The sequence below is a fragment of the Peromyscus californicus genome, unplaced genomic scaffold, assembly GCF_007827085.1.
Source record: "Peromyscus californicus insignis strain IS unplaced genomic scaffold, ASM782708v3 Scaffold_6__1_contigs__length_162567912, whole genome shotgun sequence".
In the NCBI taxonomy this organism is placed as follows: domain Eukaryota; kingdom Metazoa; phylum Chordata; class Mammalia; order Rodentia; family Cricetidae; genus Peromyscus; species Peromyscus californicus.
In genome coordinates, this window is record NW_026294584.1 from 65,901,735 (window position 1) to 65,973,823 (window position 72,089).

The 72,089-nt window shown below is 44.1% G+C and overlaps 1 pseudogene; it reads left to right on the top strand.

Annotated features, from left to right (window-relative positions):
• The first annotated feature begins 26,936 nt into the window (after nucleotides 1-26,936).
• LOC128098878 (replication factor C subunit 3-like) lies at nucleotides 26,937-37,201 on the top strand (annotated as a pseudogene).
• The last annotated feature ends 34,888 nt before the right edge of the window (nucleotides 37,202-72,089 follow it).

Sequence of the window (72,089 nt, forward strand, 5' to 3'; positions counted from 1 at the left end):
TGTGTTAAAATACAATATTGATAACCAAAAACTCAATTTAACAAAACAACCACGGGTTCCCACTGCTGCATTTACTGTTACCTAATTGCACTGAATGTTTACATTTCACGAAGTTGCCTGGGACTTTGTGACTTTGTCTGATGCCAGCTCTGCAGTCTGTGTCGTTTCACGTGATGCTCTGGCCATTCCATTCTACCAGCTTTCTCTTGAAATGACCACAAACCGCAGAGCGTATGTTGTGGAGTTTGGATTTTCTGGGCATTAATGGAGTCTCTAAAGCTGCATAGGGCACCCAAATGAAAAGACGAGGTCCAGGGATGCTATAATGTCCTTTTATTAGTTTACTAGCATCATAAATATGAAAGCCTAAAAATGCCTCTTCACAATTTCTTTCCCCTTTCTTCCCTAAATCAAAAGGTGACTAGAGGTTTAACGAGTTAGTCACCCAACAAAATACAGTTTCTGTGAATAAGGCTAGGTCACAGGAATTTTGTGGAGCTCCCACCTGAATCTTTTGGAATGCAGCTTCCTAGATAATTCCTACCCAGAGAAGGGCAGGCAGTCTAGCTCGGCACTGCCACACACTGCTCCTGCAGAGCTCCCGGCCAATGGCCAGCCTCAAGTGACAGCCATATGACTGAACCTCAAGAACAAAAGCAACTGAGAGTTGCTTAGCTGAGCCCAACCAACAGGCAGAGCAGGAAAGACAATGGCAAGCTGTAGTTTTATTTCACCAAGCATGAGACAGTTTGTTATGTAGCAGTAAGATCAAGCGTCCTGGCCAGTATTTTATTTTCCCTCACCAAGCCCGCCTTTTCCTCTGCACAAGACACCTCAGGGACAAAACTTAGCTCAGTCAGGCCAAAAGTATAGTAGTCTTCCTTGACCTCTTTCTTAAATGCTGCATCCAGCCAATCGGTAAATGCTTTTGGCCCAGAAGGTCATTCCCGGACTCCCGAAGCTAAAAGAGCAGCCCCTGCCTTCACCCAAAAGGAAATGATGCTGCTTCATACAGTAGCCTAGCAACCACCCATGGTCCTTATCCAAGTGTGGCCATGTCCTCCAGCTGTTCTAGTTTTCCTCTCCATAGTGCATCAGCTGCCTTTGCTCCTGATTGTAGCTGATCTGAAAAGTCCTGCAAAGGCTTGGTGGGGTTTAGGGGAGAGACTTGATCCTGAGGACCCAGGCAATAGATTCATCTGGAGTGTGGCAGAAAACTAGAGACCTGTTGGACCAAGCTCTCTGAGGACATGCCCTGGAAAGACACACACTGTCTCTCTCTGGCTCCTTCCGAGATCTTTTGCTTCTTGTCCTCCGTGAGGTCGTGCTTCGCTGCACTCTCTTCTCCCAGAATGATGGAGCCAAGCCAATGGAGCCGGAACCGACAGCCGGTCAAGCACACTTTCCTTCCTTACACTGTCCCTCTCAGGTATTTGTCGCATCAAAAATATCTGACGTTATCTTGTGAGTTGAGGCCAGCCAGGTCTACATAGTGAGTTCGAGGACAGCTAGAGCTCCATAGTGAGACCCTGTTTCAAAGAGAGAGAGAGAGAGAGAGAGAGAGAGAGAGAGAGAGAGAGAGAGAGAGAGAGAGAGAGAGAGAGAACCATTTATTTAGTGTATCTCAGAGACAAATTGCAAAATATGCTAAATGCTCAGAGTAATAGATGCTTTAACACACAAATCAGCCCACTGAATCCTCAAAACACACTGTATTATTGTTTCTTTCTTTCTTTCTTTTTATTTTATGTGCATTGGTTTTGTGTCATGATTTTTTTATGTGCCATGGGTGTTGGGTCCCCTGAACCTGGAACAGGAATTATAGACAGTTGTGAGCTGCCATGTGGATGCTGGGAATTGAACCCGGGTCCTCTGGAAGAGCAGTCAGTGCTCTTAACCACTGAGCCATCTCTCCAGCCCCCCACACTGTATTATTGTAATTTGAAAGAAAACTCCACGTTCTCTAAACACTCAGTGCACTTCTGTGGCCAGGTGTGTGGGTTTCTCCACTGGGCACTAAGTGTCCCAGTTCAGATCAGCTCTGTCACTAACTCGGGTTGGCGTTGGGCACTATGTGTTAGGGGTTCAACTCTACAGATCTGTACCTCCACTTCAGACCACAATCACAAGTCCCAGGCAGTCAACTGTGTGTGATTGACCAGCTAAGAATCAGTCCCTATGATTTCCTTTCTGAGTTGAATCAATTGATAGGACAGCCTTTAGAGCTTAGGAGTACACTTAGTTACCATCTGCTTATTACATAATGATGCATAACATACACTGGCCATGGTGGCACACACCTGTAATCCCAACACTCGGGAGGCTGAGGCAGGGGCATTGTGAGTTAGAGGCCAGTCTGCTACAGAATGAGACCCTGTTTTTTTTTTTTTTTGTTTTGTTTTTGTTTTTTTCTTTTTAAAAGGAAATAGAGAAATTAAATGAAGTGATACTTAGGGTGAGGTCTAGAAGGTCCTGGGCACAAGAGCCTCTATCCCTTGGGGCTGGTGTGGACCAGCCACCCAGTGTGGGAGATGGTCCCCGACCTAGACTGCCTCCAGTTTTCATACTTTCTCTCTCTCTCTCTCTCAGGTAATTTCAACAGTTAACTTTTTTATTTTATTTTATTGGTTTTTCAAGACAGGGTTTCTCTGTGTAGCCCTGGCTGTCTTGGAACTCACTTTGTAGACCAGGCTGGCCTCGAACTCACAGAGATCTGTCTGCTTCTGCTTCCCGAGTGGTGAGATTAAAGGCGTGCACTACCGCCGCTCAGCTCAACAGTTACTTATTTTCCTTTCCCCTTGCCTGAGAACAAAGGTGGGATAATCTTGTGTTTGTGGTGGGCGTTGGTGTATGTGCAGGTACGTTACATGAAGACGAGGAAGACTGCCAGATATCTCCTCTGTCACTCTCTGCCTGTTTGCAGCTTTTCAGCCAGGCTGGTGGCCAGGAAATCCCGGAACCTCCTGTCTCCACCTGACTCCCACAGTGATGGGTCACAGGCAAGTACGCAGCAATGCCTGTTTTTCCCATGGGTGCTGGGAACTGGAATTCTGGTCCTTCCACTAGCAGGCAAGCATGCTTAAGCCACTGCTCCATCTGTCCAGCTTCCTCCAAGTCCTAAGCTTCTAACCATGGCTTGGTGTAGCAGACTTTCTTTCGGGTCACCAACCAGCTCCCAAATCATGACTTGGAGACTTATTATTAGTTATGAATGCTCAGCCTTATCTTATGCTTGTCTCACTAGCTCATAGTTTAAATTAATATGTTTCTCTTCATCTACATTTTGCCTTGGGGCTTTTTACTTTTCTTTCATTCTGTATGTCCTACTCCATGTCTGTCTGTCCGGCGGCTGACTGGCTGGCTGGCCCAGGGTGCCTCCCTTTCTTTCTCCCTTGTTCTCTTCTCTCTCTTCATCTCTTGTCTTCTCCTATTTATTCTCCCTGCCTGCCAGCCCTACCTATCCTTCTGCTGTCTACCTATCAGCTGTTCAGCTTTTTATTAGACCAATCAGGTGCCTTAGGCAGGCAAAGCAACACATCTTTACATAGTTAAACAAACGCAGCAAAAACAAATGTAACACACCTTTACACAGTTAAAGTGGTATTCCACAACAACTTGGCCTTCCTTGAATCATCCTGCCAAGAGTTATCTCATTAGAATAACAGGTGCTCCTACCACTCAGGAAATTCCAAAGGGCCAGCAGCTCCATGGCAGGAACCTGGGGATGAGAACCAGACAGCAGAAGGGAATATACATCTAATTCCTTCTGCTACCTAGTTCAGGAGCCCTGTGCCAGTAACCAAAGGCAGAAACCACACACACTTTTTACTATGTGATGATCTAAGATAATAAAAACAATATTCTATTATTATCTCCATTTTACAGGTGAGGAAATCAGGACACTATGTTTTAGTAAGTAACCAAGGTCACTCAGCAGGTAACTGGGATTGAAACCCAGGACCCATCTGCCTGAAGGCTGAAAATGATAGCCACTGGGTTTCAGAGGTGTGTATAATGGCTCATTACAAATAGGAGCATCTCCAAGCTTTCAATTTTCCAATTTGTTAATATGTATTTGGTCACTGGATGTGATGATTTATAATAAGAAATACATATCTGGTCTTTTCTCTAATCCCTACCAGAGCTCCTCAAATATAGGGGTTCTCAGAAAAATGGAATTCTCTTTGTATTTTAGTGAATAGGAGCTGTTGGATTGCCTGGAAAGGGAGCTAGTGCCAGGGGAGCCAATCACCCTGTAACTAGAGGACTGGAATTTCAGCTTGACCTCTGTGGAGAGGCTGAAGGTTGACTTAATCTCCAGTGGCCTGCGGTTCAATAAATCATGCACCTATAAACAGGACAGGGTTCAGAGAGCTTCTGGGTTGGTGACACATCCAGGAATGGGAACAGAGGCACAGGCCAGCTCTAAGGTCAGGAGACCCCTGCTCAGCATCCTCCAGACCTCACGCTGTTTTCTGTTTCTCAACAGCTTTTGGCTGCTCTACTTCATCCTGCCTTCTTTTTGTTCTTGAGACACAATGTAGACCAGGCTGGCCTGGAACTCACAATCTAGACCAGGCTGGCTTTACTCTCAGAGAGATCCCTCTAGTCACCCTGCAGCTTGCTCTCTGGAGGCAAGAAACAATGCACTCCTCTCTCTCAGCTGTCTTCCCTCCCTTCCCCTCCTCCCAAATCCAGCCTCCAGGTTACTCTGTTTGAAGTAGACCAGCCTTAAGTTTCAAAAAACCAGCTCACCACTGAGCCCTCTCCATGGGAACCGCCCCTTCAGAACAGTTTAAAGTGAAAATTCCTATTTTACCAAATGACTCAAAAGCAACGGTGAAAAGTGAAGCTTTGAAATACGTCAGGATAAAGTGAGGTCAGTTTCCTGTTTCACTTTTTACTGTACTTATGCAAATCAGCCTCTAGCAGACACTAAACTGTTTCCTAGAGCCAGAAATCATGAGTCATTTCACTGCTCAGTGGCACATTTTGTGAACTCCTGTCCACTCAGAACCTCGCAGCAGCCCGTTGGCCATCTGTCCTGAGTTAGCTTTGTCTTTGGTGTTCCAAAGGCTCCTGCTGGTTTTCCATTGCCTTTTGTTTCTTGGCAATGTTTTACTCTTCACACTTTCCTTTTCTTCTCTTAGGCTAGCCTTCGAAATGTTAGTCTAATTTTCTAATAAAGGAATTTGTCATTTATTTCAAGTAATACTGTATTTATTTATGTGTGTCTTGCATACATGTTTGTGTGTGGGGGTGCATGTGCACATGTGTGAGCAAGTACATGGAGGCCAGAGGCTGACATCGTGTGTCTTCTTCACTTTCTCCCCATCTTATTTTGAGACAGGGGCTTTCCTTGAACCTGGAGCTTGTCCATGTGGCTAGGATCCGCCTGTTCCTGCCTCCCAGCAGATTCAAACAGCTATGCCTGACTTTACGTGGCTGCTGGGGATCCACACTCGGTTTCCACACTCGCAATGACTTCACTGAGCCATCTCCTAGATTTTTATTTCTAAGAAGTAAACTAACACTTAGCTAATTAAAGTAATCTTTTGGCCCTCATATAATAAGCTAGTCAAAAAATAACCCTGCATCAGTCAGAGCGTGCTTCTCTTGTATAAAATGTAACTTCCTCAGAAGAGTAATATAGACATTCTTTGTCAAAGCAGAGGGGGCGGGTACAGTCACCGGGATTTGCTAGGCTCACCCCAGAGCCCGTGACTGAACAGGCCTGTGGCAGGGTCCAGGCTGGCCCTTCTAAGTGTCCAGGTGGAGTCAATGCTGCTGGTCTGGAGCACAGACAGAACCACTGTGTAAGGTCAGGGCTCCAAGAGCCTGGAGGATTGCTTCTGCCTGGCTAACTGCTCTCTGGCTGCAGTTTACACAATCCCACCCAGACTGGCCTGATGTGTAAGAAACAGCTGGATGCCTCACACTCTCAATTGTGACATTATGGCAGCAGCAGGTCACTCCCTCCTCCCTCCCTCTTCCCTCCCTCCCCCTCCCCACCCAATTCAGCCTCAAATAATCAAGGGAGAGATATGATTGCCACTGTCCAGACAATGCCCTGACTTCCCCTGTATCATCTGTATCAGCTCTGATTTAATCAGCTGAAGCCCAGGGTACAGAGTCCGTTAGTCCAAATACGGCACCATGAGGGAACATCGTGGAGACTGTAGCTCTCCAAGAAGAGATGGCATAGGTCTGGCAGAGATGCCAGTAGTGTTTGCTACGTCACCTGGGCTGCAGAGACAGCGGCACCAGAGGAAAGTGAGCCTTGCCAAAGGCACGTGTCTGGTAAGTGACAAACCAGGCCTGGAAGTAGCAAGTAAGAGGTTTTTTGTTTTTTATTTATGGCCAATGATACTGTAGAATTGCTAATATGAGCTGCTATATGTTTGACAAGTGTTTGAGCAGGTTGTTACCTCAGTGGCTGGAAGTTCACCTGTCAAAATATTTACATCACTGAAACTGGCTACCTGTGTATACTGGGACTTTCTTTTTCTTTTCAAAGACCTGGAATGTGGGCATAGCCTGCTGAACTGCATGTGGAGAGCATTTATGGGCAGCACTGATCCCATATTTCAGATGAGAGGCTACTCCAGTTTGCATTTTCCAGTACTAGCAACCTCAACTCTGTTATTGGCAGATTGCCCTGGGGCTGCCAGCTCCAGCCCAATTTGCATAGCCAGCTGAGGTGGCATGCTCTCTTGGAAGTCTTTCCACAAATGAGTCCATGACTCTGGTGCCTGCTCCTGTCCCCAGAGCCTTCCAAAGCCAACCCTTCCTAAATGGCGGACAACAGATCTTCATCACGACAAGCCTAAGCAAGCATACTACCCACGTGATGAGGAGAGAAATGTCTTTAAGAGATTAGAGGGAAAAGGCAGCCAAAAAACACATTTCTCCTCAGAATATGACTTTCTGGGCAGTTCTTCAACAATGAGAAAACTAACGTGCAAATTACCCAGGACGTCTTTCTCTGGGTCCTGTGGTTTGGCTTGGCTGTCAACTGACTCATTCCCATCAGTGGACAGTGGCCGGGAGAGAAAGCGGCCTCGGTGACTGTAAGTGATTCCCAGGCCGGCCATTGCCGCCTGTCACAGAGCCCACTGACGCACCTCACTGTCACACTGGCAGCGCCCCACCCATCATCTTGTCCCGTATTTCTTAAGACACACAAACTGAATGTTCTCTACTGACCACAGCTCAGCACTGGGCGCTGGGGCTGGTGGGAGGGGAAGGTGAAGTGTTTCCGTCCAGTGGTGCATTCTGAGCCAGAGAGCCTAAAATAACACAAAGCTATGTCCAGCCTTTCCAGGGGAATGTGGGGCCAGTGATCGCTGTGGCCGCTGCTTCTGCTGTGACTCCAGCATAATTTCCGGGAACACGGTGTTTTCATGAGGATCCTAGGCATCGTTTCTCATAGACCTAGTGTGACAGGCACTCTCCTCTGGGACGCTGAGAAATGAGGGTGCAAATAAGTGAAGTCCTGGTTCAGAGATGAAAGCATTTATGAATTTTGATACACTATCTTCTTCCTTTCTTCTCCCTTTTCCTCTCCCCTCATCCTCAACCCTATACAACAGTCATGACATTTACACCAATATACTGAGCTAGGCGCTTTGAGAAGCACAAGGGTGTGCGTTGAGGTAGAGACCACAGACCGAGGATGCAGCATCCTCTCTTTCATCTTTTCCGTATTTCCTCAACAATGCATGTTGCCCATAGGAAGCTCATAATCCTCTTAGCAACATGGAGGGTTGCTGCTGGGGGGTAAAGTATGCTTCCTCTTCTGTCAACTCCTGGGAAAGGCAGACACTTGGGAAAAGAACGGAAGCCTGGAAATTCTCCTTCTGTACAATGGTGGACGCAACGGACTAAGGTTAGGTCTGGTTTCATTGCACCTCAAAGTGCTTTCAGTCGAGTGGTGCATTACACAGTGCAGGCTTCACCACAGTTCCACAAGGTGGCCAGGGCAAGTTTCGCGAGTTATAGGTCCGTCTGTGTCTCATGGACCAGGAACTCTCTGCAGGAGAGATTCTCACTGGTGAAGGAACCACAGAAGGAAGACAGCTAACTTCACGCCTTCCCTAAGCAGCTCAGGGAACTGAGGACAAAAAGCAGAGTGGAGTAGAGAAAAGTGAACTCCACCTGACTCCCTGGGTTCTCGCCCCAGCTCTCAGCCACAGGCTAGACACACAATTGTTCATATGACCTCTTCATGCCTTGATGTCCTCTTCCTCTAATATGGGTTCCACATTGTTCTCTCTGCCCACTTTATTGGGATGGTATGCAATTTTTTTTGGAGATAGGGTCTTGCTCTGTAGCCTAGGCTGGCCTAGAACTCACTATGTAGACCAGGCCGGTTTCAAACTCATAGCAATTCTCCTGCTTCCTCTTCAAGTACTATACATATTAAACACAGTAATAGATGTGGAACAGGTTTAAACATCAAAGACTACATCCAATTCAATAAGACTTTGTACTTGTTGCTCTTAAGGTGGTCTAATGCTAGATTACACTTGATTTAACATGTACATGTTCTATGGGTACCAGAATGTGATATTTTAGGCGGAAGGGGACAGCTTTTATTGGCATTTGTATCACCAGCATTTAGAACAGTGCCTGATAAAAAGTTTCTCTAAACACCCCAGACAATTATTCCTGGACGATTAGATGGAAGAAACGTAATTTGACCACCCTGGGACAGCTTGGAGCATCCCCAGAGCTAACTCTTGGATGACTCATGAACTTGCCTTCTGAGGAGTTCTCCCACCTCTAATTCAGTTCCCATTATTGCCTATATCAGGGCAAAAAGGTCACTGTATTCCACCCCCTCCCCAGCAGAAAGTCACTGGTATCTGATGGTGTAGCACCAGGGAATTGAGTCCTGCCACACTTATTTCTCAAGAGGGCACTTCCTATTTTCCTTTTGTAAACACTATTCCATTGTTGGACAGTCCTTCCCTGCTCCCATCCAGATACAGATTCTGCCAGAAACTATCTAATCTGAGACACTTCCTGGACATGTTGACATGTTGTGCTCATTCCCATGAATTCCTCAATCCATGGAATGAGGTGGTGTGTGTGTGTGTGTGTGTGTGTGTGTGTGTGTGTGTGTGTGTGTGTGTGTGTGTGTCTGTCTGTCTGTCTGTCTGTCTGTCTTGTGCATCAATTGCTAACGTGGAAGTTGTTCTCTAGGGTGAAAAAAGACGCCTTCACAAAAGGAGCATGCACAGACTGTAGTTTTTGTGGACACTCACAAGCGGTAAGTGAAAGAGAAGCTCAGAGTGAGGACATGCAGAGGAAGGGAGAGAACGAAAGTGAGGTAGTGATACTTGAAAATGGCATGCCACAAGAGGCACCAAGGAGAGAGGGAGATGAAGTAACAGTGTGGTATCCGACGAGTTATGAAAGGAGGTGACGAAAGACAGTAGATGCGATAAGAAAGGGCCACCAGGAAACCCAGAAAGGCTGAGATACGTGGTGAGTGAGGAGCAGAGAGCTGAGTGTGACGGACGGCTCAGAAGACAAGGCTGGGCTGGCTAGATGTCTTAGTTTTTCATCGCTGTGACAAAATACCTGAGCTAATCTAACCAAAGCTATTGGGGTCCTGCTCCTCGATAGCCTTCTCCCAGAGCTTCAGAAGGGACGCTGCCAGCGGCAGATTAATCTGAGGGATCCTCTAATAAATCTATGTACATGAAACTCTTTAGTCCGTTCCCTTTATTCTTCTGGGTCAGTTCTCTCTCTACACGACTTCTATTCTGCTCTCTTACTCAGCTCCTTTCCTGCCTGATTTCTCCCTACATTCATATGCTGTTTCCCCATGTGCTATCTTAATTCCATCATCTAATTCTGTCCCATCTAGGTTCTCATCCCTCTAGTTCTTTTCCGTCTTAGCTCCTCTTCATCCGTAGTTCCTCTCTATATTCTTCTAAGTTTTCTCTCTCATTCTTTCCCATCCAGTTTTTCCGTATCTGGCTCTTTCTCGGCTTCCATCTCATTTTTCTAGTTCTCTCTTCTAGTCTTCCAATCTTGTTCTCCCTCAATCTAGTCCTTCCAAGTCTCTGAGGTTTACAGTTACATACCTATGCAATAGCAATGCTCTGGCTAAGGCAAGGTCAGCAGGCTTGAATTCCCTCAGGATCAAAGGAGGGGCAATAAGATCCTCACAAAGAGCAGTAATAGTCAGCCAGCATCTGCAACCCAAAAGGGAAGTGACTAATGGGGAGTGAATCAACTAAGGGCTAAATTCGGTTAATATCTAAGGGGGGGGGGTTATGTGCTCAAACTATGTTCTTAAAAGTGTTTAGTTAAGAACCTATAGAACCTGTAAGTCACTAGGTCACGGGTGAAAATAAAACGGCCTCCTTCTCTGTCCAAGTTGCTGCCATTTTCTGGCAGGACGGTGGAAGCGTGCTCAGTCCCTAGGGAACCTGTGTTCTAGCTTGATGTATCTGGTAATTGTTAAAGGGAGAACTAGAGTTAAGATTTGGAAAAGGAGAAAGTTAAGCTTAATTACCACATCTGTCTGGCCTGGGCAATTGTCAGTGTAAATCGTTACCTTCTCTAATACATGGTCTATTCTTTAGAAAGTCCAGGAAGTTTCTCAGATAAGATATTTTCATCCGGGAGAATGGTTCTGGCAGGATGTAGCTAATGATGATAATTACAGGGAGGCTTGAAATTGGGGTTCTGACTGTGTACTGCTATTAGCACAGAAGGTCATCTAAATATTCCTTTAGTAGAGGGGAAATGGTACCCAACAAATGATGGAAAAGCTGCAATAGCACACGAGAAATTCATAGCAGGAAACAGCTAATAATCAAAAGCCAGTATCACCAAGGCTCCTTGAGCCTTGGCCTCATCCTCTGGAAGAGTTCTTACCCTTCCAGGTACAGCTTTGTCATAATCAGCTGAATTCCTACTCCGTATATTTTTGCGGCCTGCAGCCCTAAACCACTTACATAGGCCAAGACTCTTTTGTCTCATGTCAGCAGCTTTGGTGCATGGTCACTTGGTTCCATTATCTCTGGTGAAGCAGAACCAGCAAAGGAGTGACTGGAATGGAGCAAAGCTGCTCATTCATGGAAGACAGGAAACAGAAGGAGGGGACTAGGGATAAGATAAACCCTTCCCGGGCAAGTGCCCTGTGACCAAGTTTCTCCATCTCAGTGTCACCTCCTGAAGTTTCCACCACCAGCTGGTAATTCCATCAAAGTATGAACCCATCAACTGATCAGTCCATTAATGAGAGCAGAGTCTTCAGGATCTGATACCTTCAAAAAGCCCCACCTCTGAACATGGCTACACTGGGGACAAGCCTTTACTTAAACACAAAACATGTGGGGAGAACTTCAGATCTAAAACACAGAGCCAAGTTCAATGTTGGGTAACTTCTTCGCTAGAATTGAAGGGGAACATGGGAGTGAGATAACTTTTAGATAATGCCTTGGAAATACAAAAATAAGCATTTGATAAGCTGCCAAAGATCATAGGCTGAAATCAGAGAACAGAAACCCATTCAAATGGGTACATGGTGCAGCCTCCACTGCAGAGGTCACAGTAGGGGAGTGGTGTGGGTGAAATGCCACAGTGAGATGAGCTGGCATTGAGGATAGTTGTGGAGGCTCCACAGACAGAGGGCACTGAAGCCTTAAGAAAACTCACTCTGGTGGCCAGAGCCAACAGAATGGACTTGAACAACTTCGGAGTGCTGAGTGGCCTGCTCTTCAAGGCAGAATCCTGTCCCCATTTCAGAAGAAGAGGCCTTTCCCAAGGGGTCTTCTGATGAGGAGGCTGCTTCTCCGGCAGCTAAAGGTGGTGGCCAGAGGCATCATGATGGAAAAGGATAAAGATGTAGGTGACAGGGGATGGTGGATGATCTGCATGGAGCAGGAACACTGAAGATGTGGAAGAGGCCATGAGCAGACAGGAAGGTTCACTACTGTTGAAGGTCACAGTGTGGGTAGATAAGATGGAGTACAAAAGACGAAGCAGCCGGGCGGTGGTGGCGCACGCCTTTAATCCCAGCACTCGGGAGGCAGAGCCAGGCGGATCTCTGTGAGTTCGAGGCCAGCCTGGGCTACCAAGTGAGTCCCAGGAAAGGCGCAAAGCTACACAGAGAAACCCTGTCTCGAAAAACCAAAAAACAAAACAAAAAAAAAAAAAAAAAAAAAAAAAAAAAGACGAAGCAGAAAGGAGGAGACCTATTTCCTGACAGCTTAGAGATAACTGTAAGGAGTAGGAAATCATGTCCACTTCCTTTTTCTGCTGAAAAGAGAGGAGGCATGGGAAGGGAGGTCTGGACCAGATCATTGAGAAAGACTAATTGTGCATCACTTGTGAATGTCTTTTTCATTTCTTAAAAAGTTATTTAATCTCGCTGGGCGGTGGTGGCACACGCCTTTAATCCCAGCACTCAGGAGGCAGAGCCAGGCGGATCTCTGTGAGTTCGAGGCCAGCCTGGGCTACCAAGTGAGTTCCAGGAAAGGCGCAAAGCTACACAGAGAAACCCTGTCTTGAAAAACCAAAAAAAAAAAAAAAAAAAAAAGTTATTTAATTTCAAAAGGTCATCTATTCAGTGATTTAAATATCAAAAGAGTATTAAAGAATGATAGAGTCAAAGGCTTCCCTCACTTCTGCCTGTCCGTCCAGCTTGGCCTCTCCAGTGGGAGCCGTCACTTATAAATTTCTCATGAGATAAAAAGTTACAGTTGTGTAGACATTAGTGATAATGTCCGTGAGCATGCTCCTCCTGTTTACACAGAGGGGAATATTATTGTGAGCCTGTTACACAGCTTCAGGGGCTTCTGTTTACATGACAACAAAATGGGGGCATGGGGCTGGAGATGCCTCACCAGTTCAGAGCACTGGCTGCTCTTCCAGAGGACCTGAGTTCAATTCCCAGCACCCACATAGTGATCTACAACCATCTATAAATCCAGTTCCAGGGAATCGAATTCTCTCTCTGGCTTCTGTAAACACCAGGAACACACACGGTGCACAAACACACACATGGTGCACAAACACACATACGAGTGCACAAACATACACTCATACACAAAAAAAATAAAAAATAAATAAATAAAACAAACAACAACTCAAAATGGGAACAGTTGCTCCAGGGCTGTTCTCTAGGAATTCACAGATTGAGTAGTTTATTCATATTTATACATATAATGTTATCTCTGTATTGCTAATATTCCTTCCCAGGGGCAGACCAAAGTCTGCCCTCTTCTCCTAAGGTCTTAAAGGCAAATGGAGACACAATTTTGCCAAAGTTTACCAAAGGAGACACAGTTCTGCCAAAGGTTCTAGGGAACCTTGAACTTATTGGGCTTCCTTACAGAGCTTAGGTGAGGGGTTACAGGGGTGTGGACACTCCTCCCTGAACCAGAAACACTCAAAAAGCCTTACCCAGTAGGGAAGAGGACTGGCTTCATGGCCCGATAGGTGGGGCTCCCTGGCTCTAGTTTTCACTGGCCTCTATATACTCTAGACCCTGAATATACTCCCTCTATATCCTCTAGATCCTGAATATATTCCCTCTATATCCTCTAGAGCCTGAATATACTCCCTCTATATACTCCAGACCCTGAATATATTTTCTCTATATACTATAGACCCTGTATATACTCTCTCCATATAATCTAGACCCTGAATATATTTTCTCTATATACTATAGACCCTGTATATACTCTCTCCATATAATCTAGACCCTGAATATATTTTCTCTATATACTATAGACCCTGTATATACTCTCTCCATATAATCTAGACCCTGAATATATTTTCTCTATATACTATAGACCCTGTATATACTCTCTCCATATAATCTAGACCCTGAATATATTTTCTCTATATACTCCAGACCCTGAATATACTCCTTCTATATACTCTAGACCCTGAATATATTTTCTCTATATACTCCAGACCCTGAATATACTCCTTCTATATACTCTAGACCCTGAATATATTTTCTCTATATACTCTAGACCCTGTATGTACTCTCTCCATATACTCTAGACCTAAATATACTTCCTCTATATCCTCTAGACCTGAATATACTCCCTCTATATCCTCTAGACTTGAATATACTCCTTCTATATACTCTAGACCCTGAATATACTCCCTCTATATACTTTAGACCCTGCATATACTCTCTCCATATACTCTAGAACCAGAATATACTCCCTCTATATCCTCTAGATCTGAATATTCTCCCTCTATATACTCTAGAACCTGTATATATTCTCTTTATATACTCTGGTCCCATGCATGGGTTGCCTGGTAGAGTGTTTCACTTTACATATGTCCACACAGACAAAATGAATGTATCAAGACATAGTTATGATCAATGGGTTTCAGTTAACAGAGATTAGCAAATGTTTTCTATAGAGGTCTAGATGATAAGCTTAATGCTGCCCACTGTATGGACCCTCTCAACTCCCAATAATAATGTAGTGATGTAGAAGCAGCCACAGGAAATACGAAAACTGACTGAGCATCACCAATGTCTAAGAAAACTTTTTAAAATAGAGACTAAAATTTGAATTTTACACCCTTTAAAATGTACTACAAGATATTAATCTCTTGAGGGAGGAGCTCCTGAGGCCCCACCTGTCCCTGAGGAAGCAGAAGGCAGCCAGTGGCTTCTGGAGAGGAGGAGACATTCTCTTCATGCTGTAGCCACTAGTAAGTGGCTCTTGCTCTAGTGAATGATCCCCGCCCCCTGCTCATGCAAGCAAGTCTCGTCAGATGCACAGTGTTCTTCCCCGGTAGGACGATGTCTCCTCCCTTAGCACTACTTAGTTGCCTGGAGTTCTTTGTGTGTGATTGAGGCTAAGAAACATCTCAAAACATGTTCATCATCCCTAGCAATGAGGGAACTGCAAATCAAACCAGCTTTGGGACTTCATCTTACCCCATGGCAAAGATCAATTAAAAACAACTGACAACGAATTCTGGGGAATGTGGGGGAAGGGAGCCATTGTCCACTGTGGGGGGCAGATTGCAATAAGGAAAGTAGTGTGGTGAATTCTTAAAAAGCTAATAAATCTACCATATGACCCAGCTATACCACTCCTTGGCATTTTTCCAAAAGACCCGACATCCTCCCCCACAGATACTCATTCATGTTCACTGCTACTCTCTTCTCAACAGCCAGGAAATGGTAACAACCTAGACAAATGGATGATGGAAATGTGGTCCATATCACCATGAGAGTCTATTCAGCTGTAAGAAAAAAAATAAAAAAACCCCATGAACTTTTCAGGCAAGCGGATGGAACTAGAAAAGATGACACTGAGTAACGTAACCCAGACCCAGGAAGACAAATGCCACCTGCTGTCTCATCTAAGGCTCCTCGCTCCCTGTCTTCAGATATGAGTATATAACCTGGAGTGACTGCAGAAACCAGGAACATCTTCTGGTTTTAAAGGCCACTTGTAGATCTTTTTCTGTTGGCTATCAGTTCAGATCCTGAAATACACTTCAAGTATCAAATTTCTTATAGCTAAACCCATTTTTCTTCTTTTAAAAACAGAAATAGAGCCGGGCGGTGGTGGCGCACGCCTTTAATCCCAGCACTTGGGAGGCAGAGGCAGGTGGATCTCTGTGAGTTCGAGGCCAGCCTGGGCTACCAAGCGAGTCCCAGGAAAGGCGCAAAGCTACACAGAGAAACCCTGTCTCGAAAAACCAAAAAACAAACAAACAAACAAAAAAAACAGAAATAGGTGAGCACATACCATGTTTGTCTTTCTGTGTCTGGGTTACTTTGCTCAGGATGGCTTTTTTCTAGTTCCATCCGTTAGCCTGCAAATTTAATGATATATATTTTTAACAGCTGAATAACACTCCACTGTGTAAATGTACCACATTTTCTTTATCTATTCTTCGGTTGAGGGATGTCTAGGTTGTTTCCAGTTTCTGGCTATTAAGAATAAAGCTGCTCACTGGGCGGTGGTGGTGCACGCCTTTAATCCCAGCACTCGGGAGGCAGAGCCAGGCGGATCTCTGTGAGTTCAAGGCCAGCCTGGGCTACCAAGTGAGTTCCAGGAAAGGTGCAAAGCTACACAGAGAAACCCTGTCTCGAAAAAAAAAAAAAAAAAAAGAATAAAGCTGCTATGATCATAGCTGAGCTAGTGTCCTTGTGGTAGGATGGAGCATCCTTTGGGTATATGCCCAAGAGTGGAGCTCTGGAAATCCTGTGGAAGAGGAAGAAGAAGGTTTGTAGGAGCCAGAGGGGTCAAGAACACCACAAGGAAATGGCCACAGAATCAACTAACCAAGGTTCATAGAGGCTCACAGAGACTGAACCCACAATCAGGGAGCCTGTATGGGGCTGACCTAGGTCCTCTGCATATACGTTGTTTTGGTGTTCTTGTGGGACTCCTAACAGTGGGAGCAGGGGCTGTCTCTGACCTTTTTGCTTGCTTTGGGGTCCTTTTCCTCCTACTGGGTTGTCCCATCCAGCCTTGATACAAGAGAGATGCGCGTAGTCTTATTGTAACATAATATGCCATGTTTGGTTGCTATTCTTGGGAGGGCTTCCCTTTTCTGAAGGTAAATGGAGGAGCAGTGGATCTGGGAGAGACAGTCTGAGAGGAGAGAAGGGAGGAGAAACTGTGGTCAGCATATAATATATGAGAGAAGAATAAATACAAAATAAAAAATAAATAAAAAAGGTTAAACAGGTAAAAACAAAGCAAAACTAAACAAAACAAAAACAAACAAACAAAACAAAACCCCCCAAAATCCCAGAAATAAAAGCTGGGCAGTGGGCGCATGCCTTTAATCCCAGCACTCAGGAGGCAGAGGCAGATGGATCTCTATGAGTTCAAGGCCAGCCTGGTCTACAGATCGAATTCCAGGACAGCCAGAGCTACACAGAGAAACCCTATATTGAAAAACCAAAACCAAACCAAACAAACAAAAAATCAATGTAAGTGATATAATCAATGTAAGTGACTGACACAAAATGTTATTTTGCTGACACATTATGTTGCTATTATGCTGATACAAAAACGTTCAAGTAAATCTAAAGGAAAAAAGTCTATTTATAATCCTATTCCCAGGAAGACCCACTCTTTACAACTGTGTGTCTATTTTTCCTAGCCATTTCTCCGACATTTGTATGTAGACACATTTAAAACATATGATTCACCCAATCACATGTGTTATGAGTATTACAAGGATCATGCCTCATACTACTTTGTAACTTACTGTCTTCCCTTGATGGTGGATCATGGACATTTTGTTCTTAGCCTGTCCCTGTAGACTGAACCCAACTCAACAAGCAAGGATGCATTTCCTCTCATCTTCTATAGGTTGATACATAGAAATGCCAGTGAACTGGTGACAAGTGACCAGAGCAGTGTCATGTGCTCAACTGACTCCATCTTTAGGCTCAACTACAGATACAATTTACCTAACAAGTATTTACTGAGAGCCTACTGGGTACCAGATGCTATTTGAAATATTGAGACCAGAAAGAAGTTGGACAAGTTCTGAAATCTCATGGAGCTCAGTGACAGAGGCAGAGGTTAGGCAAGGCATCTTAGCATGGCATATGGGTTATAAGAAGATGAAAAGTTGTGGGGCAAAGACCCACAACAGAGATGCTTCAGAGTGGGTGAACAGAGAAGAGCCGGTTAAAGAGCCGCCCAAGCTGAGGCGTAAAGGACAGAAAGGAGCCAGCCAGACAATGGCCCGGAAGAGAATTCCAGGCTGAAGAAGGCCAAGTCAGCCTGGATAGGCTATGGAAAGAGTTTGCTTTTCTTTAGGAAGCAACAGGAAGTCAACAGAGCACTGATCTTATCTGATCTGCACTTTGAAGGAAAGATTCTTCTGGTTGATAGTTGCTGGATAAAACCAGGGTACCCAATGTACAAATTGACGACATGACTGCTCAATGGTGTGGTTAAGGGGAAGATTTTTTTATTGTTAGACAGGAGAGAACAGCCAGAGGCATCTGGAAGAATCCAGAGCAGAGAGAGAAAGAAGTAGACTGAACATGGACAGCAGACTGGACCTGACAGGAGAGAAGCAGGAGCCTACAGAGAGGGAGAGGGAGAAGGAGAGTGTGGGAGAGCATAGTCAGACACAGAGAGACATGTAGGAAGGAGACAGGTGCGTGGTGGGGTCGGAGTTTGGGGAAGACAGAAGGAGACAGAGAGGACAGAGCCAGAGTAGCAGGCTTGTAAGGAGAAGGAGTAACTGGGGGAAGTTTAGGGTAGGGAAGGAGGTGGGAAGGGCTAGGATGCCAGCATGGTCTTTGAAATGTGGAACAAGTACTTGTGATACTGAAGGGACCTGGAGGCCAGCTTGTGCTTTGGTATGCTGACAGGCACCACAGGCAGCCATTTGTCCCTTCAGCCTCTTAGTTTTTGGGAAATGGAGATTCTTTTGAACATGACATCTGGTTAAACTTGACTTTCAGGAAAGTAATTGCAAAACAACCAAAATTTCCATAACTTTGAAGATATGCTTGACTTCCCCCCCCACAATTCTTGAAGGAGAAGTGTGTCACTGGGTAAACAGGGACCCCGAATCTCTTGTTGGGGGAAATTGCACCATTTCACAGTTCAGTCCAGTCACTTGGCGGCTTTGTTGGTGAGACTGTTGCATTTGCTCTTAGTCTGATGAAATATTTTCATCATAAATTTTATTTAATAAATTTTATCTAATGCAATAAGTAATTTAGGCAATAAGTGATTTTAATAATATTTTACACGTTGAAAATTCTGCATCAGTAATCTAGCATTCTCTAAGCAGGAGAGGGACTGTTTGGAGGAAGAGGACAGCAGGAGGGGAAGAGACAGGGACAGACGAGGATGGGGACAGTCTGAGCAAGGCACAATGACAGACACAAAAGCATGCTGTAATGAAACCCACTGTTTTGTGTTTTAACTAAAAATATTAATGAAAAAAGGAGCAAGAGCAGCAAAAGGGAGAAGGATTTAGCTCCTATAATGGACCTTTTGTACTTGGCTACCCTTGGAGTATGTAAGGCACCCATTCATAGGGAATAACAGTAGACATTTGCTAGTGTAAGAAGTAGGAAGAGTGCTTATTGAACACTGTTAGGTGTCAAGTGCTTTATATGTTTTCTTATTTTTTAATTTAACAACCATCTGTGCTATAGGTCCATTCTTATTCCTGCTTTACTGGTTTAGAAACTTGACGGAGGACACAGAATAAATGGATGCAAGTCTGACATCCATCTGAGCCCTAAGTGTGGGGATTTGGCAACGTAGCAGCTTCCCTTGTCCGACTGTATATGTGAACATCTTTATGCTTGATAAATACTTATCTCCTTGTTGGCTATTTTTTCCTTCCCAGTTCTCAATCCCAGGAATAGTACCTGCCCCTGTGTGCACATTCGCCCCGTTCCACTGACTATAAATAAGGGTATCAGCAGCAGAGAAGCAAATATTCTAGAATAGTTCTGTTGTGGGAACTCTGTCCACAGACTGAGGCTGTTGCTAGGTGGGGGGTGCTTGACTGAGCTCCAGAAGAAGGTGTCTCTTTTATTGGGACAACTTCAGAGGACTGTTTGATTGCCTGGGATAAAGCCTAGGCTAATTTGAAATGAGACAATTGCTAGAAAAGGAGAGGGACTTCATCCTAATAAATCTACTTTAGTAGGAAAGCACTGGTTGGCTTTCTTAGGAAGAGAGTTCTGTTAGTTTGTTGTTAGTGCATTTTCACTTTCCTCCTCCAGACTTGGCACCTGGGGCTTGGGGAGAAGTGAAGATGGCCTTGACTTTGGGAGTGAAACAACAGTTACCAACAGCTAGCCAGACCTGGGAGAAGAGAGGAAGGCCCCCTGGGAGGAGGAAGCTGCCCAGGACCCGGACACAGGAGGCTTTTGTGTTTGTAGTTTATCTTCATTTGCTGGAAGCCGATTAACCTGTCCAGCTTAGCTACGCTGGCAATGGAGAGGGATTGTACTAACCCTTGGAGCGGTCCAGCAAGAGCCTTGAGGAACTGTTAGGAGCTAGTAACAAATCTCTCTGGAGTCCTCTGGAATATTCTGAAAGTGAGTGGATTTTCTGCAGTTATGCAGGATGAAGGTCTGAGTAATTTAATTTGGTTGTTGAACGACAGTTGGAGAATGGTGTGGTGGGAGGTTGAAATTACAGAATGGCTGGGAAAATCTTGTAGGACTATGAAGGCAGGAAATAAGATATAAGATGAAATGCAAGAAGGTCCGTGGTTGGGTTTCTCCCAGAGGAGAAAAATCCCTGCATCATTTCTTATGGAAATAATATGCAAATTAGGATGTTACGTATTTGCTTAGAGAAGTTTGATTACTTCATTCTGGCTTCAAGGGGAATTGGGGCAGCAAAGGGGAATGTTTGTCAACAGCCCATCGCTGGATTTCTTCCAGGGGACACAAAAGGGTAAATTTTCTATCAACCAAATGCCATGGTTTTAAGGCATTTTCCAAATGTCTTGCTGTATCCCTTCCACAAAGTATACCAAAACTAAAAGAAACCATGAAGTGGTCAAAATATAATCCATAGACAAAATGAAACAAAATTCTGTTGTTTTCCCCTTTCTTCCTCTTTTTTGGTCCAACAGTGTGAAGTGAGGGCTTAGATTTCCCTGCCGACGGTTTTCGATGTCATTTCCAGCCATTTCTCTGAGTCTTGGCTTTGAATCCATCACTTGGGAGTGATGAGGGCACCTGCCTGAGGCTGGTGGAGATGGGACACAGCACCGGGCACAGGGGCCAGCTGCCCCATGGCTGCATCTGTGACATACCCAAGGTGCCACCCAGCCCAGCAGAGACCTGCCCAGTGACTGCTGGCATGAAAAGGTGGGTGCTGCTACCTTCGGGGGCTGCCCAGGAATTAGAGCACTCCACTTTCTGTCCAAGAGCAATCTAAAATTTGGACAGTATTTGCCTTGGATTGAATTGAAAATCTCTTTTAAGCATTAGCTGACTTAATAGGAATAACTATTTCTCTCTCCCTTTCTCAGCAGAAGACTGTAGACTATGTCTCCTAGCAACAGATGTTTTCTCACCTTACTGTGGGACTGTTTAGTAACAATAATTGTTCTGGTGCTCACAATCCCTCCAGTAACAACCAGAAAGGGTCACAGTCAAAGCAAACACGACCCATCACTTTCAGTTCCAATGTGTGGATCAAAGGGGAGACGATCCCAAGACCCAGAGCACACTCTGCAGAGATTATTCTAGGGTTTCCCTAGAAAGGCTCCACCATTGTGCCCTGCCACCCTCTAAACCTTGGGGTCCTCGGTGGCTCCCTTTTCTTTCCTCCTCCTCCCTTCTCTCCTTTTCTTCTTTGTTTCGTTTTGTGACCTCTCTGGCTCTGAACTTAGTGTGACCCTCCTGCCTTTGCCTCCCAAGTGCTGGGGTTATAGGATTGTGTCAATTACACCAGCTTCCCACTCCGTTTCCCTCTCATTCCTGATTCTCTCTTCTTTTTCCCCAGTCTCGCATCCCTTTTCTTCCTCACACATATCTTCTAACCATTACCTTTCCCCTCTTCCTTCCAATTTGCAGTGGTTTGAATGAGGATGGCCCCACAGGCTCATATGTTAGAATACTTGGTCCCCAGTGGAACTGTTTGGGAAGAGTTAGGAGGTGTGGCCTTGTTGGAGGAGGTGTCACAGGGGTCGGTCTTTGAGGTTTCAAAATACCAGTGCTATTCCTAGTGCATGCTTTCTCTCTCTCTCTCTCTCTCTCTCTCTCTCTCTCTCTCTCTCTCTCTCTCTCTCTCTCTTTCTCTCTTTCTCTCTTACTTGTAGATCAAGATGTGAACTTGCAAGTTGTTCCTCCCACCTAGTTGTCCCTTCCACCATGCTTTTGCTCTACCATCATGGACTCTAATCCTCCATAAACCCAACTAAATTCTTTCTTCTATGAGCTGTCTTGGTCATGATGTTTTGTCATAGCAATAAAAAGGAACTCAGACACCATCTCTGCAATCATCGGTGCAAAGTGCAATCAGTTTTACTCCCTCCCCACTACTTCCCAATGCTCATGTAGGTCCTGACCCTCTCCTGTGAACAAGGCTGGTCTTCATGGCTATAACCTCTCGTCAAAATATTTTTATCTATGTCTAGCTGCAAAATTATTTCCCCTTTGACAACAATTGCAATCTAATCACAATGCTGCCCTGCTCAAAAGCCTTCCCCATTTCATACAAAGGAGAATTCAAAGTCCAAAGCCTGATATTCCAGGACCAATATGGCCTGGTTGTGCTCATCTTTGGCAACCCTATGCCTCTGTCTCCCTTCAAGGCCACATTGCTCCTGCCCAGATGTTTTTGACCCACTTTGGCCTAGCTGTTTCCTTTACCTGAGGTCTCCCAATTCCACTCAAATTCTTCCAACTTTGCTCAATCAAAACTACTAAGCTTAGCCCAAGCCTGCCCAGCCCTGTGTAGCCTTCCCTGATATCTCCACCAGATCTTTCTCCTGTACTCTTATTAAAAAAAATAACATCAGGAGTCACCCTGACAACAATAAACTATATTCTGCTGGCTTTGTCTTCCACATTTATATGTAGCTCAGGTTCCACCTATGTGCCACTGTATCAGTGTGTCTAGAAGTTCCCGGTCTCTGGTGCTCACTGAACAAAGGTGTTTCTTTTATCCTTTACCATCGTTTTACTATTTCCCTCAACCCCCAACTGGCATTGCTATTCCAGACACAGCTTAGTCCAGACCACACTGAGGTTGTACAATGTTCTGTAGAAACTTGAAGGCAGAACACACCACTCCTTACTGAGGATTTGAAGTCTATTCTATTACAGAGATCCCGAAAGAATGCTGTTGGTGCTCTGAGGATGACCAAGGCAGTGTGCTGCAGTTCTTTCTTACCACCTCCCCTCCACCTGGTCTCCTGGAGCTCATAGGAATCAGATGGTAGGTGAGTGTGAGCAGGACATGGAGCTATACTCGAAGTTGACTCTCCTTCCCAAAATACAGCAGTTGTCCTTGACCAGATGTGTTATGTCCATTTCATCATCATGTAAGAGCTCTCCTGAACTATTCTGGACCAGTTCATCATCTTGTAAGAGCTCTCCCAAACTATGCTGGACCACTTACACATTTTTCAGAAAAGGTAGCCGTAGGGAGTCACTGTTAGGGTGGGCTATTATCGTATTTCTTTGGTAAGTTGTGGCAAGAAAAATGGTTCTAACGGTAGATTCCATGGCATCCTACAAGAGCACTGCCCCAAAAGAGCAGAAGGCATCAAGCCCTTGGCGTGCTGATGCTCCTGGCTGAGATGTGGTGGAAGTATAAAACACACAGCAGGTTTCACAGCACGGCTCCTGCTTTAGGGTTTCTATGGCAACCCTGATAAAGGAAAACATTTCATTGTGGTGCAGCTCACAGTTCAGAGGTTCAGTCCATTATCATCACGGGGGTGAGGAGGGGGAGCACAGTGGCCTGCAGGCAGACATGGTGCTGGCTCTATCTTGATCAGAAGGCAAGAGGATGGACTGTAACACTGAGTCAAGCTTAAACAAAAGAGGCCTCAAAGCCTGCTCCCACAGTGACACACTTCCTTCGACAAGGCCACACCTCCCATTAGAGCCACTCCCTATGAGCTTATGGGAGCCAATTACATTCAAACCACCACAGCTCCCCTTCTCAAAATGTAAAGTAAGTAATTCAGTGTTTCTAGTATTTATTGCATGTTGAAATGGTACTATTTCAGATCTAATAGGGTAAACGATAGGCTGTTGCGATTCATCTCGCCTGCTCTGTTTACCTTCTTTATACAGAATCTTTGGTTTTTGTCTCTGGGACAAAAAGGGGAGGCGGGCTTACTTTGGTTCCCAGCCTCACAGGTTTCGGCCTGTGGTTGTTGGCTCTGTTTCTGGATGCCCAGCAAGACAGAATATTGTCATGGCAGGGCCATGTTGTAAAGGGGGCTGCTTACCTCATGGCAGCTGGGAAACAGAGGAGTAGCAGGCAGGAGCTGGGCCAAGATAGGAGCCTTTGAAGACGTGCCCCCAGTGACACACTTCTTCCTAGTCCCCGCCTTCCACACGCCCACTAGCCTTAAGTCCCTATACCGTGAAGTTTCTACTGTATGATACTACACTAGAGTGGATTTCTATAGCACTTGCCAGACAGGCTGATCCTCATTCTCAGACTTCAAGAGTTCAGTCAGAGAACAGTGGTAGGGCCCGAGCTTATGGTAGCAAGGCCTGGAGCTAGCCCTGATTCACAATGGTGTTGTGCTTCTTCACCAAGGAAGAGAAATGCTTGCTGAGAAAGGAAATAAGATCTGGAGCATAAGAGAACCTTAGTAAGATTTGATTAATGATGTAATCTGGCTGACTCCTTTTAAGTTAGAAATTCTCCTGTCAGTCACTCAGTCAGTGAGCAATGGAATGATAGCCTGTGCTTCCTACCCTGGAGGAATAGCTTGCTGATATTTCAAGCTGCCATTCTCAGGCAGAATTGGAAGTCATTATCAGGACATGGGTTTAAATTCTCAACAGGAATGCAATGAATGCAAGGCCTATGCCAGAAGCACGGGATAACCAGATCTGAAATTGGCAGAGGGGAAACTAAAACCATGCTAAGGTAAAAAGTAAAACAGGGGCTGGAGAGATGGCACTGACTGCTCTTCCAGAGGACCCGGGTTCAAATCCCAGCACCCACATCGCAGCTCACACCTGTTTGTAACTCCAGTTCCAGGGGACCGACACCAGTGGCAAAATACCAATGCACGTTAAAAAAAAATAATTTGGGGCTGGAGAAATTGTTCAGTGGTTAAGAGCACTGGCAAGGGGGTGTGGCCAGCAAAACAAGAAACAGACGCTCTTCTTCGGTTTTACAGACACCCGATTCTCATTCCTTCTGATCAGACTGATGAAATCTGCCTCAAGCACGTCCACCCAATGGATGAAAGGGTAAAGTATTGATCTGTCAACTTTGATTGTCCTTTCCATTTAAACCCCCTGGCGGTGGGTGGCATAGACACAAACGCCAAGAAGACATGAGTTTCTCAGGCATTTTAGCCACAAAGCAAAGAGCCAGAGTAGAAGGTAAGATGCAGGAGTCCAAAGTGAGGGCTGGCTAAGTTAAGCCCATTGGAAACGGAAAGCTTAGCAGTCCTGTGCTTGCGCGCCTGCGCCTCTCCGTTCGTTGCCACGCAAGCACAAGTGTTTGCATGATCTGTATGCAAATGCATGTGGACACCAGAGGGTGACTTGCCATCTGCCGCCCGCCTTTTGGTTTTGTTTTATATTTTTGGAGACAGAGCCCATCACTGTGTTGGAACTGCCTATTGTAGGCCAGGCTGGCTATTGAGTGGGTCCCAGGAACCCACCTGTCTCTACCTCCCCAACTCTGGGATTGCAAGTGCATGCCACCATGCCAGCATTTTTTATGTGGGTTCTTGGGAGCAAACTCAGGTCTTTATGCTTGTAAGACAAGAGCTTTACTGACTGAACTATCCAGCCCCTCCCCACCCCTCTATGACCTTGAACCCCTGACCTTCCTCCCTCCACCTCCCAAACTGCTGGAATTTCGAACACGTGCCACCACACCAGGCCGGCATCTTGTTGGTGTTTAAGACTCATCACATATTAATTACATTTTTTTTTTTTTGCAGTGCTGGGAATTAAACCCTGGGCCTTGGGAATATTAGGCAAACACTGTACAATCTGAGGTATATCTCCAGCCCCTCACCATTGTTTCCTTACGTTCTTCACAGTCAGTTTTCTTCTTTAGAAAAACCCCAGGGCAGGCAAGGTGCACATCTCCAGCTGCCCAGAGGAAAAGACTGGAGAAGAAAAGGGGGAGGGGAGCGCGGCGTTTGGGGTAAGCGGGCGTGAGGCCAGCCCCAGGGCAGCAGGCAGTAATCACTCCTGTTGAAAACTGTGTACATACTCCACTTTCACTTCCGCCTCCTGCTCACAGGTACTGAAGCAGTAAACTGCTTTTGCTCCCCATACCTTCTTACCTCCAACTATTCTTTCCTGACACTGTGATCTCCATGTGGCCAAATACTGAGCCTTTTGCAATGTCATAATTTATAGAGATCTCAGCACAGTTCAAGAGTTAGCAAACACTTTCTTCTCCCAACCTTCTCTCTCTCTCTCTCTCTCTCTCTCTCTCTCTCTCTCTCTCATGCGTACACATGCATGTAGATGTAAATGTACATGTGTGCGCAGCTGCCGAAGCCCGAGGTCAATATTGCGTATCTTCCCTCAATTTCTCTCCACTTTTATTATTTAAAGTTTTTTTCTATTATAGCTGCTGTCCTGGCTAGTTTGATGTCAACTTGACACAACCTATAGCCATCTGAGAGGCGGGAAACTCGATTGAGAAAATGCCTTCATAAGACCGGGCTGTAGGCAAGCCTGTATGTAGATGAGTTTCTTAATCAGTGATGGATGGGGGAGGGCCCCGCATGGGAATATTCCTGGTCTGGGGGTCCTGGACTTTGTAATAAAGCAGGCTGAGCAAGCCCTGGAGAGCAAGCCATGGCCTCTGCCTCAGCTCCTGCCTCCAGGTTCTGGCATTGTTTGAGTTCCTGTCCTTCCCGTGATGATGAACAGTGATGTGGGAGAGTAAGCCAAATAAACCTTTTCCTCCCCAAATTGCTTTGGTCATGATGTTTCATCACAGCTATGGTAACTGTAACTAAACAAGACCTAAACAGTGATACCAGTTGACATGCCATGGTGGATGGGGGAACCTCAGGGGCTCCATGCTAGATGAAGAGCTACAGGCAATTCTAACTACTGAGAGAGGGTGAACTAGCCGTCCCCAGTGGTGAGGCCCCTGTTTGGTTACCCAATGTCATGTGGTCAACATTAAAAACATAAACATGTGAATAATACTAAATGGATTCAGCAGGTTATAGTTATACATTTATTCTTATACATACATATATATGCATAATAATAATAAATAATAATAATTAAATAAAAAGACATGAATTTGAGAGGGAGTAGTGTAGCATGAATCTTAAAGAGTCTTATTAATAAAATCAAATCCGAGGCCAGTTATTGGGGTGAACACTGGATGATCAGAGAGACAGAACAAGCCACAGCTATCTCACCTTGCCAATTCCTCACCTGGTCTTGTTTCCTCAGACTGGAAGCTTCTGTGTCCTGCTGCTCGAGAGCCTGAAGCTTAACTAGCCAAATGCTTAACCAGCCAAATGCTTAACCAGCCAAATGCTTAACCAGGCAAATGCTTCTAGCTTCTGGTCCTCACGCCTTATAAACCTTTCTGCTTTCTACCACCACTCCCTGGGATTAAAGGCTGCTTTCTGGGATTAAAGGCGTGAGTCACCATGCCTGGCTGTTTCCAATGCGGCCTTGAACTCACAGAGATCCAGAGGGACTTCTGTCTCTGGAATGCTAGGATTAAAGGCTAACATTTTCTAGCCTAAGCATCTTGTGGCTTTTCTGTTCTCTGACCCCAGATAAGTTTAAGGTACACAATATTTTGGGGAACACAAAACCACCACAGAGTAGGGGTATGTGGAAGGGGTTGGAGGAAAGAGAAAGAGGGAGGAAATGATAGAAATACAGCACATATATATGAAAAAATTAAAAATAAAAATATTAGTGTATATATGTGTGTGTGTTGTGTGTTACACATGTCATGGCACATATGTGGAAATCAGATAACTTTGTGGAGCTAGTTATTCTCTTTTACTGTTGATGGATTCCAGGTACTGAACTCAGATCATCAAGCTTTGCCGCAAGCACCTTTTACCCAATGAGACATCTCACCAGCCCGTCCACCTTTATTTTCTGAGACAGGTCTCTTACTGAGCCTCAAGCTCATGGATTCAGCTGGGCTGGCTGGCCAATGAGCTTCAGGAATCTGCCAGGCTCATGCTTGTCTCCCAAGACTGGGGTTACAGGTACACACCACCACACCCCACCTTTTACACAGGTCCTGAGGGTCTGAACTCAGTCATCTTGCTTAGGTGGCAGGCACTTTACCCCCTGGGACACCCCCTGCCACCAAATATTCTCTGACTTTCATGGCACCACCCCTGTGGGATTTACCTCCTGGCTCAGTGTGTCTTTTCCTGGCTCTTCCTTTTCTAATATCAGATGTCTGCAGGCTTCTATCCCTGACCCTTCTCTTCCCCCTTTAGATTAACTCGTGAATTTCAGTGACTTCAGTGTTTTCTGTTCTTTATACATACTACTTTCACACTTATTAATCTAATTTGACTGTTTTTTTCTTTTTTCAACTCCAAAGCCATACGGCCCACCACACAGGACTCTCCACATATCCAAATGGATCTCCTGGCCCTTTCCCGAAAGCATGATTCTCCTCTGACCTGTCCCACTCACTGAATGGTATTAACGTCTGCCTAACTGTTCAGCCAGAGACCTGCACGTTATTCCTGGATACACCCTCTCACCACCACACCCCTGCAACACCAAGTCTGCCTTTTCCAGCCATTAGCACAGTTCTGAAATCCATCCAACTTCTCTTTTCCTCCATGACCACGCCACATCCACGCCACTGACACACCCTGAGAGCTTCCTCCTCATTCTCCCTGAACCTGTTCCAGACTTCTCTCCTTATAGTAGAGACAATCTTGTGGTAAATAATTACATAATTATTAAATAATTTTAATTAAATAATTTTACATTACAATTCAAATACCTTCAATCGATGGTGATTGTCTGAGTTCTGAAACTACTTCTAAGACCTAGAGGGCCAGTAACGGCCTGACTTCCAAGTGTTTCTCCAGTACAGTGTTGTTCTGTGGCCCCTTTCCCCTACACGTGCATCCCGATCACCCTGCTTCCAGGTGCTCACACACCCTTTCCTCTCCAGGTTCTGCTGTGCACACTACTCCTGCTGACTGAAGGTTCCTGGAGCTCATTGGAGGTGTGTGGGGGGGGGCATCCCAGGTGTCAGCTCAATTGTCATTTCCTCAAGGAGGGCCACCCTGGCCTACCATGCTGTTACCTGGCACATTGTCCTTTTTCTTCAAGGAATTTGTCCCAGTGTCTACTGTATGTATGGGATTGTCTGTCTCCCAACTCCAGGAGAGGAGAAATAACATCCATGCTGCTTTTTAAAGTTTCCTTGCCACGAGCAGTGCTTGGCCTTGAAAACACTAACCGGGTAAAAAGAGGAAAGGGAAAAGAAAAGAAATAAGTTGCTTAACCGCTTATAGGAAAATTAGATTTTATGCTGCTGTGAGCTTGCAATCCTGGAACCACATGCCGTGTTTCCTGTTGAAATAATCACACACCCAACACGGCTGTGTTAACAAGCTCTGTCTTTGTGCTACACGGGCCCCTGGTGTGTCCCTTCTAAGCTCTGAGTCCAACATATTCGCCTTTCCATTCCCCAGAAACTGATATGCAGACAGATTCCAGCTCTCCTTCCATCAGAAACAATAGCCATGGTTTAAAATCCCAGTTAAAAAGTCTCCATGTGTTCTGAGTTAGAGTGAGTCATGCAATGCCCCAGAACCCTGAGGGATACCTTTCCGGTGATTTAGTGCCTAAATTTGGTATTCCCTGCAGTTCTCCAAATAGAATATTTATAGGCTTAAAAAAAATAAACAAGCATGCAAAAGGAATGGTGATCACATTTTGATGGAGATGTAGTAGAGGGAACCTATTAAATACGTACACTGAGTTAGAAACTGGGGCAAGGGTAAACCACCACGGCTCCTCCTCATCGGACAGCCTGCTCGGGGAGAGAGGTAAAGGGCACAGCTACACACTCACTCCCAACATTGCGCACTTGCTGGGGTGAGAAACCTAGGAGTTATCCTTGATTCATACTTGACATCATGGTTTCATTATCTGGGGCAAATCCCTGCCTTGACGTTGTTGCTCTTTTATTCATACAACCTCTGAGCTAGGATGACTGACAGGTTTAAAATGAAAATCGCCATGAAATGATGAGAAAATGATGGCTTTCTGCCAAGTGGATGGCTAGATGGACATTTCACGTGGCTGTTTCTAGATTTCATCCAGTGCTTCCCAAACAGTCTCTAAGGGCCGCCAGGCAGATCATTTTAAATCCTGAACAAGAGCATCTTACACTGTCACTTAAAGTGATTTCCCAGCAAAGTCTGTCACCTGCTCACTTGGAGGGCCCCACCTGCTGCGCCATGGCCTCCTCCCTGCTCCTCTCAATGCTACACTTGAGCCCCGAAAGCTGGACTCACAGTTCCTCAAACGCACCAGGCTCCTTTGAGCCCACGCACAGGCTGCTGGCTGTCTGGAAGAAGCTGTTTCCCTTCCAGACATCTTCATTCCTGGTCTGACCTCAACACAGGCATCAGCTCCTGGGGAGAGGGAGGGCAGGGCACGCTGCTGACTTCCAGTAACTGTCATCATAGACCCTGGTACCTCTCGGTCAGCGCACTCAGACAGTTGGCATCACTGATTTCTGTTAAACCACAGGATTCAAAGTCAGGACTTTGTTGATACTGGTCACGTTTTTGTGTGTAGCCCTCAATAGAAATCAGCCCAGACTCCGTGCCACAAGATTTTTTTCTTTCTTTTTTTGTGTTTTGTTTTTTCTCTGTGTAGCCCTGGCTGTCCTGGAATTCACTCTATAGATCAGGCTGGCCTCGAACTCAGAGATCCACCTGCCTCTGCCACCCAAGTGCTGGGATTAAAGGCATGTGACACAACACTTGGTACCACAAAATGTTTTCAATGAGGAGAGAGAGAGATGAATAGACAATTCTTACTCTAAGTATACAGTTCTGTTTACTGTGCTCGAAACTAAATTCCAGCTGAAAATTCCTGTGAATTATTAGAATTATTGCCGAGGGTTTTGTTTTTTCTGATTGGTTGTTTTTCTATTTTTACTTGCATGCAGATTTGGTTTAGTGGGATTGTGACTTGATATGCTGTGTGCGGAGAAGATGGCGAGGGACTAATGACTCCAGCCATGTAGAAACGTCAACAAGAGACTCTGTAGGTTTAGTGTTGGAAGAGTCAGGGGACCTGGACCGGCCTTTCCTGCTGTGTGCCACTCTGGGGCCGTGAGGAGCAGCAGATGTTAATGGGAAGATGAGGACGGTAGCTGTTCCTGCAGTCCGTTCCAGGGATCTAGTGTAGGATAAGTCGGAGGACTGGGCTGGAGTTCACTGTGATGTGCAGCTCCGGGACAGTCCTGGAGACACAGACTTACAAAAAGCAGTCTCATTTACGTAGCACACCCCTGCATCTTTACGCACACAGGGGATCCAGGGACTTGAAACCCAGAAGACAAAAACAGGCAAGTTAGGAAGCATTGACATTGAGTTCAGCTGGACTCCTGAGCCAGTTCTGTGGATTATTATCTAACTCTCGGTCTGTGAGAGATCTCTGTCAGCCTCTAGTAAGTTCCTCTTCTTTTTTTGTTACCAGTTAGAGGTGGTTTCTGTTTCTAGCAACTCATAAGATTACATGATTACACGATTACAAATACAGAGACATGCCTCTGTGCAGGTGACAGCGGGGACCAGAAAGGTTAGAAGGGGGGTCATTCCACAAATTACAGAGGTGAGAAGGAGCCTGAGAGTCAGAGAACAAGGGTGAAAGAAAGAATCAGGGAGAGTGTCAGAAAGAGAGAGGGGCGGGCTGAAAGTGAAAGAGAGAGAGAGAGAACTAGAGAGAGAGAGAGAGAGAGAGAGACAGAGACAGAGACAGAGACACAGACACAGACAGAGACAGAGAGAACTAGAGGAGGAGGCCTGCAGGAGAGGAGGGCAGACAGAGGGAAGTCTGGAGGACAGGAAAGAGGTCAGGATTCGGGGACACCTAGCCAGGTTGGACACAGAAAGTGAAGTGCCTGGGCTAAAGCCACTTCAAAGCCCAAACTAGGAAATAGAACAGGCTCAGGGAAAACTGTTGACCCAGATCATCAAACATTTAATAGAAAAAGAAGGCAAGGTAAAAAAGGCTCGATTCCTCTGAAGGAGCTGTCAGCCCGCAGGGGCTGTGGATGGAGTGCGTGTCCTGAAGGGCTGGGATTTATTGCTCCCTGACAGGGATTTTAAAAGAGTTTCTTCTCTACTTTGGTTCACCCTAGCTTATGATGAGACTTACTGGGAAGCATGCTAAAGAAAAAGAGAAGAAGGGGTACTCCTGGAGGAACCTTCACCTTGGGGACCACACAGATCTTATTTGAAGACTAAAGTGACAGTGCCTTTGTGAAATCCCAACCCTGTGCAGATAGGAGGGGTGTAAAGACTGCCAGATCAACCACGAGACGTTCAGAAAGCTGTCTTACAAAATGTCAAATGACTCGTCCCCATCGTCAGAATGGGAGAAGTAGAGAGGTCAGCCAGCATGGAGAGAATGCAGGGTAAGAGAGAGGGGAGATGATGGGAAAGAAGAGACTACATGGGTAGATAAACAGAGAAGGCAGGGATGTAGCTCAGGCGGTGCTTGCCTATCATGCTACGTCCTGGTTCAATCCCCAGCACCATACAATTCGGTGTGGTGGCACATGCCTGTAATCCCAGTACTCAGAAGGTAAAAGGCAGGAGGATCAGGAGTTCAAAGGCAGCCTCAACCACATAAGTTCAAGAATAGCTTGGGATACATGAGACCCTGTTTCAAAAACAAATACATACATACATTCATACATGCATATATATATATATATATATATATAGCGAATGTATACATACATTGATGACAATAAAAGACAAAATTCACATAGGAATTGACAATGTGGTTGGCAAACAAGGATTTTTCATCTCAAATAGCTGTGTGTTTGGGGAGCCCCATATCTAGAAGTCCCATTTTACTGACCTAGGGTAGGGTCTTCCTATATTTGGGGGTCCTAGCATTGTAACGGCCAGGGATAAACACTGTGTTCTATAAAGCTCCCAGGAACCCCACATATCCTCAGGTAGAGAGCCGCTTTCTGTTCTAGGACTTTGGGAACAAAACATGTATTTTTGGGAACAAAACATGTATTGGATGATTCTGAGAGTTCTTTTCATTCATAAAGAGAATTGGAGATGTGGTCAGGCACTCAAATATTTATGAAATACCAATATACCTTCTAAAGGAAGTGAATTAAAGACATCTTTCAATTGACCAAAATATAATGAAGAACTAAAGCTTAAAAAGTCACGGAACAACAGGTGTGGTTCTTGTTTAAAATGTTAATATTGTTCTTAAAAAATACATACATATAAAGTATAATTGAATAAAATAATAAATCTCCATACTATGATAGAAATGACTAAAAAGGGTTAGAAGAGTGGAAGTGTTACACACACACATATACATATATATGAAAAAAGACACTGTAAGCAAAATGAAGTTATCTGTATAAAACTCCAGGTTCAAAGTCTCACAGTTCTGAATGGATATTATCCTAGTACTTGGCTATACCACTAGGAGTAACCATGTAATAAATATATTTCCTTCTATGAAACCTGGAGGGCAAATGTATTTAATTTTCTGAATGAAATTTAATTTTGTTTGAAGAGCACCCACAGACTGGGGAGCGTTCCTTTTCCACCTGTGGACCACACGAAAATTCATGTCCAGGAGAATGGAGGGCTCCAGGCACTGCACCGCTCAGACTGTTGCCATGACGACACGCACAGTTTATTCCAAGGTTCCCTTCCTTCCAACAGCCTTGCTCCTTACACGGAAGCAGCGGCTCCCATGGCAGCGCTATTTCAGTTTCCCAGAGCCTCTGCAACTGAAGGCCAAAGTCTGGACCACAGTGTGGATTTACCCCTCCTGGAACCCAAGCACTAGTGGCAGGCCATGGCCCCTCACTCTTTGAAGTTAGAACCATGTTAGTGGCCTTTCTGATTCTGAAAAAAAGTGTAGTAGATGAAGGGAGACTAGACTCCCCGTTGTAAGAATCAGAGCGAGATAAATTACAAATGAGCACGAGAACGATCTCAGAAAATGAGCAGGGATGATGGCTCCGTAAGTGACCAGCTGTCTTTTTCTTTGGGGACATTTTATGAATCTGGGCTTGAACGTCAAAAATACTAGACTTTTCTTTTAAAGAAGGAATCGTTTTGGAGAAAAAGAAACCAGCGAGACTTGGCAGTCATGTGGGCTTGTGTGAGAAATTAGAAACTTGAGTTGTGCTAAATTTAGCTGGTTTTCCCCATGGGACATCTGAGTTCAGGGACTATGCAAAGAAGGCTGGGACATTTGGCTGAAGGATTCTACAAGGCATAACAAAAGTCCTTCTAGTTTCATGATGCTGAAGAGAAAAAATCTAACTAGTTCTAAAAATTCGTACCAAGTCCTGCCATTCAGACAAATAGCCGACCACCCCTTAGGCCAGCGTCTGGATTTTGAAGTTGTGATGAGGCAAAGGATGTGAAGGTAAAGAGCCAAACTCCGAACCTCCAAGTACAGTGCTAAGTTCTTTACAGCCCCTTAGCACCGAGGAGACACAGCTCCCACGGGTCCGAATCCAGAGCCGAGGAGAGCTATGTTTGGAGAACAAGGAAAGGTAAGAAGAGCCAGTATACAGCTTACCAAAGCTAAAGTTCTGGCCACAAGGCCTCTTCTGCTCAGAGACAAACCCTCATCTCTTCTGCTTTTCCAAAGAGGACTGTGGAAACCCTCTCCAGAGCATGCGTCAGGTGGAGCCTCCACGGTGCCCCCACAGAGCATTTCTGGCATACACCAAAAACAGCCATTAGACATGGAGAGAAGCAGGAAGAATGACTGTTCACCGTAATCAAGAGAAAAGATAAACAAGGAAGGAGACCCACGGGTGATCTGGATATTGAAGAGGGCAGACGTTAAGGTAACTAGTTAATGTATTAAATGAACCAGAAGAAGGAGCGACAATGGTCGAAAGGCCAGACTCAGAGCTGACATTTGAGTGTGTGCAAAAGACACATGAGCATTTTCTAAGGGACAAAGATGGTGTCCCAGTTTGTTCTCTGTTGCTGTGAGAGAACGTTGACCAAAAGCAAGGTGTAAGACGGAACAAAGCCCTCACCAACTGTCTTCAGAAGGTAGTTGGACAAGATCAAGGAAACGGCACTGCTCTGTGGTCTCTGCCTCAGTTACTGCTTCTCTCACTAACATACCTGGCAGCACAAGGTGAAATCAACCCTTCTGTGCCCAAGCTGTTTTCCGCCAGTGTGTTACCACAGCAACAGAGAAGCAAATGAACACTCACTGCACCTGAGGTTAAGAACACACTGGCTGCGTTTAACAACAGGCTGGGCAGAGGAGAGGAGATGATGTTTACACTCTAAGACAAGACAACAGAAAACACACGACGATGCACGCACAGTTGGAAAGAAGGTTTGAAACAAAGGGTAAGAGCTCTGTGGAACAAAGAGAGGTCGCCTGTGTTTAACTGGAACCTAAGGAAGAGGGGAAACAGGCAGGAGCAAAAGCAGTTTTTGGAGAAACAATGGATAAGATCTGTCCAAAACTTGAAAAGAAATTGTTCTGCAGATTCAAGAACCTTGGCGCATTCTAGGTGGCATAAACAAACCAAAATAAATAAATAAATAAATATATTTGTGTGAAGCTTCTAGAATTCAAGATTATGAGAAAACTTAGGGAGCTTCTGGGGGAAACACTTATTAACTTCCAAGAAGCAACAGCCATTCCGACAGCTAACTACTCAGATAGCTAGGGAGGTCAAAAGATCATGGTATAACATCTCACAGTGAGGGAAGAAAAACTGTCAACCTACAGTCCTACACTTCCTTACAATGTCATTAGAAGGAAGGCAAAAGGAAGCTTGAGACAACTAGAAAGCAATTCACCAAAGTGTAATACTGGAACAATTAGAGGAAAGTTTACATATGGAGGGAACTGATCACATAAAAGCTGATCATGTGTGTTCACATGTGCTGCATGTTCAGTGACCTGCGAAGGTCAAATGTGTTAAGGACTGGTCTACAGGGTCTTGCTGGTAGGAAGCGCTGGGACCCCTTGGGAGGCAGTGTATCCTGCGGTCTTTAGGTCACTGGGGGCACGCTCTCAAAAGGGCTGGGAAAGCTACCGGCTCTCGCTCGCTTTGCTTCCTGGCCTGTGATAGAAGTGGATTGCGGACGCGCGGTTTGGCGCTCGCGGGAAAACTCGTCTTCTGTCTAGGTGGCAGGCGCGTGGGTGGAACTCTAGCTGCCATGAGCCTCTGGGTGGACAAGTATGGGCCGTGCTCCCTTGCCCGGCTGGATGATCACGAGGAACCAGTGGCGCAGCTGCACAACCTAGTGCAGTGTGGTGACTTCCCTCACCTTCTAGTATATGGTCCATCAGGTGCTGGAAAAAGACAAGAATTACGTGTATCCTATGAGAATTTCATGGTGCCAGGGTGGAAAAATTGAGAATTGAGCATCAAACTATCACAACTCCATCTGAAAAAACAAAAACAAAAACACTGAAATCAGCCCCATTGCCAGTAACTACCACCTTGAAGTTAATCCCAGTGATGTGGGAAACAGCCACTGGGTCGTAACTCAGGAGATGCTGCAGACAGTGGCACAGTCACAGCAGCCTGAAGCAGCTCACACAGAGCCGCAAAGTGGTATTATTGACAGAGGTGGGCAAACTCACAAAGGATGCTCAGCATGCCTTGTGCAGAACCATGGAGAGTGCATGTCCACCTGCAGGCTGATCGTGTGCTGTAATTCCACATCTATGCAGTAGGTGCCTGGCAGTTCGTGTGCCTGCTCCCAGCATTGAAGATATTTGCAGTGTATTATCCACTGTCTGCAAGGAGGGTCTGGCTCTTCCTTCGAAACTGGCTCACAGGCTGGCAGAAGTCCTGCAGAAACCCCAGGAAAGCCTTACTTATGTGTGAAGCTTGCAGAGTACAGCAATGACCTTTTACAGAAGACCAAGAACCCCCTGAGACAAATGCTATTGTCAGTCAGCAGACTCCACAAAGGCTCCTTGAAGTCCGAGGCGGGCGCTACAAGCTTCGACCTCCCTGTACTCCTCCTGAGATAATAACAAAGGGCCTACTCTCAGAGCTCTTACAGAACTGTGACGGGCAGCTGAAGGGAAGTGTCGCAGATGGCAGCCTGCTATGAACATCGACACAGCAAAGCCGTGTATCACTTGGAGGCATTTGTGGCCAAGTTGTGGCACTTTATAAGAAGTTCATGGAGGACAGACTGGAAGGCATGATGTTCTGATGCAGCTAGCAGCTCCTCCAAGTACCTCAGAAGTCGAGTTTATACAGACTGATGCTGGGCTGTGGGTGTAATAAATCAGCTTTATTTACCTAAAAAAAAAAAAAAAAAAAAAAGAAGTGGATTGCTCTGGGTACACTGTCCCACCATGATTCACTAGATACCCAAAGCTGTAAGCTTGCTCAGTCTTAAACCAAAACACCCAGAATCCTAAGCCCCAAACAAAGTTTTTAAATAAGCTAGTTAACTTAGGAGTTTAACATGTAACTAAAAGAAAGAAAGAACACTGAAAAAAATACGAATATGTAACTTGGTTGCTTCATGTTCCAACAGCCACAACAATGTCTTATGAGAATTATAATATGTTTAAATAAAATACATGACAACAACATGAGGTGGATGTGCTGTACTAAGTGAATCACATGCTCTCCAGAGAAATGCTAAGAGAATATAGTACAAACATTTATAACCAAACACCTAATAACTACATAAAGCAATAAAACCATAAAAATATGTGATTAAAAGGGAAAAAAGACTAGGAAGAGTGAATGCAAGGACAAAGAATAAATGAACAAGTTACGAAGCAAACAGCAGGGAGCAAAAGATGGTGGTTTAAAGGCCAACTCCATCAGTAATCCTGTACAATCAACATGAGCCAGACAATCGAATCCCTAGAAGACCGTTAAACTGAACAAATACTAAAAATCCAACAGCTATATGATGCTAATAATATTGACTACATGTAAGAACCACAGAAAGGGGGACAATTCAAAGATCATAAAGGGTGTAGTTAGATACTAACCCGAGAGAGCCAATGCATTATGTTAACAGTGGACATTACCAAATACATTCTATGTTAGTCTTATAGGAAGATTTCAAAAATTTTCAGAGGCTTTAAATTATGTTGACAACATTCAATAACTACAGTGGAGTTAAACTGTAAGGCAATGAAAAAACATAATTAGAAAATGTCCCAAAGTTTTGAAATTGTACTCCTAAACTGTTCCACAATCAAACCACCATGGAGAGCTATGGTTTGCATTAAATGCCAGTTGAATCTTCGGAAGCATTTTTGTGGATTCATTAAAGACCTCGAATGGATGAGAAGCTCTCAAGGGAGCAATCAGGCACCAGTCCAAGGTTTCCTTCTGTCTGATCACTCTCATGTTTTGGGGTCACCTTCTCAGATTAGACCCATCACAAAATGACCTCGTCCGGACTATTGAGACATCTTTATCTAATTAAGGGAAATACTTTTGCCTCACCAAACTATGACATTCAGCTCATAACTAGCAATACTCAATCCCATGGCCCTGGAGTTGCAAGCCAGTGAGATATTTAAAAGTTCCTTCATATTCCAGAGGACATGTGGTAATATCTGAGAGTTAATCCGAGGCAGAAACATTCCCACCCTCCCTCTCTGCATCCTCACAGACAGCTCCCTCCAGGATATTCTTGATGCTGCATCTATGTTCCTCTCTGTGGTGTTACCTGGAGGAGGGCAATGAACTGAAGCCAGGAGAACAAATACTATGGCTTCTAAGCATGTCTAGAACCAATGACCACACATGCATGCTGTGTGGTGCTGGAGGATTTGGTTCTCATACACAGGGGCTCTACCAAAACTGGAAGAGCCAAAGAATCCTCTTTCAACTATGCCACAAAACTACGGAGGCTCCTCCCCTTACAGTGGGAGTTAGGTGGCAATAAGCCCATTGGAAGTTGAAAACATTGTGAGGGTTTAAATAAGAAATGTCTCCAAAAGGCTCATTGATTCGAACACTTGGTCCCCAGTTGATGGTGCTTTTTTGTAAAATGATGGAACCTTTAGGAGGAGGAGACTTGCTGGGAGGAGTTATATCCATGGGGTGGGCTTTGAGGCATACAGCGTTCCCCACTTCCTGTTCTTTCTCCATCTTTGTTTCCTGTGTGTGGATGAAAATGTGACCAGCCGGGTCTCTGCTCCAGCCACCATGCTTTCCCCACCTGAACCCCTTGCCTCCCCCAGCATGATGGAGTCCAGCCCCGTGGAACTGTAAGGCTTTAAGACATGATACTGAATCTCATCAAAAGAAGTGTAACTAATACAAATATCACGACAGAAATGCATTAAACTCCCCCAACCTGCCTAGTCATAGCTCAGCCAAAACACACTCTTCAGGTATCAGTAGCTTCCTTTATGGCCATGTGGCTGATAGACAGCTGCCGCTCATGACCACAGAGTATAATACTGCAGATCATTGATTGGGAGTTTGAATGAGTACCACTTGGCACTATTATAAGTTGAACACCACAGACAGGGACTGTTTGTCATAAGAAGCAGGACGGGCACAAAAGGTCTTATAGCTATGGTGACGAGACATGCCTTGATATTATATTGACTCCCATAAATTCCTCCATCCCACACTACACATATCTTTCTTCATAACAGTTCATCTTTCTCATGCTTTAGACCAGTCATTTTCAACCTGTGGGTCACAACTCCTTTGGGGGGGGGGTGTCGAACAACCCTTTCACATGGGTCACCTGAGACCATCAGAAAGTACAGATATTTACATTATGACTCACAACAGTAACAAAATTACAGTTAGGGAGTAGCAATGAGCATAATTTATGGTTGGGAGTTACCACACATGAGGAACTGTATTAAAGGGTTGCAGCATTAGGAAGGTTGAGAACCACTGTTGTAGACCATCAGGAAGCAAGGGGGTCACAGGCTACACTCACTGGGAGTGGAGAGAAGGATGTGGGGTACCAATCAAGAAAGAATGAGTAGCAGTTGGATTGACTTTTAAAAGTTAGATGATCAGATTTCACTCAAATGGAGCCGATAATATATCTAAAACTATTGTCTTTCATTTTGAATTACCATTTGTCTCTGGCACACGTTTCATTCAACTGTATAAACACAGCTGGGTGTAGGGATTGGGTGAAGTCCTGAGTGAATGTGTGTTCTTGAAGGGCCATAGCCTTGTCAAAGACCTCAATGCCTCAGCCCTGGGAATGGCAAACCCTTCCCTAGTGAAGCTCAAAGGGATGGCAAAGCCTTCCTCTGGTCTGAATGCAAATGTTGACAGTGTGTGCAGAAATGTGCTCTGTAGCTTTCTCTCCCTGGTATTGTGACTGAACACTACTCTCTTATAGAGACTAACCCTGCCTCCTTGTTCAGCTGTGTATAATAACTGGACTTCTTGTTGATCTGTGTGCAATAACCGCCCCCCACTCCCCCGCTCCAGCGTTCCTCAGCTTCCAGGGTGCCTTGGCCTTTTCATCAGAGAACACACTCCACCCGACTCTGGCTTTTCTGTGTCAGTGTTTGTCATCCGATCCCTTGTTTCCACACAGTCAGGGCAGTTCCTGGAGCAATGCAGGGACAGGGTATCTGCGTATGGCGTCATCTCTATATTATTAGGACTGGAGAGGTTGAAGCAGAAGGATCCTGAGTTTAAGACCAGCCTGAGTGATATAGCAAGACTCTGCTCTGTTTGACACCATGTGTGTGTGTATGTATGTATATATGTATGTATGTATGTATGTATGTATGTATGTATGTGTGGGGTAGGCAGGGAGAGAGAGAGGGTAGGAGAGAGATATTTGTTCTCTCTTAACTATGTTGGGACTTCTCTTGGATAGAACACAAAGTAAATTACTATTCCAAGTAAACAGAGATCTTAAAAAAAATTTAGACACAGCCTCATATAGCCCAGGCTAGCCTGGAACTCACTAGGCAGCGTGATGTGATGTTGAACTTGTGATCCTCCTGCCTATACTGACTGCTGGGATTATAGGTGTGTGCCACCACCCCTGGCATCTCAGCTTATTTTGCTGCTGTAGTGATTAAGCACTCTGACTAAAGTAACCCAGGAAACAATTTGGCTCACAGTTCCAGGGTACAGTCCCTCATGTCAGAGAAGTCACAACGGCAGGAGCCGGAGGGAGCTAGTCACATGACCCCCACTGTTGAGAAGCAGAGACCTGTAAATGCTTGTGCTCAGCTGGATTTCTCCATTTTATACCGTCCAGGATTCCTGCCACAGGTAAGACGGGCCTTTCTACATCAATTAACCTAATCAACTAGATCTATCCTGCTGGCAATTAGCACTAACCATCACCTCAGCAACAGAGATACTTAAAAAATTTTAATCTATAAGAGAGTAATCCTAAAATGCCATGATGAATTACCCTGTACGATGGCTAATCTTAGTTGTCAACCTGACTACATCTGCAATCAACTAAAACACAAGCAGCTGGGCACACCTGTGATGGATTTTCTTGATTGGATCATTTGCGTTCAAAGACCCACCCTAACTCTGGGTCACACCTTCTGGTGTCAGGCCACACAAAGGGACACGAAAGAAAGATTTTGCTCTTTGCCTGCTTGCCCTCACTCCCACTGACAAGTTCATCCATCCTGTTGCCGAGGCGTTCCTTAGCTGGTATTAGAACCTACCTCTTCAGGATTCCAATGCAGACTGAAGACCAGCAGCTCTCTAGGATCCTCTGGAACCCCAGCACAGACTGGGACTGCTGAGATGTCAGCCTCATGGACTGAACAAATGGGATTCTTGGCCTTTCCATCAGGAGACAGCCACTGTTGGACTAGCCAGACCACAGCCTGTAACCTACTCTAAGAAATCCCTTTACATATATTCATTCTATCAGCTTTGTTCCTTTAAAGAACCCTGACTATACACCCTGCGTGTTGAAGAATGTGACACTGAAGGTGGGTACATTCTTCCCTAGCTCCGATGGCATTTACGGTTTAGTGTGGCCCACCATTTATAAGTTACCTAATGATATGGCGTTATCAACCACCCAATAGCATCACTTTCCTGGAAAGGACTGAGCTCCTTTGAGCACCTGCTTATCAGCAGGGGGATGAAGATGCTGCCTCGCCAGTTCCAACAAACAGGAGGCAAGCTTCTCCATTCCAAGTTTCAAACCATTCTGCATCCTTGTGGGATCCTGATGGTTAAGGATGAAAGTAGACACTGAGCCTCTGGGCAGACTCACTCTTGATGGACTTGCCATCACAAACCACAGACAGAAGAAGTTGACTATTTCAAGAGGAGAGCTCTGCCTCACACCAGGAAACACATCACTCTCCATCCTTGCTTCACTGTCTCAGCAGCATGGGGACAATCAACACAATGTGTTAGACTTCCTACCCAGTGTGAGAATTCTTCTGTAATATCCATGTCAGGTTTCTGTCTATTGATGAAAGCATTGCTGAGCAGAAGAAAATTGTGTTATTGCTTCTATAGATGCCTTCATAGCACCTTTTAAAAAGATCCTGACAACGTGTACTCCCATCAATGAAGCTTCCTATGGTTTCTCATTTTCACCATACAACATTAGCAGATTAATTTTGCCAAATCTGAGTTGCAGAGGTTTGTCTATCTAAATATATATCTATATGCACTTAGATAAAATTGGAATTTTGATTTGCATTTTTTTTGAGACAGGGTCTGTCTTCATAGTCCTGGCTGTGCTAGAACTCACTCTGTATCCCAGGCTGGCCTGGACTTAACAGAGATCCACCTGCCTCTGCCTCCCGAGTGCTGAGATTAAAGGTGTGCACTGCCACCATGCTTGGCTGATTTGTAATTTTTGTATTGCTTTTAGAATTTTTTTTCTAACTGGGGTCTTCTTTATAACTTTTCTTATGTACTACATGTATTGCAAATGTTCTCCTCTCCTTTCATTTGCTCTTTAACTTTGTGTAGAGTGTATTCTGTTGTATATATTTTAAATTTTCATATGGTTAAGTCTTTTTGGTTTTGTGTTGTGCTTAGAAAGTCATTTCTACTGGGCAGTGATGGTGCAGGCCTTTAATACCAGCACTTGGGAGACAGAGGCATGAGCTCTGTCTGGTCTACATATTGATTTCTAGGACAGCCAGGGCTACACAGAGAAACACAGTCTTGAAAAAAGAAAAAAGAAAGAGTGGTAGAAAGTTCTTTCCTATCTCATCCATGATAAAAACTCCCCTTTCTATGTGCTCTCTTGTGATGAGGCAAAGAAAGCTAACTGGGAATAACACAAGCTTTAAAACCTTAAAACTCACTCCCAGAGACACACCTCCTTCAACAAGGCCACACCTCTTATTCCTTCCCAAACAGTTCCACCAACTGGGAGCCAAGCATTCAAATATATGAGCCTATGGGGGCCATTGTCATTCAAATCACCACACACACACCCTCCAATCTGAATTGATGAATGAATAAGAAGATGGTATTGCCAGTGAGTTAAGGGCTCGTATTTCTCACTATTATTCCAGATCCAGACAAGTAGAAGGAATTGAGGTTTTATTTTCCTGAGATTACACTGCCTTCCTTGTGTTGTGTAAGTCAACAAAAAAGAATGGAATAATCAATTCTCTGAAGCAGGTGAGATACTTTCTCAATTATATACAAAGGTTTTATAATTTCGTTTCTTCATGGGTGTGTGTGTGTGTGTGTGTGTGTGTGTCGCCTTGGCATGAGTGTGGAGGTAAGAGGACAACTTTCAGGAATTGCTTGTCCCCTCCACCATCTGGGTCCCAAGGATCAAACTCGGGTTAGCAGACTTGGCGGCAAGCACCTCTGCCTGCTGTGCTCTCCCACGAGCCCCTAGTTTCTCTAAGGAGCAGCCGTCTCCCAACCTTCCAGAGCAGAGAGAACCTTTGCCAAGTCTCCTCTGGAGGAGATGAAACAGCATCCCACACTTCACTTGCTGTGTTTGGATGAGAGTTTATGGACTGTGGGAGGGAGTCATAGAGAAGGAAGGCAAGCCATATGACAATGTTATCTGCTTAAAACTGGCACACATGAAATCCCTGTAGTGATTCCAGGAACTGTTTAAGAGAGCTGAGAAGCCACAGACTACTCTGTCCGCCTGCTCCAAACGCCACGGCCCTCTCCAGGCTGCAGATACCAAAATGCTTGAGTTCATTTCCTAAATGTTATGATAACACTTTGGATACATTCAAATGCCAAAGGAAATATTGAAGTTATTTTTGACAAAGAAAAAGAGATATTTGAAGTAAAAATATAGTCAATATTAATTTATAGGTTGAAGATAGTATGCCAGTACTCATCTGGGGAAGAACAACCCTTGTGGGAATTTCCCTTCTCTCCCCCAGTATACAGACAGCAAGCAGCCTGTTCATGGGCATCCCTGGACATGGTCAGCAGATCTTGCATTTCAGTTCTAGAAAACAGGTAAACTACTCTGCAAAAAGAAATATGTCTCGAATTAAATAACCCTTTTACTTAATAAAACACATATTCATATTCTTTAGCACAACCATAGCAATATTAATTATTTATATGGTTGAAAGGACTTTGCTGTAACTAACTGGAGTTTTGGATTAGAATGAAAATTCCCACATTCTGATTCATTGGGAAAATGTCTACGTACAAACTCAGATTTTATCTTTGAGAGGATACTATTGTGTTCTTCATTATGTGAAAAATTAAAGCTCGTATATTATTTTGTTCACAGAGAAAAGTGGCTACCCTCAAAAACATATTAATGCATGTATACAATTTGACAGATTATGCTAACTCATCTTTTAGCAACAACAGTGTGAATGTCTAAACTTACACACACACACACACACACACACACACACACACAAACACGTTCTCACTCTTAGGTAGGCATAGTTGTACTTGTATTTCCTCAGAGTAGTTAGTTTTTCCTCTCAGTGTTGGGGATCAAACCCAGGACTTTTACATACACAATAGGCAAGTGTTTTACTACCCCCAAAGCCATGTGTTTAAATTCTTAGCTAATTCTGTTTGAGAAGGAAAAGGAGGAAAACTCTAAGGAGACCATTCAGCTTTCACTGGTGATGGGGAGCAGGGTTAAGAGTACAGCTGGAAAGAGCAGCTGTATCCAAACAAGCAAAAGAAGCAAGTGGTGACAAGCCGTGTCTGAAGTCACCAAGTAAAGGAGACATGGAGGTTGCCATGCTGAAGGAAGCAAGCTGTTTAGGCTGTGACTAAAAATCAATGAGATTTGTTACCATCTAAAAACAGATCCCAGGTGAAAGAGCAAGGCCGGTGTTCTAGAGCCGTTATCTAGTCTGAACACTCCCTGCGGAGGATTAATGGCTCCCAAGGATGGAGGGGTCTCACTTGCTGGAACTTATGCACAGGTTACTTTACGTGGCAAAGGGACTTCACGGATATGATTGAGCTGAGAGTTGCAGGGTGATGACCTCATTAATTGTTGTCTACATGATTTGAGCGGGACCAATGTAATTACAAGAATCCCTGGAAGAGGGAGGCAGGCAATCCCAAGGGGAAGGAGAGATGTAACAAGAACATCAGAGTCAGAGAGGTGTCTGAAGATGTTCTTTTACAGGCTCTGAAAACGCAGGAAAGGGCTGTGAGCCACGGAACGCAGGTGTCTCTGGAAGTGAAAAAAAGGCCAGGAAGTGGATCTTTATCATGGAGCTTCAGAGGGAATGAAGCCCTAACACACCATTTGACTCTAGCCCAGTGAAACTGATTCTACTTCTGATCTTGAGAGGCACAAGGTGATAAAGTGGTATTGGCGTCACTCCATACGTGGTTATTTCTTACTGCACAGCAGGAGACCAATCATTAGTCCAAAGCCATGTGAGTGGCTTACCTCTACTCTCAGTTGCTAAGGAGGTCTTCCATTGGCCTCCCATCTCTGCCTGTGGAGAGCTTTGTAAGAGAACACTTTATAGGTGCACACATGGGAGCTGGGGAGCTGACTGCATCTGTGATTCTCTGGATTGTATCTTACTTATCAATGCCTGAATAGATAACATACACATTTAAGTGAATACATACCATATTTGTCTTTCTGGGCCTGGGTTATCTTATTCAGGATGATCTTTTTCTAGTTCCATCCATTTACCTGCAACTTTCATGATTTCATTTTGTTTGTTTGTTTGTTTGTTTTTCAAGATAGGGTTTTTCTGTGTCCTGGAACTTACTCTGTAGACCAGGTTGGCCTCGAACTCAGAAATCTGCCTGCCTCTGCTTCCTGAGTGCTGGGATTAAAGGCATGTGCCACCACTGCCTGGCTTCATGATTTCATTATTTTCAGGGCCGAGTAATATTCTGTTGTGTTATGTACCACATTTTCTTTATTAATTCATCTGTTCACAGATATCTAGGTTGTTTCTAATTTCTGGATATTGTGAATAGAGTAGTAATAAACATGGTTGAACAAACGTCTTTGCAGTAGGACGAGGCATTCTTTGGGTATATTCCCATTTTCTTGAGGAATCGCCACACTGATTTCCATAATGGCTGTATGAGTTCTCACTCCCACCAGGGCGACCTTTACCCCACATCCTCCCCAGCATGAACTATCATTTGTTTTACTGATCTTGGCCATTCTGACTGGTGTAAGATGAAACCTCAAAGTAGTTTTGGTTTATATTTCTCAAATGACTAAGGATGTCGAACATTTCTTTAAGTGTGTCTCAGCCATTTGAGTTTTGTCTTCTGAGAGTTCTCTGTTTAGATCAGTACCCCATTTTTAATTGGGTCGTTTTTGTTTTCTTAATATCTAGTTTTCTTTTGTTCTTTATATCTTTTGGATATTAGTCCTCTATCAGAAGTGTAGTAGGCTGCCACTTTGTACAAATGATGGTGTCCTTTGCCATGTAGACACTTTTAAGTTTCATGAGGTCCCATTTATTAATTGTTGATCTTAGTGCCTGTGCTAACAGTGTTCTATTCAGAAAGACTTTTCCTGTGCCAATGAGTTCAAGGGTACTCCTCACTTTCTTTTCTGTCAGGTTCAGTGTATCAGGCCTATGTTGAGGTCTTTGATTTCTTTGGAGTTGAGGCTTGTGCAGGGTGATAAGTATAGATCTATTTGGATTCTCTACACACAGCCATCCAATTTGACCAGCATCATTTGCTGAAGGTGCTGTTTTTTCCCCAGTGTGTACTTATGGCTTCTTTTTCAAAACTCAGGTGTCTATAGGTGTGTGGATTTATGTCTGGGTCTTCAATTCAATTCCATTGATCAATGTGTCTGTTTTTGTGCTAATACCATGCTATTTTTATTACTATAGCTCTATAGTACAATTTGAGGTCGGGGATGGTGATACCTCCAGCAGTTTTTTGATTGTTCAGGATTTTTAGCTTTCTTGGATTTTTTTTTTGTGTTTCCACATGAAGCTGAAAATTGTCCTTTCAATATATGTGAAGAGTTGTGTTGAGATTTTGATAGGGATTGCATTGAATCTTTAGATTGCTTTTGGTAGGATGGCCATTTTTACTATATTAATCCTACAGATCCATGAGCATGGGAGATCTTTCCATCTTCTGATATCTTCTTCAGTGTCTTAAAGTTTTGATCATATAAGTCTTTCACTTGCCACAAAATATTTTATATTTTTGGGGCTATTGAGAAAGGTTATTTTCCTGACTTCTTTCTCTGTTCATTTATCATTTGTATATAGGAGGGCTAGTGATTTTTTTTGAATTTTGTATCCAGCTACTTCACTGAAATTGTTTATCATCTGTAGGAGTTCCAGGTGGATTTTTTAGGGTCACTTATGTATACTATCATATCATCTGCAAATAATGATACTTTGACTTCTTCCTTTCCAATTTATATCCCTTTGGTCTCTTTTAGTTGTCTTACCACACTAGCTAAGACTTAAAGTACTATATTGAATAAGTATGGAGAGAGTGGACAACCTTGTCTTGTTGCTGATTTTAGTGAAATTTCTTTGAGCTTCTCTCCATTTAAGTTGATGTTGGCTATGGGCTTGGTGTTGACTGCCTTTAGATGTTGAAGTATGTCCCATGTATCCCTAATCTCTCCAGGACTTTTTTGTTTGTTTGTTTTTGTTTTTCGAGACAGTTTCTCTGTGTAGCTTTGCACCTTTCCTGGAACTCACTCTGTAGCCCAGGCTGGCTTCAAACTCACAGAGATCTGCCCGGCTCTGCCTCCCAAGTGCTGGGATTAAAGGCATGCGCCACCACTGCCCAGCTCCCCAGGACTTATATCATGAAGGGGTATTTGATTTTGTCAAAGGCCTTTTCTATGTCTAATGAGACGATCATGTGGTTTTTGTCTTTCAGTCTGTTTATATGGTGGATTACATTTATTGATTTATGTCTGTTGAACAATCCCTACATCTCTGGGATGAAGCCTACTTGATCATGGTGGATGATTTTTCTGATGTGTGCTTGGATTTGGTTTTCAAGTATTTTGTTGAGATTTTTTTGCATCTATGTTCATGAGGGAAATTAATTTATAATTCTTTTATTTTTAAAATTGGGTCTTGATGTGGTTTAAGTATCAGGGTAACTGTGGACTCATAAAATGAACTGGGCAATATTCCATGTCTATTTTGTGGAATAACTTGAGGAGTCTTGGTTAACTCTTCTTTGAGTGAATTCTGCACTAAAATCATACGGTCCTGGGCTTTTTTTGGTTGGGAGACTATTAATGATTGCTTCTATTTCACTAGGAGTCTGTTTAAATTGCTTATTTGATCTGGATTTAACTTTGGTAGGTGGTGTGTATCAAGAAAGCATCCATTTGTTTTAGATGTTTCCAGTTTGGTGGAGTACTGGTTTTTAAAGTATGTGCTTATGATTCTCTGGATTTCCACGGTGTCTGCTGTAATGTCTCCTCTTTCATCTCTAATTTTGTTAATTTGGAAACTTTCTCTCTCTCTCTCTCTGTCTTTTAGTTAGTTTGGCGAAGAGTTTGTCAATCTTACTGATTTTCTCAAAGAACCAACTCTGTCTCATTGATTCTTTGTATTTTAAAGAAATTCCGTTTATTGTTTTCAGCCCTGAGTTTGATTATTTCTTGCTGTCTACTCCTTTTGAGTATGATTTCTTCTTTTTGTTCTAGATCTTTCAGGTGCGCTGTTAAGTTACTAGTACGAGATTACCCCAGTTTGTTTATATAGTCATTTAGTGCCATAAGCTTGCCTCTTAGAACTGCCTTCTTTATGTCCTGTAGGTCTGAATATGTTGTCTTTTCATTTTCATTCAAGTCTAGAAAGTTTTAAAGTTCTTTTTTGAACCATATTTTTTCATCCAGTAGTGCGTTGTTAAGTTTCCACAAGTTTGTAAGCTTTCTGTTGTTTCTGTTGTTGTTGATATTCAGATTTAAACCATGGTGGTGAGATAAGATGTGGGGAGTTATTTAAGTTTTCTTCTATTACTAGAGACTTGTTTCTATCCCTTTATGTGGTTAATTTTTGAGAAATTTCCATGAGCTGCTGAGAAGATGGTATATTATTTTGTGTTTGGGTAAAATGTTTTGTAAACATTTTTCAGGTACATTTTGTTTATGATATCAGTATAATTGGAATTTTCTTTGGGCCACCAACCAGCTCCCAAATAAAGACATGGAGACTTACTATTAATTATGAATGTTTGGCCTTAGCTTAGGTTTGTCCAACTAGCTCTTAACTTAATTTAACCTGTTTTCATTGATCTACATTCTGCCTCGGGGCTTTTTACCTTTCTTTCATTCTGTATGTCCTACTTTCCTGCTTCCTCCCTGTATGTCTGTCTATCTGGCCCCTGGCTTCTCCCTGGCATCTCTTTTCTTTCTTCCCCCAGCCTAAATTCCTCCTCGTACTTAGTCTCCTTGCCTGGAAGTCCCACTTATACATCCTCCTCTCTCGTTATTAGCTGTTTAGCCTTTTATTAGACCAATCAGATACCTTAGGCAGGCAAGATAAAACAGCAACACAGCTTTACATAATTAAACAAATGCAACACATCTTTACACAGTTAAGCAAATATTCTGCAACACATTAGTTAGCTCCAGCATTGCTCTGTTTAGTTTTTGTCTGGATGCCTGTCTATTGGTGAGAGCAAGGTATCGAAGTCTTCCACTATCAGTGTGTAAAAGCTAATCTGTGATTTTAGCTGGATGTTTCTCTCATGAACTTGAGTGCCCTTGTGTTTGGTGTGCAGATATTAAGGATTGTAATTTCTGCTTAGTGGATTTTTTTTTGATGAGTATGTAGTGTCTTTTCCCCTATCACTTCTGATTAGTTTTGGTTTGAAGTCTATTTGTCAGATATTAAAATGGCTGCATTGGCTTGCTTCTTAGGTCTATTTGCTTGGAATATCTTTTTTCATCCTTTTACCATCAACATCTTTGATGTTGAGGTATGTTTCTTGGATGCACCGGAAGGAGGGTTTCTGTTTTTTAATCCATTCTGTTAGTCTGTCTTGGTACTGGGGTACTGAGATGACAGGTCGAGAGGTGACAATAAGCAGTGGTTGTGATTCCTGTTATTTTGTTCCTGTGGCATGTCCCCACCTTTTGATCTGCTGACTCGGGATTATTTATTCCTTGTGTTTTCTTGGGTGTGGTTAACCTCTTCAGGTTGAAGTTCCCCTTCTAGTGCCTTCTGCAGGGCTGGGTTTGTAGATAGATGCTGCATAAACTTGGCTTTTTCATGAAATTTCTTTGTTTCTCCATCTGTTGTGGTGGAAAGTTTGGTGGGTATAGTAGCCTGGGTTGGCATCTGTGGTCTCTTAGAGTCTGGAGAACATCTGTCCAGGTGTGATTGAAAGTTTGGTGGGTATAGTAGCCTGGGCTGGCATCTGTGTTCTCTTAGAGTCTGGAGAACTTCTGTCCAGGCCCTTCTGGCTTTTAGAGTCTCCATTGAGAAGTCAGGTGTTAATCTAATAGATCTGCCTTCATATGTTCCTTGGTCTTTTTCCTTTGCAGCTTTTAATATTCTTTCTTTATTCTGTATGGATAGTATTTTATTATGTGACAAGGGGAATTTCTTTTTTGGTTCAGTCTATTTGGTGTTCTGTATGCTTCTTGTACCTTGATAGCATCTCCTTCTTTAGGCAAGGGAAACTTTCTTCTATGGTTTTCCTAAAAATGTTTTCTGTGCCTTTAACCTGGGTTTCTTTTCTGTCCTCTATTCCTGTCCTTCTTAGATTTGGTCTTTTCACAGTATCCCAGATTTCCTGGATGTTTTAGGCTTGAATTTTTTTTCAAGATTTAATAATTTTTTTGACTGATGTATCCATTTCTTCTAGCTTGCCTTCAATGCCTGAAATTCTCTCTTCCATCTCTTGTATTCTCTTAGTGAGGCTTGCCTCTGAGGTTCCTGTTTGAGTTCCTAAAATTTTCCTTTCCAGATTTCCCTAAGTTTGAGTTTTCTTTATTGATTCTATTTCCACTTTCAGGTCTTGGATTGTTTTATTCATTTCCTTCCACTATTTGTTTATGTTTTCATAGATTTCTTTAAGGAATTTATTCATTTCTTCTTTAAGTACCTCTGTGATATTCATTACGGTTATTTTAAGGTCCTTGTCTTATGCTTCAGCTATTTTTGCATTTCCCAGGGCCTACTGTAGTGGGGTTGGTGGGCTCTAGTGGGAGCATATTGCCTTGACTGTTATTGATTGTGTTTTTATGCTGGCGTCTAGACATCCACGTTTGGGATGATTGCTGATGATTGTCTTTGTTGGGTGGGTGCTTTTTCCCCTTGGTTTCTGCTCCTCTCTCTGGTTCTTAAGAGAGTGTGTTGGGGTGTATTGCCTGGTAGGGAATGCTTCTGGGATCCTGATAGGTGTAACCACTGGGAGTTCCCAGTACAATGTGTTTCTAGTTATAGGGGCTGATATTTATGAATGGAGATGAGTCAGAACGGGGAGCTGAGGAGGGAGGAAAAGAGGGTGTTTCATCAGGATCTGCTTAGTCCCCTGGGAATGGGGGCAGAGAGTGAGGAGAGGCCAGAGCAGATAGTCTATCATGGAGCTAGGGATGAGACTGGGGAATTGGATTTGCGGGAGGGGAGAGAGAGTGAAGATCTGAAGCTTGTCTACCTGCTTCCCTGGCCTCCTTGCTTCTGTGGCAGGCTGAGCTGACAGGTCCCAGGGGATGCCTGCTGGTGACAGGGCTGGGACCACAGCATGAGTGGGGAGGAAGGCTGGAGAAGATTTGTGTGGTCCACTGGAAATGGGGGCAGAGAGGAAGGGGAGGTCCCAGGAGGTGGTCTGCTACCGAGCTGGGGGTGAGCCTGGAGGGCTGTATTTGGAGGAGAGGAGAGAGGGGTGAAGATCTGCAATTAGCCTACCTGCTTCCCTGCCCCCCTCCCACCACAATTATGACTGGCATTAAAAAAAAAAGATGAAGTCAGTATTCTCTTCTAAAATAGCCCATATCCTAGACATGTTTGGTTTTCTCTTTAAAATGTTCTTGAACTAGTAATTTAATTAGTAATTAAATTTAATTTAATCTAAAACTGTGTTTAGAATTCAGGCATTTTTATTTAAAATTGTAAATGCCTGGCTTCTCCTGAAAACAGACCTCAGTCCTAGCAGGTTATAGTTGATAGCACAGTGTCATAGTTCTTACTGCTGTGGAGAACAACCATGCTTCAGCCTGATGTCAGGTGATGCGCTCCCTTTCCTCAAATTCATCTCAGAACTCCTCATCCATCCGTATGGTTCCAAGGGCAACTAGCTTATGATCTATCAGTATGGTTTTTCCACAACCAAAGACTATATATTTGAAAGTTTATTATAAAGAGCTCACTCCAGAGATGTGGGGATTGGCAAGTCCAACCCACAGGGCAGACGCCATGTTGGAAACTCAGGTAGGATTTTGATGTTACAGTGTTTCAAAATCCCTTCAGGCTTTGGTCCTGAAAAATCCTCAACTGATCGCCAAGGGCTAAGCATATCATAAAGAGATACCTCTCTTGCTGATGATCATTACATCTACAAAAGCAACTACAGACTAACATTTTGACCAGGACTTGAACAGCTACAGAAAACTGATTCTAAAGGGCTTCTGTCAGACCATCAGACCATCTCCCCTTCCAAAAGTCAGCTTTTTACAACAGAACCTAGTCACAGGAGTGACTGATCACATTCATAGTCCTGCATACTATCGTGCAGGGCATGTACATGGATGGGGGTCCAAAATTCTGCCTAGTACATGCTACTTCACATTATTTCAGGAGCTCGTATCCTCTGCATTTGGGGGAAAGAAGAGAATTACAGTGCGATGTTGAAAATCAACTTATGGACAAATCCAGTTTCTTAGTGAGAAAAGAAGGGTAGCCGGTGCTAAACCACATCTTTCATTCTTGGAACTGGAATAGTTAAATAGAACCCTGAGAAATAACACGGGCTCCTATGGTGAAAGGGGATCTCCCTTTCGTCCTCTCCCCAAACCCCGCCTCGAGAGTAAGAGTTTACTCATCTTCCCCACGCTGAACCTTACCGGTAGTTTCTTGTAAAACAAACCTCAGTTGCAGCCAGCTGAGTGGGCACAAAAGACTATGAAAGCAAAACCAGAAATGAAAAGCTGAGGTGCCCCACCTCTCTTGACATCGCGTTTTGAAGTGATCACAAAGGAGAAAGGTGAAAAGAGATTCCCGGGGTGTGTGTTTGGGGGTTGGGGGGCGCGCAGCGACACACTGCTGCTCTCTGCGGGCCTTGCAGTGGTGGTTCCAGTTTCTTAGGATGATGTCTCTGTGCAGTGCTGTCTGGTATGAGATGCACAGCTGGAGGAGATGCACAGCCGTGAAGAGTGGGTGCCAGAACAAAATGCCATACCGACAGAAGAGGTCATGGGGCCAGCAAGGAAGGAACCACATTCTAACTCCTTTCTGTGGTCTTTCCAGATCATTTACCAAGAGAAGCTATGCATTCATCTGCCACATAAGACAGCAGCAGAAAATATATATCCAATTCATTTTACGTGTGGACGTCTGCCCCCCCCCCATCAGAATATTGTCCCCCACCCCAAACCTTTACCTCAGTGTTTAAAAAGACAGAGGTATCCTTCAGTTCTTCCATTTGACATTTCTATTACTAGAAAACATGAAAACGTGCCAAGTGGAATTCATTTATAATCCCATGCAACAGAGAGGAATCTAAGTAATAAAAAACTGTTTCGTGAGTATTCTCATACACCCATTTCAGCGTGCTTTACCATGCGCTGCACGTAAGCATGCACTCCTAGATCTCCTGAAATGAACTCTTGGGAGTCCCCTCAGGAGAACTTTTCCTCAGTCAGAGCCACGAGTAATATCTCACTCGAAGCGACGCGATTAGAAGAGTTTACAAGGAACTGAAATATTCTTGTGAATTTCAACGTTCAGCTCAAGCATCTATTCCCGCAAAGATATCCAAACAGAAACCTTGCTCAATACCTCTGATAGCCAGAGAGCTAGTCATAGGACATTCTGCCAAGGGCTCAGAGAGGTTAAGAACAAGATTGGCGCCTCAGGAGAGCTTTAGGTTGTGGCTGCTACCTTCACCCCACCCTTCTGAGGGGCTTTCTATATTCTTTATGTCTGATAGTATATATTTATTAAATGATAGAAAGGAGGTGAGGGCAAAGCAATAGTGAATTCCATGTTGCATCCTAAGTAAACAGACAGACATGGTGGGGTGAGGAAGAGCTTGGGAAACACAGCCAAACAAAGGCCAAAGGCTGGACAGACTCACTGTCAGCACTTAGCCATGCAGCAGCTCCCACCCCAGAAATCTCTGAGGACAGGGTAGAAAGGGTATCTGTGAGGTTTTCTTCCTGTAGAGACCATGGAACCAGTTTCTTTCTCCATCCGTCAGTGAAAGGCACTTTCGCCCCAGACTCTCCTTCAAGGGAAGGTGTGAATAAGGACCTCATGCACGCAAGACTTCCTGACAACATTCATTCTGTTCCCAGAACCTCTCCTCAGGTGTTCCAGTGTTCTCCTGACCAATACTTCTCACACTCACAGGCTGTTACCATGGAGATGTCTCAAAGATGAGCTCTTTACATCAACATCTCTTACAAAGCAAATAGCTCCTGTTCTTAATTTTCACCCATCCAACACTTCCTTCCTCACTACACCCTGTCTTCTCCCTGCTGACTAATCAAGGAGGTCACAGGTCCCCTTCTCAAGTCTTTCTGTCTCATCTCTCGCCATTCTAGCTTAGTCTTGGCCTCATTCCTCTGGTTCTTTATTCTCTGCTCTTCTCCCCCACTCAAACTAGTCACACTCTTCCTGTAATTATTATAACACATTAGTTGTACAAACGAATGGGTTTCCTGTGACATTTCCATACTTGCATACACTGGACTTTGATCATATCCCAAACTATTCATCTTTGATAAAGAAACTAAATGAGTCGGGCGGTGGTGGCGCACGCCTTTAATCCCAGCACTCGGGAGGCAGAGCCAGGCGGATCTCTGTGAGTTCGAGGCCAGCCTGGTCTCCAAAGCGAGTTCCAGGAGAGGCGCAAAGCTACACAGAGAAACCCTGTCTCGAAAAACCAAAAAAAAAAAAAAAAAAAAAAAAAAAAAAGAAAAGAAAAAAGAAACTAAATGAGAAGAGATTCTCTTCTTTGATTTAGCATTGGTCTTGCTCAGCTCTGTTTCTTTTTCCCCATGGCAGCTCATGTCCAACAGTATCTGTTCTATAAAGACAATTCTCTCTGAAAGATGGAAGTACCCATTCATTGTCTTCTATGTGTCTATGATACTGAGTTAGAGACTAAGGCAAGGTCTATTCAGCTTTCAGTATTGATATTTGACTGGAAAATCTCTTTTTTGAGAAGTTGTCTTGTGTGCTATAGACTGTTTAACATCATTCCTTGCCTCTACCAACTAGATCAGAGTAATAGACAACTTTCCCAAGTTGTCACAACCCAACATTATTAAATGTCTCCTGGGGACAGTTGACATTTAACTAAGGGATAGAAAAAGAAATAGAAGAAAGAGCCCCCTTCTTTGAGAAGCTCAAAATATTCTGAAGACGTAGACTGTTAGGTACAGAAGCATCCTTAGAAATGACCTTGACTTCTTTCCCCATGGCTTTAGTAGATAAATAACGATGTGCCAAGGCTTTAAATAACTTGCTTAGTCAATTATACAAATTGCAGCAAATTTAAACCTAAATTCTGTTTGTGTAGAGCACAGATATTGTGGAAAGCTAAGGAAAGGAGGGATTAATGGGAGTAGCAGTTGTATAAAAGAGCCTTTTGGGCTGAGCACTAAAAGGGCCAGATGGGCACGGAGAAGAGCGAAGTAAGTGCCAGGCATGACCATGCATGACCGCAGCATGGGCAAAGCTTGAAGAGTGGAGAAGAACTCCCAAGAGAACGAGGCAGAGACTAGCCTAGAATGGCAGGAGCTGGGGCAGGAGGACTTGAGAAGAGGCCATTTCTGGGGACCCGACCTCCTTGATTAAGACTTAGATCTGGTTGAGAACTTCCCAAAATATGACTTCTGATATCCTCTTGAGGAAGACAAACAACAACAAAACACTAAGTGAGACTCAAGAGACCTGGGTTCCAGAGCCAGCAATTCACTAGCAGCCGTGCAACTTGGACAAGCCCCTTTATTTCCCTTGATCTCACTTCCTACAACTGCAAATGAGGGGGTAGAACTGGATGATCCCCACGGTCCTTTCCAGCTCTCGTATTGTATGATTCAGCGAACACTCACCCCCTAAAATCCCCCCACACCTGCCATCACTAGTGATGCTGGCCAGGGAGCTGTCTGCTGCTTTCCCTGAGGCAACAGTAGGTTTACAAAGCAGGTTAGAACTCCTGGCCAGCCACACATTATCAAATCCAACTGTGAAGAGCAAGACTGCAAGGCAATGTGCTGAGGCCTCAAGTGTTACAGACTAAAGCCTGCCACTTCTGGCTCTGACTTACACCAAACACATGATTACAGAGTTTGTTGGGCTCTAGGGGAAAATGGTCAACAGTTGAAGGACAAGTAAACAGAAACCACTCCATCTAATGTGACACTGATGTACCATTTAGTAGATTCCAACAAATCCAGCAAGTATAGGTTAGTATGCCTACTTGACTAGTCTACCATCTAGGAGACTGGTGAGGCACAACTCTGGGGTGTCTGTGAGGGTGAGGGCGCTTCCAGAAAGGGCTAACTGATAGGGGGGAATTAGTATTGTTATTACCCTGGTAACAAATGCCAACATCCATGGACCGAGGGCCTAGATGGAATAAGGGAAGAAAAAGAAGAAAATCAGCTGAGTAGTGACACTCTCCTCTGCCTGCCATATGAATGCTGCTTCCTACTTGCCATGGCAGACTGGATCCCCTGAAACTGGGAGCTGAATGAAGTAAGTCCTTCTTTCTTGAAGTGATTTCATCAGGTACTCTGTCAGAACAGTCAGAAGGCTTACTGATACAGATGACAAAGAAAGAGAGAAGGAAAGATGCTAGGCTCCATTCAGTAACAGACACCACAGGCCACATTAGAGTCCTACTGAATTAGCTTCCTAGAGTTATCTTAACCAAGTGTCATGAATTTGGTGGCTTAAAACAACAAATATACAATCTTTCACCATTCTGAAGGTCAGAAGTTTAAAACTAAGGTATGAGAGGGACCTCAGTTTCAGGATGCTCTAAGAGGAATTCTCCCCATCCTGGTGCTTCTTGGGTGTGGCTGCTGAACGCCAGTCTCTTCCTCTGTCTTCAGGTGGCTTTCTCCTGGATTGCTGTGCCCCCTTCCCTACTTACTATCTTGGATAAGGATAGTACCTATTGGATTTAGAGGCAGTCCTTATACAGCACAGCCTCATCTTAACTTGGTTATATCTACAGAGGCTGTATTTACATAAAAAGATGCCATTCCCTCATCTCGGCTCTCCTAGCAGGAAAGGATCTCCCACCCTGTTGTCTCCGCTGCCTAGTGCTCAGCACCCAAGATGTGCTCTCTCACCCTGGTGCTCTCCTCTCGCACCCCCAGATCCACTTCACTGTCCTTTCTGATGCTTTAGATCTACAAAGAGCTCTCCCGCTGTAAGCCCCCGTGGGGTTTCTGTCTGCCTCTGGTGTTGTCAGTTGAGGGAATGCATGAGTCAATGAATAACACATTCTTTACCACTTTCCCCTGAACAGCTTTGGGATCTTTATCATCCAAGTGCTCAACTCATCCAATTCTTCTCACTCTCGCTCTCCCTGGATGTGTGGTTCCTGAGCATGCACAGCAGCTTCCCCGTGTAGTCCGCATGTTGCACGTAGCCGCTCATTTCCCATTCCAGTCTCAGCTTGCCGCATGGGTGGTTATTGCAGAAATTTTCTAGGTGAACTTTTGCCAACATTTTTTTGATTAATCATCTGCACTGAGTAGAGTTTGACCTCATACCAAGCACTGTCTAGGTGCTTTGGAGACAATGACAGGTAAAACAGATAAAATCTCCGCACTAAAATTTTCTCTTGGCTTGCGTACTCAGCTTATCCGCTGCTGGCATTAATTTGAAGTTCCTCTTTTGCACAAGGTGCCACACCCTTGAGAACCTCCTACGGACTCTTGCTTTCTGGAGAACAGTTTAACGTTTCTCACTTATTCTTTCCATTCCAGCAAGTTCATCTTCTCTTACCCAGACGGTCTCTCTACGCAGTTAGTTATACCTCCTGGTAAAGGCACCATGAGATCTGCCTGGCATTTCGCCTGAACTGTGTCCCTCTTAACTTTTATCTATATTGCTTTCCTCCTCTACCTTTATCCAAGTATAATAGTGACTGACAAATGAGGTATATATTTAAGGTATACAACACAATCCTTTGACAAAGGAGTCCACTAATAAAAGGCACCCCAAAACAACTAAGCCAATTAACATATTTAGCACCTCACCTCAAACTGCTACCTGGTTTTCTTTTATGAAACCATTCAGCCCTATTCTCCACACAGTTCCAGTACATTATACAGTGTTGCTAAATGTATTCACCACACTAAATATCAGATTTTTAGACTTGTTCAACTTATAAGCCCAAATCTCTAGTCTTTGACCAAAATCCCCATCGCCTCCAGACCCCTGCAACCAATGTTCCGCTCTCAGTCTCTGTGAGTCCAACCTCCACATTTAAGGGAGGTTGTTCAGTTTTTGCCTATTTGGCTTTCTTCATGTATCATGATATCCTCTGGGTTCATCTGTGTTGCTGCAAATGATGAGACTTCTTTTTTCAGGTTGAATAATAATCCATTGTGCCTATATCCATGCATGCATGTGTGTATGCATGTGTGTTCTTGATTCAGTTTCTGTATCTTGGTTGTGGTGAAAAACGCTGCAATATGCTTGGGGTACGGATGTTTCTTTGAGATCCTGACAGCATTCCCCACATATCAATACCAAGATTGGGATTGCTAGAACATCTGGCTGTTCTAGTTTGAGTTTCAAAGGGATCTTTTGTACTGTTTTCCATAACGCTGTACTGGGTTCCTTTTCCTCTAACTGATCAACAATACTTACTTTTGAAGATAGCCAATCTAAAAAGTATGAAGTGAATTCTCATTGTGCCTTTGATTTGTATTCTATTGATGATATGATCAGTTTTCCATGTAGCCATTAACCACGTGTCTTTGTTGGGAAGCTCTCTGTTCAGATTCTTTGTCCACTTTTAATCTGTATTTTTATGGTAAGTTGTATGAGTTCCTTCTGTATTTTGGATATTAGACTCTGTCTATATTTAGTTTGCAAGTGTTTTCTCCTGTCCCCTCGCCCCTCCTCTGTCACCTTGCCCCTCCTCTGTCCCCTCTTTCCTTCTCTCACTTCTTTTGCTATATAATAACTTCTCAGTGTGGGATAGCCCTGCTGGGGAATTCTAGCTTCTCGGTGTGGGATAGCCCTGCTGGGGAATTTTAGCTTCTTGGTGTGGGATAGCTCTGCTGGGAAATTCAAGCTTCTTGGGTGTTTTGGAATAGTCCCAAAACCATTGCTAAATTCAAATAAAAAAGAGCTTTTCCCTGTTTTTTTGTTTGTTTTGGATTTTAAAAAGTATTGAATTTTTATTTATTGAATTTATTGGGGGACACTTGCATGCCATGATGCAGCTGGAGGTCAGAGGACAACTTAAAGATGTCACATCTCTCCTTCCATCATGCAGGTTCCAGGGATCAAACTCAAGGCAAGCTTGGCAGCAAGCGCCTTTAACACTGAACCATCTCGCTAGCCCTCTTCTAGGACTTTTATTGTTCTGGGTCTCATATTTAAGTCTTTAACCCATCTGGTGTTTGTTTCTGTGTTTGCTATAAGATGAAGGTACAGTTTCTTTGTTGTCCTCAGATATCTCTGTCCCAGATGGGACAGTTTTGTAACTGGTCTGGCTTCATTGTCTGTTATCAGCCAGTTCAGGTTTTCTACTTCGTGGCTTCACCTTGGTAGCTGGGATGTCTCTTCTCGGTTAGATGCCGGAGCGTCACTGCCCCTGCAGCCCCTCCTGCTCATCTGTGTTTCACTGGAATCCGCTGGGATGTCTTGGCTTTCCATTTTAATTTTATTTGTATTCTTTTCTTAGTCTAATTAAAGTTTCTCAGTTTTGCTTATCTTTAAAAAATAACTTCTATAACTTCTTCACAGGACTCTGTTTAGTAAATGCCTCACTGTACATATCAGGAATCTTGCTCCGAAAAAGGAACATAAAGGTTTAATAGAAATAAAAACCCTTCCTTTACAGAGGGAACATTGCCAAATTCTTTCTATGAGGACACAGTCACCCTGATACCCAAACCACACAAAGACTCAGCAAAGAAAGAGAGTTACAGACCAATCTCACCCGTGAACATTGATGCAAAAATACTCAATAAAATACTGGAAACCGAATTCAAACATCAAAAAGATCATCCACCATGATCAAGTAGGCTTCATCCCAGGGATGCAAGGATGGTTCAACATATAAAAATCTGTCAATGTAATCCCCCATATAAACAAACCGAAAGAAAAAAAAAAAAACATGATCATCTCATCAGATGCTGAAAGCCTTCGACAAAATCCAACATCCCTTCATGATAAAAGTCTTGGAGAGATCAGGGATACAAGGGACATGGTTAAACATAATAAAAGCAATATACAGCAAGCCAACAGCCACCATCAAATTAAATGGAGAGAAACTCAAAAAATCAGGAACAAGACAAGGTTTTCCACCCTCTCTATACCTATTCAATATAGTATTTGAAGTTCTAGCTAGAGCAATAAGACAACTTACAGAGATCAAGGGGATGCAAATTGGAAAGGAAGAAGTCAAAGTATCACTATTGGCAGATGAAATGATAGTATACATAAGCGATCTCAGAAATTCTACCAAGGAGCTCCTACAGATAAACACCTTTAGTCAAGTGGCTGGATACAAGATTAACAACAACAAAATATCAGAAGCCCTCCTACATACGAATGATAAATGGGCTGAGAAAGAAATCAGAGAATCAACACCCTTTACTACACTTGATCTTAGCCAAAAGGTGGAGAAGTGATCAACACCCTTTACAAAAGCCTCAAATAATATAAAATATCTTGGTGTAACTCTAACCAAGCAAGTGAAAGATCTGTATGACAAGAACTTCAAATCTCTGAAGAAAGAAATTGAAGAAGATATCAGAAGATGGAAAGATCTACCATGCTCAAGGATTGGTAGGATTAACATAATATAAAAATGGCCATCTTACCAAAAACAATCTACAGATTCAATGCAATCCCCATTAAAATCCCAATACAGTTCTTTACAGACCTTGAAAGAACAATATTCAACTTCATATGGAAAAATAAAAAACCCAGGATAGCTAAAACAATCCTGTACAATGAAAGAACCTCTAGAGGTATCACCATCCCTGATTTCAAGCTCTTCTATAGAGCTATAGTAATAAAAATCACATGGTATTGGCATAAAAACAGACACACAGATCAATGGAATTGAATCAAAGACCCTGACATTAATCCACATACCTATGGACACCTGATTTTTGAAAAAAAAAAAAGCCAAAATTATACAATGGAAAAAAGAAAGCATTTTCAACAAATAGTGCTAGTCCAACTGGATGTCAGCATGTAGAAGAATGCAAATAGATCCACATCTATCACCATGCATAAAACTCAAGTCCAAGTGTCTCAAAGACCTCAACATAAATCCAGATACACTGAACCTGATAGAAGAGAAAGTAGGAAATAATCTTGAATGCATCGACAGAGGAGACAACTTCCCAAACAGAACACTAATAGCACAGGCATTAAGACTGACAATTAATAAATGGGACCTCATGAAGTTAAAATGTTTCTGCATGGCAAAGGACACCATCAATAGGACAAAGTGGCAGCCTATAGAATGGGAAAAGATCTTCACCAACTCTACATCTGGTAGAGGGCTGATTTACAAGATATATAAAAAACTCAAGAAACTAGATATCAATAAACCAAATAATCCAATTAAAAATAGGGTACAGTGCTGGGTGGTGGTGGCGTATGCCTTTCATCCCAGCACTCGGGAGGCAGAGGCAGGTGAATCTCTGTGAGTTCGAGGCCAGCCTGGTCTACAAAGCAAGTTCCAGGAAAGGTGCAAAGCTACACAGAGAAACTCTGTCTCAAAAAACCAAAACAACAACAACAAAAAACCAAAAAAATAAAAACAAAAACCCAAAAAACCTGGGTACAGATCTAAACAGAGAATTCTCAACAGAATAATCTCAAATGAAAAAGAAACACTTAAGGAGATGTTCAACATCCTTAGCCCTCAGGGAAATGCAAATCAAAGCAACTCTGAGATTCCATCTTACACCTGTCAGAATGGCTAAGATCAAAAACACAAGTAACAGCTCATGCTGGAGAGGATGTGCAGCAAGGGGAACACTCATCCACTGCTAGTGGGAGTGCAAACTTGTACAGACACTTTGGAAGGGCAGGTATGCCAGGCCATAAAGCAAGCCTTAACAATTCAGGATGATTGAAATATGTGCAAACTAAACAGCATAGCTCTGAACAACCAATGGGTCAAAGAAGAATTCAAAAGGAAATAAAAGTTAGCTTCAGAGGAAACCAAATGGATTTCACATCTTGCTTCTCCTGGAGGTGCTGGAGTCTCTCTCCCCTCTGCCTTTCTTCTTTTTGTCTCTCTCCTTGGATTTCCTGCCTGCCTCTAAGCTGCCTTGCCATAGGCCAAAGCAGCTTATTTATTAACCAATGGGAACAACATATATTCACAGCGTACAGAAAGACATCCTCCAGCACAGAGAGACTGGGTAACAAGGAGAGTTCATGGAGGGATGCCCAGATCTCCCTCGGAAGGAGAAATAGAAGAGATTTCATGAGTGGACTGAGGGTGCGTGGGGATGGGAACATGAGTGATCAGGTTGGGGTGGGGGCGACAGAGGGGGAGAGTACTGAAAGAGACTGCTGGAAAGGGAGGGCATTTTGGGGTCAGGTAAAAACTTGGCACAAGGGAATTTCCCAGGAATCTCTAAGGATGACCCCAGCTAAGATTCCTAGCAATAGCAGATAGGTAGTCTGAACTGGTCATCTCCTGTGACCAGACTGGGGCCTAGTCCAATTGTCATCACAGAGGCTTCATCCAGCAACTGATGGGAACAGATGCAGACCCACAACCAAGCATCAGGAGGAGTTTGGGGAATTCTGCAGAAGAGAGGGAGAAAGGATTGCAGGAGCCAGAGGGGTCAAGGACATCACAAGAAAACTTGCAGAATCAACTAACCTGGGCTTATGGGGCTCACAGAGACTGAACTGACAACCAGGGAGCCTGAATGGGGCTGACCTAGGCACTCTGTATATGTGTGACAGTTGTGTAGCTTGGTCCTCTTGTGGGACTCCTAACAGTGGTAACAGGGGCTGTCTCTGACTCTTTTACTGGCTTTTGGGACCTTACTCCTCATACTGGGTCACCTTGTCCAGCCTTAATACATGGGGAGGTGCTTAGTCTTACTGCAATTTGATATGCCATGTTTTGTTGATACTCATGGGAGACCTGCCCTTTCCTGAACAGACAGAGGGGGAGTAGATTGGGGGACGGTGGGAACAGGGAGGTGTGTAGCGGGGGAGGGACTGGAAGGCGAGAAGGGAGGGGAAACTGCATCCTGGATGTAAAATAAATAAATAAATAAATAAATTTATTAAAAAAATAAACCCTTGATTTTGTTCTTCCTGTTTTTTTCCCCTCTCCTATTTATTTCTGTTCTGGCTTTTGTTACTGCCTTTCTTCTGCTCACTACGGGCAGTTCTTTTTCCCTCATTTTCTGAGGCATGAAGTATTCTATTATGTAGGTGTTTATTATTGTAAGCGTCTTTCTTAGGACTGCTCCTCCACCTGGTTTGGGTACACTGTGAACCCATTTGATTTCTTCTGAAGCCAACCCTTATTTCCTTCTGAATTCTTCTTTGACCCATTGGTTGTTCAGAGCTGTGCTGTTTAGTTTGCACATATTTCAATCATCCTGAATTGTTAAGGCTTGCTTTATGGCCTGGCATACCTGCCCCGGAGAATGTTCTGTGTGCTTGATAAGAATCTGTATTCTGTCTTTGGCTGCATGGTCGTTTGTCCGTAACACTGTTCACATGCTCTACTGTCTTTATTGACTTTTATCTGGATGATCTGCTGTTGAGAATGAAACATTACAGTCCTGTTTGCACATTACTACTTGGCTCTCATTGGCCCTGCTGCTGTTTGTCTCATGGGTTCAGGGCATGGAGTGCAAACATGCTATTTATTTCTGCCTCAGCTTCTTGATGAACTGGTTTTTTTTTTTTTTTTTTTTTTGGTTTTTTGAGACAGGGTTTCTCTGTGTAGCTTTGCGCCTTTCCTGGAACTCACTTGGTAGCCCAGGCTAGCCTCGAACTCACAGAGATCCGCCTGGCTCTGCCTCCCGAGTGCTGGGATTAAAGGCATGCGCCACCACCGCCCGGCATGATGAACTGGTTTTTATACTCTACTATGACTTTTCTCTTGGGAAAGTTTTGTGCTTGAAGTTTATTTTGTCTAATATAAATATGACCACTGCTGTCTGCTTTGGGTTATTATGTGCATATCTTTTTTATCCCCTCTCTTCCAGTCTATCTGTGATCTGTCAGCTCAGCCTCATGGTGCACACCAGTACCCCCAAAAGTCGGGAAGTCAAGGGAGAGTGTCAGGAGTTTGAGGCAAGGCTGAGCTACACAGCAACACCCTGTCAAACAAACAAACAAACAAACAAAAACAAAAGTAAACTAAACTTCTTGTAGGTGACCTATAGTTATACTTTAAAAAATTTAAAAATCCATCTAAATCCAGGTGTGGCAGTACAAATTTAGAATTCCAGTACTTGGGTGGTAGAGGTAGGAGGATCAGGAGCTCAAGTCCAGTGGCAGGCTAGGTAGTGAGTTCAAAGCCACTGAGCTACACGCAACCCTGTATCAAAAGAGGGAAAATTCATTCAACCACATTTTAATTCATTTTGCTGTAACATAATCCATGGGTAAATACTATTGTCATTCTATTTTGTAATTCCTTTTTGAACATCTATTAAAAGGCATTTGTTGTTGTTGTTGTTTTCGAGACAGGGTTTCTCTGTGTAGTTTTGGTGCCTGTCCTGGAGCTTGCTCTGTAGACGAGGCTGGCCTTGAACTCACAGAGATCCTCCTGGCTCTGTCTCTGAGTGCTGGGATTAAAAGCGTGAGCCACTGCTGCCCAGCAAAAGGCATATTTTTAAATACTTTTTTTACATTTGAGTGTCTCTGTGTGCACACCCCAGTGTGTGTGTGTGTGTGTGTGTGTGTGTGTGTGTGTGTGTGTGTGCATATGCATGTGTGTGTACACTAATGTGCCATAGTACATGCATAGAGATCAGAGGATAGTTTAGGGGAGTTAGTTCTCTTCTGCCATGTGGGATCCAGGAATTGAGCTCAGGTTGTGAGCTCAGCAACCAGCACCTTTCCTTACGGAGCTTTCCCACTGGTCCCTTATAAGCAAACTTATCATTATACCAACCTGTTTTGTACTCATAACAGTTCAGCCTCAAATGCATGCAAAAGGTAGATTTTGCTTCTTCTTGCTCTCAAATTACATGTTTTTATGGCACAGTTTGTAACTTGTGTTGTGCTTGGGAGATGGCTCAGTTGGTGATGTGCTTTCCACATAAGCTTGAGGACCTGAGATTTGATCTCCAGCACCCATATAAAAAGTCAGTTGTGGTGACACAAACCTGTAATCCGGGGCTGGGAAGTGGAGACAGGAGGATGCCTGGAAGTTGCTGGCCAGTTAATCGAGCAGACTTGGTAAATGACAGGCTTGGTGAGAGACACTCCCCCATTTCAAAAATATTTAAATGAATTAGGTGGGATTCGCAGCAGTTGTGATTACCCACAATGATTGAGCCAGTTAAACACGCCCCACCCTCACCCCCACCCCGCATGGAGGTGGCAAGGGCTCCCTCACCCTTAGCTGAGAAGCTATTGGCAGTTATGCTCCTGGGGCAGAATCATTTTTCTTTCAGGGGTTGTCACTGGCTGTCCATGTCCCAGTGAATGACTCCACACCCGGATGCCTAGGGGAGGGTAATCGGACTTCATGGGAGATTAAAGAGAAGAGGACGTAAGGGGGAGGGGAGCGTGTTGGGGCTCCTGGACCCCAGGAGCTGGTGAGATGTGGATATGATGAAAGTACACTGTACACACGTGTGAAATTTTCAAAGAATGGATAAAACATATTTTTTAAAAGGGAGAAAAGCCACGGGGGTAAAAAGGCAGAGAACAATTGAGGAAGAGACTCATTTCTCTGACTTGTGGCAAGTGTGCCCACCCACACAAGCTGTGACTTTATAGAGTGCATCACTGGTGAATTATTGTTGCATTGTTAGTACTTTTTGTCTTTCAGTTAGAAAGTTAACTATGTTAGAGTTAAAACTGTCTCTCACAACACCACTATATTTCAGAGTATTATAAAGTATTATAAATATTTTTATCTTTGCCAATGAACTTTGTACTTCCATACTGTTTCACTGTGTAGTCCACACTGGCCTTGAACTCCTGGCAAGCTTGCTGCCTCAGTCTCCTCAGTGCTAGGATTACAGAGGTGAGCCACCACACAGCCTTCCAGACATTTCAAGCCTATCAGGGAAATATGGCAGTTCCTCGGAAAATTGGGAATCAATTTACCTCAAGAACCAGCTATACCACTCCTGGGCATACACCCAAAGGATGTTCCATCCTACCACAAGGACACGTTCTTAACTATGTTCATAGCAGCATTATTCATAATCGCCAGAAATTGGAAACAACCAAGATGTCCCTCAGCCAAAAAATGGATAAAGAAAACGTGGTACATTTACACAATGGAGTGTTACTCAGCTGTTAAAAAGAAATGACATCATGAAATTTGCAGCAGATGGGTGGAACTAAAAAAAAAATCATCCTGAGTGAGGTAACCCAGACTCAGGAAGACAAACATGGTATGTACCCGGTCATAAGTAGATATTAGCTGTTACACAAAGGATAATCATGCTACAATCCATAGCCTCAGATAGGCTAAGTAACAAGAAGGGCTCAAGAGGGGGACACATTGATTTTCCTGGGAAGGGGAAATAGAATAGATTTTGCAGGGGGACTGTGGGGAAGGATAGAGGGAGAGAATACTGGGAGAGACAACTGGAATGGGGGGGTGCATTTCCGGGGTGATGTGGGAACCTGGTGTAACGGAAACTCCCCGGAATCTATGAGGGCGTCCCTATCGAACACTCCTAGTAATGGAAGGTAAGGAGCCTGAACAGGCCATCTCCTGTAACCAGGCAGGGCTCCCAGCAGTGGGCCTGGGACATCAACCCAGCCACAAAACCTTTGCTCCATCTACAATTGTCCTGTCTGCAAGATGTGCTGGGGTAATGGTGGCACAGAACTTGTGGGAGTGGCCAGTTAATGACTGGACCAAGTTGAGGCCCATGCCACAAAAGAGAGCCCATGCCTGACACTTCCTGGATGGTCAGGAACCAGGCTGGAAAGCCCAGAGACTAGGATAGAACCAAACACGACTAGCAAAACAACAACAACAACAACAAAACAAAAAACAAACAAACAAACAAAAAACAACTCATGCCCTAGCACGGCAAGCTCAAACTAAGGAATTCAGTTGGATCCACTAATCCATGTAGGCATAGCTGCTTGATTTCCATATCAAAGTGAACTTAGATTTAAACATGGCAGAGTCAAGCTTGTCAATGCACATCTTTAATCCCAGTACTTGGGAGGCAGAGATGGAAAGATTACAGCTTTGAGGCTAGCCTATGCTACATAGTGAGACTCTGTCTCAACAAAAGCAATAAATAAACACTGTAATTACTTCAATAGAAACAAAAATCTAAACATCCATCATCCCGGTATCAAGAATGTGTGTCAATATCCACTGTTGCTAAACCACCCAACCGTTAATATCCAAAAACCTTTGTTTGCAATGAAACCATGATGCAGGATAGACCATGTCCACATCAAGGTCTGGGCACCAACTCCATTCTTATTATTGTCAAATTCAATACACAGAATAACTCCACTACCCTAGTAATTGCTGTGTCCTTCCCAATTTCTTGCTCTCTTCGGTGGTGTCAAAAACTCACATCAGGTATGGATTTGAGGGAGTTGAAGCACACCCGCCGTCTGCCAAGGCTCCTTGTGTCTGTGATTAACCGAGACTCCCATCAGAGCTTTGACGTTTCCTTGTCCTTGGCAACAGGCCTTTCAGGGACAGTGAGGACAAGGACACCCACGGAGACTGGAGCAGAACAAAGACAGAGGGGATCTGGAAGGTATACAGAGAACTTGAGACCTATGACTATGAGAACAATCGGGACAGGGATGATGGGGGTGCGCAGTGAGAGAGGTTTGCCAACCCCCAGGAGTCACAGCTTCTCTGCCCTCTGCTCAGGGCTGTCTTTGTGTGTACAGGTAACATTTACAGACTTTTGGCTGATTCTAATTGACTGCTAATTGTAAATAAAACCAAGTCTGAACTGATGCAAATGAAAGCCTTTGGAATAAATGCAGTTGGAGAGAAAAGCAATACCCATACAAAATAGCTGTGACATCCCATGGCAGGATGTGATGGAGTGACCAAGTGGGTACAGAGTGCCACAGATGTTCAAAGATGCAGGACTGGAGGCAGAGGGACAGCTGTCCTCTTTCCCCTTGTCTTCACGAAAGGTAGATGAGAGCCACCCCACAGCTCTCCTTCCCCTCTCTCTGTTTTTCCAGTCCTGGAGAATGAACCTCGTGTTAGATTGGGACCACACGAGAAGCAAGTGCTCTGTAACTGAGCTGTGTCCCCAGCCCTTTTTTTTTTTTTTTATTCAGAGAGAGGGTCCCACCACATTATCAGGATGGCCTTCAACTTACTTTCCTGGATGGGTCTCAAACTAGATTTCTCCCTGCCCCACCCCCCTGAAAATCTAGGATTATATAGACTTGCTCCACCAGGCCTGGCTCTACAGTTCTTCTTATAGATGGTGCTACAGAGAATAGTTGTCTCTCAGTCCTGATTCCAAATTCCCACCAGAGAAAATGATTTGTCCAGTTCTCACCAGCTGTCTCCCTGACACAAATGAGCTGAGGCAAGCATCTGTTAGTAATGCCTGACTATAAGAGTCCACGTCTGTGGACCATACGGAAGACAGGGATCGATTTCCTGAATTTGTGACGTGAGAGCCCACCCATCACCAGAAGTTGGTCACTTGTCAGTGACCTGATTATCACTGGATCTTCAGAAAAGTATCACGACGAGCATAATAAATATAACCAACATCAGAATCAAGTCCAGGAGAGTCAGGGCAGCTGTTTCACAGGGGCTCATGGGATAGTGGCCCAGGGCCTAAGGCTACAGCAGCCTGTACCTGGTCTTCTTCTTCAGTGCCCCTCTCTATCTTCTGGGGCTTCTTGTCTTACAGCCTGGGCTCCTGTTTTCTGAGCAAGTCCATGCAGGCTAGTGTAAGGAGCAAGACCCTGTCTAGGCAATGGTCAGTTTTCTATTTCTCCACGCTGTTTCTTGTGGGAGGTTTATCTTCTGAAATATGGAATTATTCAATAAAATCTACATGTCAAAATGTAAGTCCACTGTGGTTTTAAGCAGATAGGATCTGAAGTGAATGTAGATCATGTTCTAGATCAATTCTAACAGTATACCAAAGACATACAAAGATGTGCTGATTTATGTAAATTATATGTGGATTCTAGGTAACAAATTAGACTGCCAACTCATCATTTTACATACTTTGCTTTAATAACCCACCATTCAATATTGCTGCATCGGTTATAGTAGGTGCTTTTGGCCTCAGGTAAACAGAAACAACCTAATGGAACTTACATAATGAGTTGTCTCAGCAGGCTGGAGAGGAGGCCGGGCAGGTGGAGGCATTTGGCAGGCACATTTGATGACAGGAGTTTGATCCCAGATGGAAAGAAAGAACCAGTTCCCCAAAAGTCCTCTGACCACCACAGGTGTTTAATGGCACACGTGCGCGTGCGCACACACAAATGCACACACCCGTACAACAATAATAAATGAAATAATTTTTAAAATCCAGGTGTAGTGGTACACATCTGTAATCCCAGCACTCAGGAGGCAGAGGCAGGAGAATCATGAGTTCAAGGCCAGATAGGAGTACATACAAGATCCCATTTAAAGGTGTGTGTGTGTGGAGGGCATTAAGGTCCAGACTCCCACTTTCCCTCACGGTCAGCCTGATCTGACCTACTGACTGGCTTCCCTTAGGACCCTGAGATGGCTGTCATTGTTCTAGCAACCGCAGGGAGATTCCTCAGAAGAACTGCTTTTCATTACCAATCAAAATATTTCCCCAAAGCCTTAGGCAGATGTCTTGCCCTACTGGGAGAGCGGAATCACATCCATGCTGACACTAATGGTAAGCAGGATAGGACCCAATATTAGATTTCAGGGCTAAGGCAGAGCCGGTCTCCCAGAAACATTGTCTATACCCGACACTTCAGTGTTCTGTTAGCAATAGACTGGATTAAGTAAGTGATGATGTCCACCCCAGTCCCCACGTCCAAGATGGCATTGCCGTCCTTAAAAAGAAGATGCCAGTCCCATTAAACCGAGACAGGGCCAGACTTGAAGCCCTTCCCTTAGCTGGCCATCCCATTCCAGCTGTGCAGGAAGCTCAGCTGTGCTGAAATGTGCAGAGATCATAAACGCAGCAGTGACGAAGGCAGACGATTAGCAAGCGCTCGTTTTTGCTGGGCCTGCGTTAGCTGCCCTGCATATTACAGGGGATGCTGTTCCCGGGGAGGCAAGCAAGGCACAACATTAAGAAGACGCTCACTCTGAGAGCTGTATATGTGCAATCAGGCATCTGAAAATAGACGCCCCTTAAATGTACCCCAAAGTCCTGCCTTATCTGGCCCAGATTTCCAGATCAGTCGTGACGCTCAGGACTAACGACTCTTTCTCCAGTGCTAGGAAGAAGGCCAGAGTGCTTGCAGAGTCTCTCCCAAGGAACTGCTCTCAGCTGCCTTGTCCAGAGTCTTAGTCCCTTCTACTGGCAACCCCCATCTAAGGACTGATAAATAGGGTATGAAGCCCAAATATTTGAGTATCAGCTCAGATGAACTCAGAGGGGTCACCTGCCATGTTCCACACGCTTCAGGGATTGGCCTAGCTGGGCCAATGAGGGAAGGAAGGACACACAGAGACACACAGACAGAAAAGCCGGGGTTGGGTGGGCTGTAGTCCTGATGGAGGACACCAACTGCAATGGCAGTGACGAGTAACCTCGGCACACTTATTTTATACATCCATCCGAATCAAGGAGGCGGGGTTATTGTGTTCGGATGGATAAGGAGGCGGGGTTATTGTGTTCGGATGGATAAAGAGGCGGGGCTATTGTGTTCGGATGGATAAAGAGGCGGGGCTAGCTAACTTCAGTAGTAGGTCTCTGCAGGGAGCAGTTTCAGGCTTCAGTGGAGGAAGCTATGGGTGATGGCTTCTGCATACTGTGAGCATTAACACTATGACCAGAGAAAGGCTTCGCCATCCCTCTGGGCCTCACCCTGGGAAGGTTTTGCCACTCCTGTGGGTCTGTGGCATTGGGGTCCTTGACATGGCTGTGCCCATGTCAACAATATACATTCACTCAGAACTTCGTCCACTCCCCACAGTCATCTTCCATCTAGAGCAGCCCACAGTGTTGGGTGAGGACTTTCTTGTAGCTGTTATAGGTCATCTTCTTTTGCTCCATGTATTTCCTTCACTGGTAAGGAGATTCACCAT